The following is a 69498-nucleotide window of genomic DNA, read 5'->3' as shown; positions in this document are numbered from 1 at the left end:
CACACGGTTTCTTCCCGGAGCGTGGAGCCCCTTTGCCTGCTCTGGCCGTGCTCAGGCCTGGGTCTTGGTCTGGAGGCCGGGAGGGGGGCGGGGGCAGAGCTCCACGAAGCAGTCGGCGTCTCCGGGCTTTCGTGCCGGTGGTCGGCCGCCCACGGTCTGCAGGCCCGGTCTGGCTCTCCCTCCGTTTTTGTAGGTCGACTTTTATCGGAACAGGTCTCCGCTCACTTGCGTCTGTGTTTCCTGAAGCCACGACAGCTGGATAGTTGTGACAGAGGCGCTCCAGCTCCCCGAGCCCGGAACGTCTGCCATCCGGGCCTTTTCAGAAGAACTTGCCGACTCCTGCCTCTTCCGGCGGCCGAGGGGGAAAGCAGCCCGGGGTCGGCCCAGCATCACCAAGCGGGGGTATTGGGTGGCAAGGCGTGGGGCGTCGGGGGCAGAGGACCACCCCGGCACGGCTGTTTCAGGTCCTCGGACAAGTCACCGAGCCTCCGGAACCCCCCGTTTGCTCATTTATAAAACTGGGAGTTCCAGTTCATTCCCTCCCTGCTTTACAAGGTCGTTGAAAGACCAGAGAAGACAGTGGAGAGAAAAATCGCCTGGGAAACCGCGCGGTGCCGTGAAAACGGGAAGCGTCCGTGTCTGCTCCACGCCGTGGCGCCGGGCAGGGAGGCCGCGGGGGAGGGTCCCCGGCCGGCCCCAGTCCTGTGTGAACGTCGTGTGGAGTCCTGGGTGCCCACGTCACCCCACGGAGGCCTGGCCTGGGCAGCCTTGTCTGCGGACCCTCCCCCGAGGGTCCGGGGCACCCGCTCCGGGGCCGGCCGTGGCCGCACCTGCTCCTCCTGGCTCCCGCCAGAAATCGTTTCAGACACCCCCAGTGTCTGTGACACGGGTGCAGAGGGGGCTTTGGGCTTCAGACAGTGGCTGGGAGCGGCGGGAGAACAGGGCGTCTGCAGACAGGGGCCGTTTGAGGCTCTGAGGGGGACTGACAGCAAAATCGTTTGAGGGGAGAAAATGGAAGTGACCCAGGAGGGGAACTTCCAAGATGCCTGTGTTTCATCGAGCGAAAGGAGGTTGTGCCGAGAAGCTAGAGCAGCATGAGACATGAGGGGAAACTCAGGAAGATCAGTATCTGGAAGCCGGAAACCCTGGGTCTACTTCTGGGACTGTCATTCCTTTGCTGTGTGGCTTTGGAGAAGTCACTTGGCCTCTCTGGGCTGCAGCGTTTCTCACCCTTAGCATGGAGGTGGTGGGAATTCCTGCCGCCCAGGTTTGTCATGAGCTTAGATCTTTCCGGGGAGGGGGAGGGAGGGTCCGCGGCTCCGCTGGGGTTACATTCTGCCCTTGTGCCTCCTGTTGGCCTCTGCACTTACACTGTCCTCCCGCCTCCGTTCGCACTTGGCGTCGGACAGCCTTGTTTGGATGCGCGGCTTCTCTGGACGCCGTGACTGCGTTCTCCCGAAGCCTGTAACTTGCGCGACCGCGGACACAGCTAGATGCCCCTGATGCTGGCAGCCGGCTTCCGGCCCCGCGATGCGTCCTGTGGCGAGGACGGGTCAGGAGCTACAGCCTGCCGCGCAGAAAGAGGCTCTTCTCGGGAAGCAAAGGGTTATTGGTTCACGCGGGGGAGGCACCGCTTGGGAGCGTCCCGTCTCCTCCAAGGTTTTTGGATGGTCGATGCCAGATCTTGTCGCCAAAAGATGTCCTCACAAGTTTCTATAGATAAAGCCATTATAGGAAATCGATGTTTTCCTGCAGCTTCCATTATAACTCAGCCACCACGCCCGGATGCAGCCGGTGCAGCCAGAGACAGCGTGGGGCCGGGGCAGGGGGGGACCTGTCCTGTGGGGGGCTGCTCTGTGTGGGGGGGGCTGCTCTGTGGGGGGCCTGGCCTGTGTGTGTGTGTGGGAACTTCCCTGGGGGGGGACTTCCCTGGGGGGTACTGCCCTGGGGGGGGGCCTGGCCTGTGCAGGGGGGGGGGGACTTCCCTGGGTGGGGGGGGACTTCCCTGTGGGGGGCTGCCCTGTTGCACAGTCAGCAGCACTGCTCAGAGCTCATGGCAGTGGGCCCGCCCACCATCGGCTTGCTGCACGATTATTTCCGTCTCTGAGCCTCAGTTTCCCCATCAGTAAACCCAAGCCGTTGGAATAGATGGAATTCATACCGTTAACTCCACTGAACATTCCGCCAAATAAAAGCACTTTCCATGCTTTCCTCAGCCACCTGTTTTATCAGAGTGAACGTCTCCAGTTGGCCTGGGGCTTGCTGACCGCTACGTATTATGGGGGAAGGGGTGTTCCAGAAGGTGGGTGGGGGGCCGGGGTCCTCGTCCCGCAGCAGGCAAACAACCGGCCTGTGACTTTGGATTTTAGTCGTTTTGCTGCTCTCCACTGGATGAGCCACGGCTTCCCGAGAAACCGGTGCCCCTCAGCTACCCTGGGGACAGCAGCTCGGTAGCTGGCGACATTGTAGGTGGCCTTGGGTGAGAGCCACTCTGGATTTGTCCTTTTCACCGTACCCCGTGCATCTCACACGCGTCCGCCACCTGCCCGTTCAACGAATCCGTGTTTAACATTAACTTAGCCCATAAACCCAGGAGGCTTACGTATTTCCTTCCAGAAACAAACAAACCAGAAAGACACTATTGTGTTTCTCGCCCGCGATTCCGATGCTTAGAATGGTTACGTGTTTCCGATGCCCCCTTTTGCATCGTCCCCGCGACTTTATAAACAGGACGCTGGCATCGCGGCCCCACAGCCACCGAGGCAGAGTGGCCGAGGACGCATCCCGTTCCTGACTGCGAAAGGGCGCCGTTCTGTCCGTCAGAAGGGAGCACGGCGCCCTGTGCTGGCGGTGCACAAGGTGGCGCGTCTTCCACGTGGCCAGAGCGCGTGCAGGGGCACGGGGACGTGGCCGGCCACGGAGCACCACCACCACGAGGACAGCCGGCGCTCCAGACAAGTCTTCACTGCCGCGCTCGCGTGGAACTTGGTTCTGTTCACGTAAGAAGTTCCGCCACCAACTCCGCTCGACGGGAAGTGCTTGTATTTGGGACCACGAATTGGGACCACGAATGACGCCTCGTGATTCACATAGGTCCCAGGTCCCGGTTGTGAGGAGCACATAAGTGCCGTGTCCCCACAGAGGCGCATGCAAGGTGACGGTACCCGGGCTGCGGGACGGCTGAGGCCGTGGCAGCTGTCAGCACAGCTCGGAAGCCACGATGTGCAAGAGATTCGATCCAAGTTATGATTTCCTGAGTCTGTCATGATACGTTTCCACGGACGCGCCCTGCCTTTTTCATGCAGGATGTGTTGACAGGAACGCGGTACCCAAGGTGTTTCATGTGAGTCTTCCTGACCCCTGACCTTGACCGCTGACCCTGAACATCCTCTGTGTATTTGTCTCGGGTGTGAGCCTGAGTGCGGCTGGTTGTTCACAAGTGTCGAAGACAAAGGCATGCGTAGGCCTCCGGGGCTGACGGTTTGTGTCATCACTTAACGCGTGCAGGGAGAAACAATCTCAGAGAGGTTGGGTAACTCTCCTGGGGCCACACGGCCAGCAGAGGCCGGGCGGGACTAAGGACAGCATACTAATGGCTCCCCGCTCTGGCAGGTGAGTATGTTTCCTTCCCGGTCAGGGGCGGCTAGTGTGAGCCACGACCAGAGGTAAATCCTTCCTCGGGCGAAGCTGGGCAGCAAATAGAAATACGGCGTGCGAGTCGAGAGCCCTTTCCTGGGCTGCTCACGGCTCTGAATTTCGTCGTTTGAATCCTTTTGTCCTTCTTAGCAATTTTGAGACTCCGTGGACGGCGATAGCTGGAGACCCCGGGAAGCTGGAGACCCCGGTGGTAGCTGGAGACGGGAAAGCCAGTCCTGGTGTGGCCGCGCTCGGGGCTCTGTGGGTCAGCCGTTAGCGTGGGGTGCGGGCCACGTGGGCCGTGGAACCCCCTGGAGGACTGGCATTTCCAAGCAAACCACCGAGAAGCTTTGATCGGTCCTTTCAGAGGCCTTACTGATTGGAGTTCTCACCTCAGCGGTGGACCCAGGACCGGGTTTGAAGAGGGGAGGCTGCCATCCGGGTAGCGAACCCCCGTGTGGCCCCAGCTGAGCTGTGCTGAAGGCGTGTTCACCGAGCAGGGCCGTGCCCTGGACGCGGGAGGGCCTGGGAACGGGCGTCACGCACGTGGTGCCCTTCCTCGCGGGACCTTCGAGGTCTGGCTGGGGCGAGGAGGGATGTGCGAGTCTCGGGCAGGGCCCGTCGTGCGCCCGCCAGGGGCGAGGACGCCCTACTGTGACCTTGTCGGGCCTGCTGACGGTCTGACCGTTCCGGGACTGGACGCATCACGCCGCTCTGGCTTCGTGTCACTGAACGTTCGGGGCGTGTCCCTGGGATGGGCGAGAATTGTTCGTGCTGTGCCGCAGCCAACCACCGAACAGGGCAGCCAGCTCCGGCCCGCCCCACCGGGGCCTGCCAGGGCCGGATCGGGTCTGCCTTTCCCCGGGTGGGCGCATGCCAGGGTCTTGGTGTGTGCCCTCCTTGAACGTGAATTGCTGGTGGGGGCGGAACGCAAGGGCCGAGCAAGATGGCCAGGCAGCGGTGCCTCCTTCTCCCCTTTGAGCAAACTTGCAGCCTTTCAACAACCTTTTCCCGTGAGCCGGCCGCGTGCGGCGTCCGCGGGTGCCCTGTGACCCCCAAGCCACCTCTACGTGTGCGCACGCCTTTGATCTTGCTGGCCGCACGCCCCGCACACGGTGACTGTCCCTCAACCCTGCTGCATGGACGGGGAGTGCAGGGAGGTGAGCGGCCCTCGAGACCCGTGGCGCGGTGGGCACGGGCACGCGCGGTGGAGGGAGAGGACAGAAGGCTGCGGTGACAGGCGCACCGGAGACGCGCCAGAGAGCGAGGGACTTTGCGCCGAGTTTGGATGGGACGTGGTTTGGAGCAGGGGCCGGGGACGGTAAGGCAGGGGACAAGACTGAGGGTGGCGGGTCCTGGCAGGACGGGAGGCACAGCGTGGCCTCCCGGGACTGGTCATGTTTGTGCTCATCGACACTGAGGACCTACTGTGTGCCTGTGAGTGCCCGTAGGGGCGCTGTGGGTGCAGGGGTGAGCGAGACCCCGTCAGCCTAGGTGGGTTGGGGGAATTAGGGGAAGGACCCTACCCCGTGTGGGACGCACTGGGGGCTTCGTGCGGGGTGAGGGCGCCAGCAAATCCACGGGGAAATGCAGAACTTTCCAGCAAGTGTAAGAAGGTTCAGTCACAGATTTCAGCAGGGAGCCCGAGATCGTAGATGGACTTTTCGGGGTCGGGTGTCAGGACCGGGACTCAGCAGAGAAACCACGTTGGTTCCTCACACGGCCCCGGAATATCCGGGGAGGTGTCAGGAGGGGCCCGGCTCGGGGAAAGGTGTGACAGGTTCAGGCGGAACAGAGGGGGTGGGGGCAGGAAGCACAGGGTAACGTGGGAAGCCAAGAGTTGCGGTTTGGCCGGAATGGAGACAGGGACACCCGCAGACGGGCAGGCTGCTACCGGGGCCCCGACTGCGGGCCGGGGTCTGCCCATGGCAGGGCCAGCAGGGGGAGCCACGACGCCCTTCCAGCAGGTCAGTGCCTCGGTCGGACCCCGTGTCTTTGCTAATAAAGCCGTAAATGTAGCTTCTAACCAGGCACCGAGTCATCAGTCATCGAGGAGCCTGCAGACTGCCGGCCTCGGGCCACTTGGTATTAGCAGTTTCCTGGTCACATTTGTCATGGTGATTTGGGGATGCGTTTACTTAACTAGTTTCCTGCCTACGGTGGAGGGATTCTTTCAGTCACCAGCCAGAATCGATAGCAGGGCTGGGAAACCTTTGCACGGGGGGCCTGGTTGTAGAAAATTGTGTGAAGGATTTGGATAAAGTCTCCAGTCGTTGGGGCCGCAAACAGGGACAAGGCAGACCAGGCTTTCCCTCCGTGCGGCTGCGGGGTCTAACGTCGAGCATGTCGGGGCCTGAGGAAAAGCAGTCCTCCCACCAAGGTCAAGAGACATAAAACACACATTTGAATTACAGGTCTGTGTGTGAGGCTATGGGGCCGGGAGACAGCTCTGGGGATGTAATAAACGGGGGTAGGTCTGCCGAGCAGGAAGCTCCTGAATTCTGTGCCTTTGCTTCGCCTCGAGGCAAGGTCATACTTGTCAAGGAAATTTTATGGGGGGAAAAAAGAAAACCTGGCGACTTTTATTTTCTGCTCCTTACCTCCCAACCCCTATGCAGAGGTATTTTCTCTGTTGGGATGGTAACATATCGGATTCCTTTTGTCGTTCTTATTTTTATTTTATTTTTAGTTCGGTCCCTTGTGTGCTCCTCCTCCTCTCTCCAGCTGCTCTCCGGGGTGGGGGGTGCTATCCTATACTCTCCCCCCCCCTCCCCCCGTCTCCGTCCTCTGTCCACAAGCAAAAACAGCTCCCGCCCTCCACGGCCCCTCTCCCCCCGCAGTTCGCCTCTCCACGCCTCTCCACGTACCTGCCGAGTCCCATGGTTCAGGTTGTGCAGATTGCTGCGATAATCCTCAAATCCGTTTTCTAGGTGTGCAGGATGGTTTAGCGTTGACCTGGCTGCGTTTCAAGGACACACAAAACACTTCCGTGCTGTTCTGCCATCTCGGCCCCTCCCCCCTTATTTTATTTTTAGAATTTTACACATGTAAAAACATTCTTTCAAATGTTTTATTATCCAAACTTGAGGTAGAGGAGAGACAGAGTGCTAGCTGGGGAGGGGCAGAGAGAGAGGGAGAGACAGAATCCGAAGCAGGTTCCAGGCTCCGAGCCGTCGGCACAGAGCCCGACGCGGGGCTCAAACTCCCGAACCGTGAGATCACGGCCTGAGCCGAGTCGGACGCTCAACCGACTGAGCCCCCCAGGTGCCCCTTGAACTGCACACATTTTTTAAAACAAAGTTTTGCTTTAGAAGGAGAGAGAGAGTCAGGGCGGAGCAGAGGGAGAGAGAGAGAGAATCTCAAGCAGGCTCCATGATCAGTGTGGAGCCCAACGCGGGACTCGATCCCATGACCCTGGGGTCATGACCTGAGCCGAAATCAAGCCTCGGAAGCTCCATCCACTGAGCCGCCCGGCACCCCTTTTCTGTAGTTTTAAAATACAGCGTCTGATAAACTGTATCTCAGACATCGCACTCACTTTATTTCAGTGGCTGAAGGACAGGCCGGGGAGGCGAATGCACCATGCTTTACACACTCCTTCCCTTTGCCCCGAGACTGTCCTGCCACAGATACAGCTGCCATGGGCATCGTCCCGGACGGCTTTAGGGAAATGTCTCTCGTAGCTTCCCACCCTGACTTTTTATAAATCGGTCTGGAAATCCTCAGTTGAGCCCAGAACTTGGCAACTGGGATCAAAATTTCCAGCATCTGGTGAGTTTCTCACCTGACGCATCTGGGAAGGAGGGGCCTCATTTGTGACGGGGACAGACGTCGCCGTGGCCAAAAATCCGGGCCTGGCAGGGTCAGCTGCTGGTGGTTGGGAGTTCCCGGCGTGCCAGCTCGGTGACTGCCCCCAGGGGCTGCCTGTCTCATCTCACAGGACAGAGTCATTCGCTGGCCGTGGCCGTCTCTCCCGTGGGGTCAGCTCCGCGGAGCCGCAGAGACACGGCCAAACACTTGTGAAGTTTGATTTTCAAGGCAGATATGGGGGAGGGGACACAGACCCATCACGGAAATAACTCGAGACACTGGAGGAAGGTAGGATACAAAATGGGAAACGTGAGGGCACCTGGGTGGCTCAGTCGGTCGAGCGTCCGACTTTGGCTCAGGTCATGATCTCGCGGTCTGTGAATTCGAGCCCCGCGTCGGGCTCTGGGCTGGCGGCTCGGAGCCTGGAGCCTGCTTCGGATTCTGTGTCTCCTCTCTCTCTCTGTCTCTCAAAAAACAAATAAACTTAAAAAAAAAAAAAAAAAGGAAATGGGGAAAGTGGGAATAAATCTGTCCCTACACCCTGACCGCCACATACTCCCCCGTGACCAGACGGACAGGCAGCACGCTGGCCACCAGGGGCGCTGTGGGTTCACCTTCTTGGCTCAGGAGGGTCCGCCCCCAGCATGCCGTTTGGGGGGCGGTTAGTTGTGCCGTGCACACCCCTCCTCACCGCCCGCATCCTCACTCTGTCAGCCCCAGGCTGGATACAGGGTGCCTCGTGACACCCCTGACAATGAACCCTTTCTCGGGGGAGTCTGGGAGACCCCCATCTTCCTAGGAAATTGCAAAGTGTCTCTTTAGGTGAACAGCCACCAGGTGCCACGTTTGCAGCACGGGGCGGCTTCAGTCGGCTCGCCTGGCGGAGTCCTCCCACGCAGAGGGCTGATGCGCTCTGCGCAAGGTCACTCCCGGCAGACTTCCTGGCGGGGGCCGCTCTTCTCTTCTGCCCACTCCGGACACAAGGGTTTGGGCTGCAGATGTTCTGGGGCCCAGTCAGTTCATCCGCTTCTCTTTAACAGTAGCAAGGATGTAAAATACACAGTTTATGAGACCATAAGTGTCCGTCTGTTAAACTGGAGGGGACTTCCAGGCATCGCGGGATGGTGCGTCTTATTAACTACCGGTTAACATGTCTGCTTCCGGGAGTGGTATTTCTCAGCCGGTGCACCTGTGGCTCAGGCCGTGGCGCCGTCTGTGGCACCGTAAAATGCGTGGACCCTGAAGACAGGGCCCTCCCCCAAAGCTGCGAGGCTTCCTGCAGAAATGGCGTCCTGCGTCTGGCCGTGGGCGGTACGTGCCCCCCGGAAGGGCTGGAGGCCCCTCCAGGGGGGAGGGGGGAGGGGGGAGGCCCCTCCCCCCTGCACCCCCCCTCCCGCGTCCCCTTTCCACCGGCCGCAGCCGCCGTGGTTACAGATTCTCCATTTGCTGCTGCAGGACCCGAGTCCCCTGTGTCACCGCCTCATTTCCACTGCAGTGTGGGTCACGCAGTCTTCTGCGCGGCACGGGGTTTTTCCCGTCCTCAAGTGTGGGGCGGGCATGCGTCGGGGCCACGGGAAAGGAGCCGGGGTAACGCAGACGGGAGTCCCGGCCGCCAGGCCCTCTGGTGTTTACGCTGTGGGTTAAAAGCGGGTTCCTGGTGGATATAAATGCGTGTGTCGAAAATGCGCGCAGGGACTTGAGAAACAGCTACTTCTTCAGGATTTTGAACACGGGTTTGGGAGTGTTGTTGACCCCGTTTATCTGCACTTTCCGTGGAAACAAAGATAAACTTTGGTCCAGCCACGGATGATCATACATTCGATATTAGTGTCATCCAAGTTACCGAGGTTTTACGGTAAACCCAGGGGCGAAGGCAGGGTCGAGCGGGGCAGGACGGGTCGCTGGCTGTCCTTGGGGGTCACCGTGGGAGGCTGGGTGTTCGCGGGAATGTGGGGGTGGGGAGCCTGGCCGTGGCGGTCACACCGTGCATTTGATGTGTAAATACAGGGTTTCAGGTGGAAAGAACTTAAAGATCATCTCCTGGGATCCTTCAGTTGCCCCCGAAGAGATGGGAATCAGAGAGATGAAACTATTTGTCCAAAGTCACGCAGAAAAGCTGATAAGAGGCCCCAATGTTATTTAGATAAAATATTTCGGTGAAAACTTGTTTCCGTGCTGCCTTGCACGTAAGCAGCCCTGGATACTCTCGGTCCAGGATCCGGGAAGGGCCCTGGAGGTGTGGCTCGGGAAGGGGGGGCAGCCTCGGGACACCGGGTGGGTGCTGGCTCAGAACGGAGGGACCAGAATCGGGGACGGTGGGGGGGGTCTGACGGCTGGGCTGACCCCACGCAAACGGTCTCCCCTCTCTCCGGGGAGCAGGAATGTTCTCCTGTGGGAAGAGTGATTGTAGGCACGTGCACGGGGAAGGCCAGCGACCCCTGAGAGGACAGGGGACACTTGCGCCCGGATGCCCTGAGCCCAGCCACCTGGCCTGGCTCCAGCAGGTACCACGCATTCTGTGGGGCGGGGGGGGGGGGTCCGTCCCCTTCTCCTAGATGGCAGGTCAGCGGCCAGACCTCGGCCAGCAGGACCGGGCACGGGGAAGAGCCAGTAAACATTCGGGGAAAGCCAGTCCCCTGCAAAAGAGACAATGTGTCCAAACAAGGGAAGACGATTCTAAGGTGACCCATCTGGCTGGGCTGTGGCTTTGGATGTGGTGTGACTCTTTCACCCTTGTGGGGACGGACTGTGACCTGGGGACGGGCCGTGACGGGACGGGCTGCTAGGGAGCTGGGAGGCACAGCAGCCCTGCTCCCTGGTGGTATTTGGACAACAAGGGACTGGACAGCCTCAGACCCGCTGATGACGCGGCATTAACTAGCTGGGAGGAGCCACGGGTGATTGCTGTGGTCCTGCAAGTCTCTGAAGCCATCACATGACTCAGAACAGCCTCCCCTGCTATTTAAACCAAGAGGGAAGCACTCACTATCGGGGGGAGACGACCTTCCACTGGGCCCCGGGCGGCCGCGTCCCCAGTGGCACACCTGTGCCTCTCCGCCCACCAGCTGTGCGCGCCGCCTTGTGCCGAGGGGCCTTCCTGTCCCCCAACCCCGCCGAGAGCAGATGCACCCGTGACACCAGAAAGACGTTTATGCCAAAGACCTTGCGACTAACAGCAAAACGCTGAAATCCAGTCCCCGGGGACGGAGTGGAATAGCGGATGGAAAGGGTTGTGAGTGAGCCGTAGGCTGAAGTGAGGCGTCCTCCCAGACCGCAGAGGAGGGAGGTGCGGGTCATAGAAAGGAAACGTCCAGGGACGCGAGGGGTCAGTCCAGAGACGGAAGCAGCCATGTAACTGCAGCGTGAGAGGCAGAGAATACATAGACCGGGCGGGGGCGCGGGATCGGGGAACCAGAGAGCGCGGCGTTTCGTCCAACTGTGGACAGACCGTGGTCCGCACACCTGCCACGTAGGGGGAGTTGAGGAGCAAGTCCGTGGCGACAGCCGGCCATGCGGTGTGGCATTTCAGCTGCAAGGACGTAGACAGAAAATTCTCCGAACTCCCAGAAAACACAGGCAGAATATCGACGTCCGAATGAGAATCAGGCTGACCCCAGCAGCCCGGGGTGAGAGAGGAAGTCTACAAGGTGCTGGGGGAGGAGGGGGTGTGTTTGCTGCTTGAATGTCCTATCGGTACATCATCATCCGACTGGGGGTGACATGCAGGCATTTTTATAAGGACTCCGATCAGTTTACCTCCACAGACTCTCCGGAAGGGAGAGCTACAGGATACATTCCAGCAGGACACAGAAAGGTACTAGGAGGAAACGAAAAAGAATCAAGCGTGAATTTCACATATTAATTGTGCGATTAAGAATAATTTTTACGGGGCGCCTGGGTGGCGCAGTCGGTTAAGCGTCCGACTTCAGCCAGGTCACGATCTTGCGGTCCGTGAGTTCGAGCCCCGCGTCGGGCTCTGGGCTGATGGCTCAGAGCCTGGAGCCTGTTTCTGAGTCTGTGTCTCCCTCTCTCTCTGCCCCTCCCCCGTTCATGCTCTGTCTCTCTCTGTCCCAAAAATAAATAAATGTTGAAAAAAAAATTAAAAAAAAAAAAAAAAAAAAAGAATAATTTTTACAAGGGGCGCCTGGGCGGCTCAGTCGGTTAAGTCCGACTTCAGCTTAGGTTATGATCTCAAAGTTTGTGAGTTCGAGCCCCGCGTCGGGCTCTGTGCTGACAGCTCAGAGCCTGTAGCCCGCTTTGGATTCTGTCTCTCCCTCTCTCTCTGCCACTCCCCCACTTGTGCTCTGTCTGTCTGTCTCTCTCTCTCTCAAAAATAAAAAAAAAATAAAAAAAATTTCATAAGATAGCTTTTAAAAGATAGTTTTAATTAAATTGGAAATCGCAAGGACATTATAACGGAAAAGGAAACAACCATACATTTATGTTAAAAGCCTAGGTAATGAAGATTTAAAACAAAATGTTTTGAACACATACGCACAGAACGGAGCTACGACAGGATGTTCCAGTTGCTCTGCAGGGGGCGACCTACACCCATCCCCGTGCGTCCTGTGGGCACAGACCGCTCATTGGCACCTGTAGTAACTGGAGGAGGGAAGAGATGGGATCCATGAGGAATGTTCCCAAACAACCCCGTGGTCCTGATACGTGGGGGGTAGCGGGAAGTGCACACAGAGGGTCTCTGAAGACAGGGCTGGGAAGGCCCACCGGGGTGGGGACTGGGGGGGGGCGCGTCGGGGTGGGGGCATCGGGGTGGGGGCTGGGGGGTGCCCACTGGGGTGGGCTGGGGGTCCTGCCAGGTGGAGGCGCTGGAGTGGGGTCTGGGAGGACCCCATGGAGTGGGCGGCTTTTATCCGTGTGAGTCCGCGAGTTCGCCTCGTCGCTGGAAAGTCGCCCTGGTGAAAACACGGTAAACGTTTTGCTCAACAGGTTTAAGCAGGGAGATCGTCCAAATCCCAACTAAAATAGGTCTTATTTATTTTTCATGAGAGATATTCATCAGTCTGGTTCTGTTGCTAGTCAACTGAAAGGGGCGGCCGGAGCCGTGTCAGGTGTTACCGAAATCCCGTCTTGGTGAAGGACGCTACTAGACGTGAGCGCAAGTCAGATGTTTCAAGTAGTAGACGAGCCCACAGGAGCTCTTAAGGCATTTGGTAAAGTATAATACCCGTGTACGTTTAAGCTTTATTACTATGCAAGCACCTGTTTGACAATAAAGCAATTTTGTTGCTAATCTATGTGCGTGTCCCTACAGGTATATATGCGTATGTCCGCATAGTGTAGCGTATCGGTAGTAAGACGTGTGCATACCTACGCACGCGGTCACGTGCGTGGTTGGCAGGGACGTGGGGCCGAAGGTGGAAGCAGTGAGGCACAGCTGGGGTTTCCGCGCGGATCTGTAACGGTGACCACGTGACGCCGCTGTCACAGATGACCCCTCGGTGGCCCGAGACAACCTCTCCCCCGGATCCGTGGGCCGGAAGTCCAGGGGCCCCAGATGGAGCTGCCGGTGGCCACAGCTGGAGCAGCTGAGCCGGGACGTGCGGGACCGTTCCCCCCCGACGCTGGAATAAATACTCGGGGGTCCGCAGCGATTTCAGCGTGCGCGGAGGAGGTAAAGAAGCGAGGGAGAAAAGGCAATTGCGTTCGTCTGTTATCTGGAAGAACTCGGTGTGGGATGCGCGTGGCGACTTCCTTCCAAGGAATATAGTTCAGAAATGGGGAAAAACAGGGCGACTTTGCGGTGGAGAAGCGTGACCAACGTGACCAAAGTAGCAGCAACGGTGATGCGCCGGACGGGCGGTAGGTCCCTGTGGTCTGATGTGTGCCGAGGGCACTTCACCTCTGTGGTTCCCTGCCCCCAAACTCAGAACCTGTCTAACTATGAGGAAAACCCAAGTGAGGGTCAGTCTGCAAAATACTGACCCGCCTCAAACTGCCAAGGGCATCCCAAACGAGGGTGGGGTCTGAGAAGCCGTCCTGGCCCCAAGAGACATGGTGAGGAAATGTGACGCAGTGTCCGCAGGGGGTCCTGGGACAGATCAAGGCAGTGGGTGCAGACGACGGAGGCCCGGAAGATGTTGGGCGACCGGAGTTGGTACGGACGCATCGACGCAAGGTCGTCGCTCGTGACGGGTGAACCGTGTTAACGTCAGATGGTAGCAGCAGGTGGAATCCAGTCTAGGGTACGTGGGCATCTCTTGTGCCATCTCTGCAAAGCCTCTGCGACTCGAACACTGTTGTTTAGAAGAAGCTTGTTAACAAATATGGAGCTCGGAGGCAAGCCTGCTTCATTCGGGTGTTTCTTTTACCCTCGTCCTTTCAGATAATGAAAATATAAGTGACTGACTAAATAAATGCAAAAGAAAACAAACAAAGGGCCAGGCCGTGGGCCTCCTGTGACAACCACTCCTACCAGCATCCCGGGAGTTTGGAGCCCGGCTCACATCTGAGGACGAGCTGGCTGGAGCCTGCGGTGAGCCTTCTGCGGGCATCTCCGCGCCAGGAGCGAACTGTCGAAACAGGCGTTCGCTGACGAGGGCTTGGGAACTGGCTGTCCCTTAAGCACCTGGATTCACCGGAGACTTGCGACGTGGAATAATGCATTTGCCACACTTAATCAAACACCGATGATAATGCTGCCTTTGGATTCTGCCGGAGGGTTTTCATATCTCATTTTCTCGTCCAACGCCTGTAACCGCCCCTGATGCAGGCAGAGGCTGGCTGTCGCTGTGCTGGCCCCTTCACCGCCCTTTAACTGGCCCTTTAACTGGTTGCTGCACACAGACAGTAACGGCGGGCGGGCAGAAGCCACCGCTGGACCCCACCGTCTCGCTGTCGGCTGCCTCTGACCACGCTGGCCGCTACCGCTCTGGCCCCGGCTCCAAACCCTGCTGGTGGAATCTGTCCGTGGCCCCCGGTTTTGTCGGACTAGCACAGGCCCTCTTGCTGATATGGGCCCACCGTTCACACATGGCTCTCAGCCTTGCTCACTCCCCAGTGGTACACCCTCAGCTGGGGGCCCCACCCCTCCGCCGCTGGCCTCGCGGAGCATCCCCGGGGAGGGCTGGGCCATCCTCAGACTCTGCAGCGTGAGACACCAGTTACTGTTTGCTGGGTTTTGTTGTTGACCCTACTTTGCCCAAACCCATACTTTTATGCAGTAAAATCAAATTATTGGGGGGGGGGGGGGATGAAAGAAGATGCACAAAAATATAAACCAAATTGTTTATCATTAAATTCAACAGACAGGAAGCTGCTTTTGTTGAATTTATAAATGCATCTTCCAGTTTCCGTGTCTGCGCCGTGGTGGGTGGGTCCGCTGTGGGTCAGCACCAGCCGGGGAGGCTGCGGCCTGGGGACCTGGGGCGAGCACCCAGACAGCCCCAAATGCAGGCCTGCTCACCCCAGGTCCCAGACCGGGCCACCCGCACCTGCCGGTCCCTGCGGCCTTGGCCCCAGGGTGGCCCTGTGGGGAGGGCAGTCAGCTGGACCTTGAGCTGCAGGGGTGGGGAGGGTGACTACTCTTAGGCTGGACCCCCAGTGGACATCCACAACAGAGCCCGTCCCTGAGGAAGCCAGGAGGAAGCGGAGGGGAGAGGGCTCCCCAAGGCGGTGCGAGGCCCTGGAGCAGGGGGCGGAGGAGGCCCCCAAGGAGGAAAAAAATCCTCGTGTTGGAGCAGAGGGTCGGGGAGAATGTCCCTGAACCCCATTTGACAGGGACAGGAAGAGTGGGGGCGGGGAGGGGGAGCATCCTTGGAGATTTCTGTCCCCTGCCCAGGACAGTCATCAAATATCCAGACACTGGATTTCACTGGGAGCCAGAGACCCGCGGGGACTGGCCTGGGATGAGAAAGGGGTCCTGCGCGGAGGCCGTGAACCGCAGGCCAGGATTGTCCACTGGGAACACACCACTGAGTGTGAGTGGTGGCTTCGGCCACGGGACAGAGGGACCGCCTGTGTGCAGCTGGGGCTCCGAGTGGATGTGGGACGGAGCAATGGGACGTGGGGGGACATGAGGGGATGGGGGGAGATGCCGGGGGGACATGGAGGGAACACAGAGGGGACATGGGGAGGGGAGAGCACTCCCTGGCCCAGACCAGGCAGGGGAAGGGAGGTAAAGAGGCTGATGCACACGATGCACACGGAGGGGGCTGGCAAGGCAGGCCTGAGGGAGGGAGGGAGGGAAACCGGGAGGGGGGCGAGCCAGGAGACATTTCCAGATCTAATTTATGAAAACTCTCCAGAAATGAAAGAAGGTTTGAACTTACAGACCAAAGGTATACACTGGGTTCCGGGAACCATTGATACATTATCAGCAACAAATAGTGTCTGCTAAAAGTGAGGGGGGAGTGAGGGAAGGAAGGAGGGAAGAAAGGAGGGAAGGAGGAAGGGAGGGGGGAGGAGGAGGGGGGGAAGGGAGGGGGAGGGGTGAGGAGAGAAGGGAGGAAGGAAGGAAGGAGGGAGGGAGAAAGGGAGGAAGGGAGGGGAAGGGAGGGGAGAAGGGAGGGGGGATGAGAGAAGGGAGGAAGGAAGGAAGGAAGGAAGGAGGGAGGGAGAAAGGGAGGGGGAAGGGAGGAAAGGAAGGCGAAGAGAGGGGAGGAGGGAAGAAGGGAGGGGGGATGAGAGAAGGGAGGAAGGAAGGAGGGAGGGGGAAGGGAGGAAAGGAAGGGGAAGGGAGGGGAGGAGGGGGGAAGGGAGGAGAAAAGGGAGGAAGGAAGGAAGGGAGGAAGGGAGGGGAAGGCAGGGGAGGAAGGAGGGAGGAGGAGAGAAGGAAAGAGGGAGGGAGGAAGGGAGGAAAGGAAGGGGAAGGGAGGGGAGGAGGGAGGGGGAAGGGAGGGGGGAGGAGAGAAGGGAGGAAGGAAGGAGGGAGGGAGGACGGGAGGAAGGGAAGAGGAAGGGAGGAAAGGAAGGGGAAGGGAGGGGAGGAGGGGGGAAGGCAGGCAGGAGGAAAGGAAGGAGGGAAGGAGGAAAGGAATAAGGAAGGAAGAATCCTTTGAGCAGCCAGGTGAAAAGATTAACCACTTATGAAAAGAGGAAATGCCAGCTGCTCTCGAGCTTCTTCAAGAAAATGACGAAATCCGAAAGGCAGCAGAGCAGTGCCAGTAAGGTGCTCCAAGAGAGAAGACGTCTGAGGATTTCATGGAAGAGGCTTTAAGCTGTTGCCGAGTGTAAAAGCAAGAGAAAAATATTTAATATTTAAGAACACAGGGTGTGTGGTTTCCACACAGCGTTCTTTTTTTCCCTACGTTTTTAAAAATTTAAATTCTAGTTCGTTAACATGTAGTGTAATACTGGTTTCGGGAGTAGAAGCCAGTGGTTCGTCACCTACATACAACCCCGAGCGGTCACTCACGCTCGTCCCACAGGTGCCCTCCTAGCGCCCCTCCCCCGTCCAGCCCCCCCCCCAGCCCCCCCCCCCCCCCCCCCCGTCAAGCCTCGGTTGTTCTGCATCCTTAGAGTCTCTTACGGTTTGCCTCCCTCTGGTTTTATTTTATTTTTCCTTCGCTTCCCCTCTGTTCGTCTGTTTTGTTTCTTAAGTTCCACATATGAGCGAAATCCTGTGCGTCTGTCTTTCCCTGACTGACTTCTTTCACTCAGCATCGTACCTTCTGGTGCCATCCACGTCATTGCGGGTGGCGGGACTGACGGCGAGTAACATTCCGCCATATAAACATAGAGAGACGGCTCGAAGATGACATGTAGCTACGCAAGAGACGAACGGAGTCACCGTCCACAACAAGACCGGCGAGGTAGGTCCGTTTATTGCCAGGCCCCCTGGTGACGCTCCACACGAGGACGAGAGTGCACACGCCACACGCACGTTGTGTTTCCAATGACACCTGTGACTGGGACGAGGGATGCAGGGGGTTGACGTGACTTAAAGCTGATGATCAAGGAATGAAGATGCGCGTGGATCCCCCATCTTGCAGAAGTTGGCGTCACGCCACTTTCTTTTTGTGAAAGACTCGGCCTTGGTGCCTGTTTTTGCCACCAGGAAACCCCAAAGAGGACTTTGGCCTTTATGAAGAAAGACAAAAGCGAAACACAGCAAAAAGAAAGTAGTGCTCAGTGTTGGTTTTGCAGTGAGCCGTTAGAGAGGCAGTGTCCCCCCCAGCCGTGAGTGCCCCCCAGCCTGAGTGCCCCCCAGCCATGAGTGTCCCCCAAGTGTGAGTGCCCCCCAGCTGTGAGTGTCCCCCAGGTGTGAGTGCCCCCAGCCTGAGTGCCCCCCCAGCCATGAGTGTCCCCCAGGTGTGAGTGCCCTCCCAGCCATGAGTGTCCCCCAGGTGTGAGTGCCCTCCCAGCCGTGAGTGTCCCCCAGCTGGGAGTGCCCCCCAGCTGTGAGTGTCCCCCAGGTGTGAGTGCCCCCAGCCTGAGTGCCCCCCCAGCCATGAGTGTCCCCCAGGTGTGAGTGCCCCCCCAGCTGTGAGTGTCCCCCAGGTGTGAGTGCCCTCCCAGCCGTGAGTGTCCCCCAGCTGGGAGTGCCCCCCAGCTGTGAGTGTCCCCCAGGTGTGAGTGCCCCCCAGCCTGAGGGCCCCCCCAGCTGTGAGTGTCCCCCAGGTGTGAGTGTCCCCCAGGTGTGAGTGCCCTCCCAGCTGTGAGTGTCCCCCAGGTGTGAGTGCCCCCAGCCTGAGTGCCCCCCCCAGCCGTGAGTGTCCCCCGGGTGTGAGTGCCTCCCAGCTTGAGTGCCCCCCCAGCTGTGAGTGTCCCCCAGGTGTGAGTGTCCCCCAGGTGTGAGTGCCCCCCAGCTGTGACTGCCCCCCTGGGTGCAAGTGCCCCCCCGGGTGTGAGTGCCCCCCAGCCTGAGTGCCCCCCCTGCCGTGAGTGCCCCCCTGGGTGCAAGTGTCCCCCCAGCCGTGAGTGTCCCCCAGCCATGAATGCCCCCCGGACGCTAGTGTGCCCCCAGCCGCGAGTGCCCCCTAGCTGCGAGCAGCCCCCGAGTCCCTTCCCTAGAACCACACTCAGCACCTGGCATCCAGCTTCTAGAGCCCTGGACCCTCTGGGAGCATCTGTGCTTGTCTCCGCTCGTGCGCTGCGTCCATCAGCGAGGTGTGTCGCAAGGTATGGGAACAGGGAGGAGAGCCTATTCTTTTCGTCTGGGGACACCCATTCCCCACCTAAGTTAACAGCAGTTGCATTTTTGTTTTACACCATTCTGGGTTTGGAAGGTGTCACGGGAACGTCGTGCTTCTGGATAGCGGGGAAACGTATTTAAAGACATAAAGGTACGTGTGTAAAAAGCCAGTATTTGGCAGAGGAAGAGCGTGCAGAGGGGAGACCCTAAGAAAGTGGCGTGGTAGCGACGTGGTGACGGGAGTGGCGGAGCACTGTCCAAAGAAGTGGGTGGTCGGGTCCTTTACGGCCACAAAGGTGGGCGGCAGACGCCGCCATCTTTGAAAATCATCAAAATCTGCCCCCCCCGAGATGCAAAGAAGCCGCAGGCATGTAGTGAACGGAAGTGTAATAGGAAGCCTGCCACGAAATGACCACAGAATTAAAACTACCACAGGTGTCCTCTTGATCTGTGCGAGCGGTTCTCACGAGTGCGTGTCGGCTTGGACACAAAGTCCTGAAAGCAGGTGACTTAGAAACTCAGAGATTCGACAAAGGCGAGCGGGGAAGACGGAAAGAGGAGAAAACCAGGCTGCAGCCTTGGTCCCGAAGCGGGCAGGTGACGTTTGGATGTCTCTGCCCCAAGTAATCCGGGGTCAACCTTCACAGAGCGGTGCTGTAGGGCCGGGAGGGGGTGTGGACAGAGAAAGGCGTGTCGCCACCAGGAAAGCTCCCTTGGGTTGCTGTCAGAGAGGGGAGTGGGCACAGGAGATCCAAACGCATTTAGACCGTAAGCGTGCTGACATATGTTGAACTCTGTCCGGCAAACAGAAATTCGAGAAAGGAATCTGACTTTCAGTGGGGCCATGAAGAAAATGTCACATTGTCCAAAAAATCGAAATCATGCAGATAACTTTTTCTCATCTGTTGGGAGTATGTACTGGTATAACCTCGGTGCAGGGTGAATTTTTTTAAGTGTATTTATTTATTTTGAGAGATACAGAGGTAGCGTGCGTAGGGGAGGGGCAGAGAGAGGGAAGGAGAAAGAGAGAGAGAGAGAGAGAGAGAGAATCCCAAGCAGGCTCCACACTATTATCACAGAGCCCGATGCGGGGTTCGAACTCACGAAACCGTAAGATCATGACCCGAGCCGAAACCAAGAGTTGGAGGCTTAACCGACTGAGCCGCCCAGGCGCCCCGGAGGGTAAATTTTTAATATCAGGAAGTTACAGTCACGTTTTGACTCATTGGCTCTACTTTTAAGGATCTTTCCTGCAGGTGTTTGTTCTTCAGGGTCTGTAGTAGAACCTCATTAAATACATTAAGGTAATTTGTACAACGGAACACGATGCAACCATGCAGAGGTCAAGCCAGCTACCATGCACATCTGCATGTATCTTGAGGTGAAAGTTCAGCTGGAGGGACTAAGGAACCTTACCAGTACCCACATGGAGTGATCTCCAAAATATCTTGGAGGTGAAAACAATTAGTGTGCGAGATAATGTGTGCAGAATGTGGCTGTTTTGCAATAAGAAACACCGATCCACTTTTCCTTGTATGGTCTGTCTCTGGAGGAAGACACTGGTCGGGCAGGTGTCTCTCGACAGGGTGACTCGTTGGTACCTTTTGGACGTTGTAAGATTTTGTGCCGTTGTGTGCGTTACGCACTCCAAAAAAGAAAAGAAGCAATTCCTTGGGCAACAAGCAAGGGGACAGCGCTGTGACCCTATGTCCTAGCCTCCTCCTGGGTATCCCCGTGCCACTCTGTACTCACTGACCACCCTGGGAGCTGTAAGGACGTTCTGGGCACCTGTCCCTCCCATGGGCCCCGAGGCTCTCGGAGCCCAGTGCCACTCATCTCTGTGGCGCAAAGACACGCGCCACGGGACCGTGTTCTAGAGAAGACGGCCCGGGGCCGCTCCCTGCTCGGGCTCCTATAGCTACGCGATCCTGGAGAAGTAACGAAACCTTTCTGCTCTCTGAGTTCCCATCTGTGAAACAGGAATCGCGGCATTCCCTGCCTTAGAGGCTTTTTGTGAGGCTGAAGTCAGGTCAGTCTCAGAGTGCGTGCCCGGCGTGCGGTAGCTTCTTCATGGGTACTTGGCGACGTCTCAGCTTTCCGGCGTAGCCGACAGAGGGCCTGGCACATTGTGGCCCTTGGCGTTTTCACGGGATAAACAGATGCGTTCCTCCCTGCGATCCGGTGCTAACGAGGCTGTGTCTTCTGCTTAGCTGGTAGGCGATTCTGGATGAGTCAGGTTATCCGGAAACCCGGCATCCCTGACGGGATACAGGAGAGGGCTATTTCAGGGGAAACCTGCAGGCGTGCCCGGTTGCCAACCCCTAAAAATATTTTTGTCGATCTCAGGGATCCGGGTACCGCCAGGGAAACGCTGGGATCTCGGAACGAGAGGCCGGCCCTGCTGCGATCACCAAACAGCCCACGCAGCACGGCCACCACGGGGCGGCATAAATGGACTTCTGGCAAATACTCGTTTCCATCGAGTTCTGTCCTGGCGGGCGGTGTCCTCAGACACACTGGACCTAGAACCACGTTCTGTCGGAAGCTCAGTCTAGCTGGGACCGTCTTCCATCAGCCTGAGGGAAGGCCCGCTCTCTGGGGGACCTCGGCGAGGTCGGTCATGTCAGTGCCCGGGCCGTGGCTCCGTCCCCCTGTCTGTCCAGCCTCGGCAAGAGAGCAGATCACGCAAACCAAATCCACGCTGCCCTGCACAGGTGCGTGTTGTGGGGTTAGCGTCAAGTCGGGCTGGGGGCCGCCCGGGTGAAATCCCGGAAATGGATGAGACTCACGTTCCGCAGCGTTTGCAAGGACGCCTGACTGTGTGACCGACACCGAGCCCCTGCTACGTCCCGGGCACTTTCAGGGGTCAGGCTTCCCAAATCACCCGGGTGCCGTGGAGAGACCCAGAAAGGTCTAGTGACTCCCGCTGGGGACTCTCGCCGCACCTTCCCACGTAAGCAATCGCAAAGTCACGCCGCTCCCACGTGGCGCCCCGGATGCCACTGCCAGCCAGGGGTGGGACGGTCTCCGAACCGCCCCCAGATTCTTTGCCTTCAGACTCATGGCGTCAGGCAGGAGCCCTGGGTTGGCCAATACCCGCTCCCCACCCGCCAGGGGTTGGGGGGAGAGGGGACATTGAGGGTTCAAAATGGCAACTTTCTCCAAACTAAGAAGAGAATTTAGAATCTGGGCAGCCACAAAATGACCAATGTCCTCCGCACCTGCCAGACACCCCAGCGGGAGCCGGTGCCTGGAAGGGGCCACGTGCAAAGCAGAGGCGTGGCATCCGAGGTCCAAATACAACCGGGACGCGTCCAGCCTGGGACCGAGGTGAGCCCGGCAGCCTTCTGGAGACGACCACGGGGCTGCCGGGCTCACCTCGGTCTGAAGAGGCCCCTGGTCTCCAGCCTCATCGGGGAGGCTCCCAGGCAGCAGGGCGGGGCTCTGAGCACCCCCTCCCCTGACACACAGCATTCCCGGAGCAGCGGCCCCCTGCGGACACCGAGCCAGGATTCACAAGAGCTCAGGTCTGGTTTCAGATCCTTTTTACAGCTCCTCCCGGGCCTCGTTTTCACGGTCGGAATCTGCTACGACAGGCTCCCCCCGCGCAGCCCACAGCCACGTGGTTAGGGACGCACGGTGACTCTGCACCCCACCAACCCCACGTTGTCTCAGAAGCCTGTTTCTGTGCCCCAAAGCCCTGCCCCTGGGGAGATCGGCCTGGGAAGGGACAGTGTGTCGCAAAGGCTTTCCTTGGGCCGTAGACGGGAGAGGCCACTCTCCTCCTGCAGCTCGGAAACCAGGGTCTGAAATGACCCCGGACATTCATTTCTGTGCCATGTGTGTCTCTGGGAGTCCTCAGATGTGACCCAGGACAGGCGAGTTTAGGAGGATGGGATCCAGGGAGCTGTGCTGGCAGATGACAAGCCTGGGGTACACGGGACCAAGATACGGGGTTTCTGGATGGCTCAGGGTCAGAGACAGCACCGGGCCAGCGGCATGGCCTTGTTGGCTCCTGGTGCCGCCGTTTTGTCAGGCCAGCAGAGCCACACTTCCTCCAAGAAGGAGACTGCAGCTGGGACTTGCAGCCCGGGGGTGGGATGGGGTGGGGTGGGGGACAGCTTTCGTGGGCCTCAACTCCCCGCTCAGCTCATCGGTGCACTCAGGCGTTTGCCTAGATGCCCAAGATGGCCGTCTGCCCCCTCCCTCTCCCCTCCCCCTCGTCCCTCCCCTTCCCTCCTCCCTTCCCATCCTTTCCCCCCTCCCTCCTTCCTCCTCCTCCCTCTCTCCTTCTTTCCTTCCCCTCCCCTTCCTTCCTCACTTCTTTCTTTCGTCTTTCTTCCTTCCTTCCTTCCTTCCTTCTCTCTTGTGTCACCTTAAAAGCCACAAACACCTGCTAATTATGAGACTTACACTTTGCATTTACTCAGGCTTCACAGTGACCCCCCAAAGGATCCTACCCAATTCTAGGAGGTGAGACTGAGCTCAGCAGAGGGTCCAAGCCGTGTCAAGTGAACCAGGACCATGGGGGGGGGGGGTGGTGGGAGCTGGAGACAAGAGGCTGGTCTGCTGCTGCCACACCCAGCGCCTTTCGTAATACTCAGGAGGGCCTTTTAAAACGTGCCCAGAGGAGACCTAGTTATGACGGACCCTAAGGTGCTCTTGCGTGCGTGTTCACAGGCTTCTCCCTACCTCTGTCACAAAAGGGAAGCCTGATTCTGACCAGTTCTCGACCTTCCCCTCTAGAGGGAGGACGGCGAATATGGAGATCTTATAAAGCAGCGGGGGAAGGGGCAGAAACAGAAACAGAAACAATGTTTCCTACGGGAGATATGGGGGTCCAGGAGGGATGTGGGGGTCTGGGAGGGATGTGGGGATCTGGGAGAGAGATGGAGGGTGTGGGAGAGATATGGGGGTCTGAGAGAGCTATGGAAGGTCTGGGAGAGATATGGGTGTCCTGGAGAGATATGGGGGTCCTGGAGAGATATGGAGGGTGTGGGAGAGATATGGGGGTCTGGGAGAGATATGGAAGGTCTGGGAGAGATATGGGTGTCCTGGAGAGATATGGGTATTCTGGAGAGATATGGAGGGTGTGGGAGAGATATGGGGGTCTGGGAGAGATATGGGGGTCCTGGAGAGAGAGAAGCTCTGAAATAACTGAGGTGAGTAATGAAGAGAGGAAGACGCTGCCCTTGAGAAATTCAGATAAACTATTGGATTAAGGATAGATTTCTTTTGGCCGCTGGACTATATTTCACTGAGTGGGACGCTGCGCTGAGACTGGGTCACATGGATCCCCACAGGTTTATCGGGGTTTCATAATCAAGCTCGAATTCTGTTCCATGTTCTTCAGCCCGGACATTAAACTTAAGCAAAATCAACATTCCGCGTGTCGGAGGGCTGCAGACGAGCTAGGTTTTGTCTGTGTCCACACGGCTGGCTTGTGTCACGGAGCAGATGTCCACACTTGCGTCTCCAGATCCCAAATTCAGCGCTGCCCCGTCTCATCCCCTTGTCTCCTTCTGTTCCCCACACCAAAAGATAAAGAAAAGAAATGAAAAGCCTTGCTTATCCTGGGCGACTAACGCCCGCATTCCGATCATTTCTCCCCAGCCTTTATGCTTTGGGTCCATGGACGAATGGTGGGGGTGGTCTGGTAGCATTCTGGCCCTGGGGGTGGTGCACAGGAGTGAGTCTGCCGGTGAGGACTCCCCCAGGTGGGTGGGATGCGGTGGGCACAGGGCTACCCGCTGTGCGCCCAGAAAAGTAAAGGGGGTCTCTCTTCCCAGAGTGTGGTGGGGGACAGCGCCTGGCTGAGGTCTAACCTGTGCACCTGTGTCTCTCCTGAGGAGGGCTTAGTAGCCAAACAGGAAGTGGGGGGAGTGCTTGTGAAGGCCTGTGGGGGTGGGGGGAGTCTGGGACCGTCTTAGGGAAATCAAGAGCGGGGGAGGGGAGAGCGCCACCGGCTGAGTTCTTTGCGACCGTGAACATCCCCTAGCAAACACCTGGCTGGAATCCACGGGTTGTTAGGGTCAGAGAGCTATAATCTGCATGTTCGTTTTACGCCTTTTTAAATTTAAGACGTTGGTTTCCAAAACGGTTTTTGAGAAGAAAGAAATTAAATAAACGTCTAGCCTGCCTCGGCTGAACTGGTGGAGAAAAAAGCAGATTTGGGCTCCTTTTTCCTCCCGGAACCTCTGTGGGGGCCCTTCCCAGAGAAACCCTAGGAAGAACGAGAAAGGACGACCTGGAGAAGGGGACGGGGGGCTGCCACAGCCCCTGTCCCAATTGCTGCACACGGCGCCCCCGTCCTCTTTTCTTTTTTGGAGAAATAGATCTGTATTTTGCTTGGGTCTGAAATCACCTGAACTCGAGGGGCCAGAGAATCTCCAGATCTCTAGGTATCACCAGACTCCTTCCCTGACGCGGTATTCTCTGGGATTACGCCTCCCTTTGTCACAGACCGTGTTCGGACCAGAGACCCGAGGCAGTGCTGGCACCAGCTGTGAGTCCCTGAGCAGGTGGAAGGCACCGCACAAACTTGACTCGCATCTTCCGCCTTGGAGTCCCCTTGTCTCCTCCACAGAAGGGGCTTGTGTCCCCCGGAGAAAAGACACCAAAGGCAGATGATTTAAAAACTCCCGCAGCGAGGAGCTTGGGGAAACTCAAGCCGCCCACCCGGCTCACCCTGATCAGACCTTATTTGAAGTGTCCGTTCATTATTAGCAGGTTCACTCTTAGAGCCTTGCGGGAGCCACAGGCAGGCAGCGCGCACGGAGGGGGGGCCGGTGGGATAGGCGTGCCCCCCCCCCCCCCCCCCCCCCGGGCTCAGACCACAGGTAGCAAAGGCCGCGCTGGCATCCTGGCTGTGCTCTGGAAAGAGCCACCGCCTGCGGCCCACGGAGAGGGCCCTGTCCCCGCGCGGGGACCGACACTCCATGGGGGTTTTACATTCCTTTTGAAACGGGATCGCATGGGCCTGAAACGACTTTTTCTGGTGCTTCTCTTGCCGAGGGGACCCGAAGGCTTTCAAGGCGAGCTCGGCCAGCCGCAGGGACAGGTCTGTAGAGACGGTGGCACCCGAGGCAGCAGCTGCGTCTCAGCCCCACTGAGATGCACAGGGCGGCGACTCGCCAAAGGCTGCCGGTGCCCACCCTTGCGCCCAATCTGACTTTTGCAAACCCACGCCTGGTTCGCCAGGCGAGTGTGTGTGTGTGTGTGTGTGTGTGTGTGTGTGTGTGTTCGGGATGGTCACATGACCTCCAGTCGCCAATCTGGGTACCAATTAAGCCGAGACCGGCCAAGAGGGAAAATCAACGAGCGGAGGGACCACTTGGCCGCGGCCTCGCCAGAGACTGCGGAGTCGGAGGCCCGGGAGGGGCGAGCCGGGGGCACCGGGCGGAGAGGCGAGGACTCGGCTCAGGCCGGCTCGGCCCCGGGGGCGCGGTCACCTTCAGCTCAGGGGAGCCGGGGAGACGCGAACCCCGCTCCCTGCTCCCGCCGCCCGGCCGCCTCCAGCGCGCAGCCTCCGCTCGCTCTCCGCCGGCGCGGCGGCCGCGACCCGGGACCGAGCTCCGGCTGCGCCCCCACGCCCGCTCCCGCCCGCCGCAGCCTCCGGCCTCGCCCCTCCCCGGGCCCGCCCCTCAGTCCCCGGGGTGCGCGCAGTCACCGCCCCTGCGCCCCGCCCGCTGCGCGCCCCGGGGCGGGCGACCGCGAGCCGCCAGCCGGGCCTCTCCGCCGCCGGCTCCCCGGCCCCGCGCGGCTCTGCGCCCCCAGCCAGAGACAAAAGACCGGGGCCGGGGCCGCCCGGGGCCATGCGCGCCCCAGCCCGCCGCCCGCCCGCCCCGGCCCCGCCCGCAGCCCGGGGGGCGCCGCTCGGCTGAGCGCGGACCCCCCCCAACCCCCACCCCGGGCTGCCCGTGAGCGGGGCCGGGGGGCGCGGAGCCTTCCCCAGAAGCGGCGTTGGAGGCCGAGCGCCGCGCCGCCGGAGAGAAGCGGGAGCCCCGCGGGGGCCTCGGAGGTAACTTCGGAGAGCCCGGGACGCGCGGGGCGGGGGCGCACGGGAGTGTGTGTGCGTGTGTGTGTGTGTGTGTGTGTGTGTGCGCGCGCGCGTGTGTGTGCGCGTGAGTGCGCGTGTGTGCGTGTCCGCCCGGCCCGGGGCGCGCCCCCTGCCCTCGCCGGGCTCTGAGCTCTGCGGACCTGGGCGCTGCGCCCTGGGCTCGGTGGCAGAGGTGTTGGGGCGGGGGGTGCGGGGTTCGGCCAAAGCTGGCGGAGACATCAGGGATCCGGGAAGGGGAACAGGGGAAGCGACCGTGCAGTTTGGGGCAAGTTTTCACGGCCGAAAATCCGCTTGTAGGAAACGGTATTTTGAGGGTTAACTTTATGAGCTATGTGTGCAGACAGCCTGACCCCTCCGGGGCGCAAAGTGAGCCGGAAAGCCGGGACCAACCCCAGGTGGGCCGGCCGGGGGCGACCACGTCTTAAGTCCAGATGTCCAGTCACGTTGCGGTGGAAATGGGGTCCTCGTTGTTCCCGGGGCATCTGGTGTGCCCCTTCACCTGCCGGGAAACACCGAAGCCGGCCCGGGTGGCGGAGCCAGCGCTCGTCTGCCGTCTGATTCGTGCACCCTGGCTTCCCTACCTGCTCCGCCCGCCGGCCCTGCCTGAGCGAGCAGTCGTGCTCCCCGCCGTCCAGTCCAGCCGGAGCCATCGCTTGTGTGCTCCCCGGGGTGCCGGGAGCTGCCGGTGGCATTTGAGTCGCTTACCTGTCACAGCGCCCCATCAGCACTGCTTTGCGGGGAGAGTGTCCCTGTGTTCAACCGTTGTGCACACGTTGGGCGAAGACCTGAGAGGAGGGGAAGAACCCAGAGTCTCCGCTGTAAACAATAGAGGCCTATCCTAAGAAGCTGCGACCCCGGTTCTCTTGGGGGTGGGGTGGGGTCCCTGGGAGGGGGCAGGCTTCTTGCTCACGGCTGAGCCGGCTGTGGTTTGACGCCTGACGCGAAGAGAGGCCAGGAGCCTGGCGGCAGCTTAGGGGGCCAGTGAGGCTCCGGTTCCTCCAGCAGCTGCTGCCATCACCTCCCTGGGACGGAGAGGGTCGGTAACAGGTCCTTCCCTCCCCTTTTCGGGAACCACGACACCCGTGGAGCCTGCCCTGTAGGTGGAGGGCAGCACCCTGCTATGGCCACAGAGGTCTTCTGGAATGAGCCCCGGGCCGCCGGCTCCCCGAGAGCCTGGCTGCGGTATTTCAAGCAGTGAGGAGAAGAGAGTGAGGGAGAGGCAGGTTCCCGGCACTGTGGGGAGAGTCGCACGACCCCCGACCCCCGGGGATGGGCCGTCTTCCCCGGGCAGCACAGGAGGCTGGAGCAGGAGCCAGAGGCGAATCTGCAAAAAGAGAACAGTTAGAGATTTTCTTAGCTTACTGGCGTCTGGAGGGAAAACCTTCAGGGTCTGGTAAATCAAGTCTGATTCTTACGGTGCGTGTGTCTGAGATTTGTGTATATCGGGGACTGTGTGAAAATAAATTGTCAGTTGCCAGAGAGAGAGAGCAGATCAAACAGTTTATTTGCATTTCTGATGAGTTTGGCGAGGAAGCTAGCGCACTTAGTACTTGGAAGACAGACAAAGAGGAGCCCTTTCCTTTCCCTGTCGAGGGCCGCGGGCAACGCTGATGAGGCTTTCCAGCTTCTGAAAGCCTCCGTGTTCACCAACTCTCCGACGCCGCCTCTGGAACATTCATGCTCCACAGAGGTCAGGAGGTCTGTCCCGCCTCCGCCCACGGCGCGCAGGGCCCGCCTGGGGTTTTCTCACCCACGATGGCCGACATGCACCCTTGCTCCAATCCTGACAAAACGTGAAGCGGAAACTGGTGTTGCAGCTGTGACTGTGCCTGCAGGGCAGGGATGTGGCCCGCCCAGGACGAGAAGGCAGGGGACGGCCCTGCTCTCTGCTCCTGCCCGGTGGTGACGCCCGTTCTCCAACCAGCTGGGAAAAGGGTCCAGACTCCTCTGCAAACATGTTCTTAAAGCCTCCCTGATTAGCTTTGCCCACGAACGTTTGGATCTTAGTGTTTGGAGCTTACCTGCAGTGTGTGTCCGTTGAAATCAGAAAAGAAAGGAAGAAAAAGAAAAGCAAGGACAGAGTGCCGTGGAGGTTAGCGGCCCGCCTCAGGAGTGCTGCTCAGGGGTCGGATGAGCCTGGGGACGTAACTCTTCGGCGTGTTTATTTTCATATGTACGAAACGAGAGAGCAGCATCACATCAGATCAGCAGTCCCCCCGGTTTTAACCGAATCTTCTATGACGGTAAGTACACGAAACGGAGTGACGAGTGAGGAGGAACGTGGCAGCCTGGTCACGCAGCGGGACTTCCCGAAGCCCCCTTCTGGAACCCCGAGTGGCTCCCCAGAACACAGCTGGAGAATCACTGGAAGGCTTCTCTCTAGAACGAGGCACATCTTCTCTCTGAGTGCTTGAAATACAACACTGTGGTCACCTTATCCTGTGTGACGGATGTGTCACTGGCACCCATCCTTCTTGATGGCTCGCCATGTCCCTGCAACGTGAGCCCCCGAGGACCCTGACCCTGCGTCTCCTGAGACTAGCACAGTGCCCAGCAGGTGACGAGGTGCTTGGCAGATGCTTGCTGGATGGATGGGAAAGGAGGAGGAGGTCATTTGGCCCGAGTGATGACAGCTGGATGATTCCACTACGTGTGGATCTCGGGAGGCGGGGGCCGGCATTTATTTGCTGCTGTATCTCCAGCGTCTAGAGCGCTGCCTGGCTCCCCGTAAGAAAACGTTTAAAGTAGTTAGTGTTGTTAACTAGTCTTTTTAGATTTCCAGCGTGGGGGGCGTCGGGGTCCCCCCCCCACACACAGCCAGCTCCTGGACACCTGCAGGGTGTTGGGAATTCAGTTCACTTCCGACCCTGGCTGCTGGAGACAGCGTCAGATCCCACAGGGTGAGGGCTCCGTCCCGCGGGACCCGGCTCGCCCTCCCCGCTCAGACAGCGGTGGTGAGCCCCCTCCCCCCTTCAGACAGAGGTGGTGAGCCCCCCGCTGTCCCATGTGCCTCACACGGCTGACCGGCCACAGATTGGAGGCTCCGACCGCCTCCCCCTTGCGTTCAATTAATTTGCCAGAGCAGCTCCCAGAAACGCTTCCCATTTGCCATTTATTAAAGGATCTGAGAAAGGATGTGACTCAACAGCCAGCCGAGGAGCTGCGGAGGGCAAGGGCCCAAACAGAGGAGCGTCTGTCCTCCGAGGGCTGGGGGCCCAGCCTGGTCCCTCAAACGTGGAAGCTGTCTGAAAAGGGGGCCAGGAAGCCCTCCTCTCCGGTTTTGCGGAGGCTTCGTTGCCACATGGTCACGACTGACTCGGCCAGTGGCCGTGGACTCAGCCTCCAGCCCTTCTCCCCTCCTGCAGATTGGTCCAAGCCTCTAATAACCCTTGGTCCTCCTGGCAACCAGCCACAGCCCTCGGGTGGGGTCCAAAGTCACCTTCATTAATGACATGATAGCCACTCCACCTTTATGGCTCTGAGGCGTTTTCAGGGTCTGTGGATGAAGGCCAGATAGGTTTTAGAAACATATCTTGGCCACCTGAAGGGTCGAAAATACACGTATTTTAAAACTGTCGTATTGCATCTAGGAACTGGGTTTCTCCGAAAGGTGATAAGCAGTGTATGTGGTGTGGTTCTTCATTCTGTTCATAAACATTCTGATTCTTTCCCCTTCTGGGCACGTGGAGGGTCGCTTTTCCCTGCTTACGAGACATCAGGCGCGGCCGTGCGCCTTGCTTGGCTGGAGAGATGTTGTGGGAGCTCTAAGCTCTAAGAGGACCTCACCGCGTCCTCCCTTCCCCTCTGCTCCGGTGATAGAGAAAGCCCTAGAAGGTGGCTGCTCCCTCAGCGTGAGTCCCGGAGGGAAGGTGATGCGGAGCACGGGCCCTCGCTTACTCGCTGTGGACACGGAACGTGGAGGAGAGAGTGTTTTGAGCCCCTGGAATCTGGGGACCGTTTGTGGCTGGAGGAGAGTCCGTCCTGTCCTGACAGGTGCACAGAGCTCAGGCCGATGCTGGCTTTGGGCCAGAGCCCATCGGGAGGGCCGGTGGTCGCTGAGACGGGGCTCCGCCGGGATCAGGACCGGGGGCTGGCCGCCACACTGAGGTTATAGTTGTCTTAGCTCGTTAGAGAGCTCCCTTGGGTCGGTCTTCTAAAGAAGGACGCGTGATAACCCAAAGCCTGCTGCGTGAGCCGCAGAGTGCTGGTGTGAGAGTCGAGGGGGAAGAAAGTGAGTCTGATAAATGTGTTCCCGGATCAGGAAGACTAGAAGCCAGATAACAAAGAGAAGCTGCCTGTGATCTGGGAATTAAGGCAGAGAGAGCCTGTGTTAGAGCTGAGTGGCCCGCGTCCGGTGGCTGTGGCACACGGCCGTATCCGTCTTCCTCCCAGGCCGGGAGCCCCCTGCGGCCGAACCACACGCAGCTGCACCTGCGCCCGTGGGGGCCGTCCTGACAGCATGGCCTCCCGAGCACCATCGCCGTGGGATCTTCCGGTGCTCTGGGTGTGAGTGCCTACCCTCAGCTACTGAGAGCTTTCGTGGCAGCCTTGTCCCCTGGCGTGGCCCCGGGGAGGTGGTGCTGAGCCCTCCACCCCACCCCCCTGCCCTGAGCATCTTCCTCAGTGTGCGTCCCACCTGCTGTGTCCTTTCCACCTGCCGCTCTCCTCTCTTCGGGGGGGGGGGCAGTCGTGGCCGTCAGTGGCTCGTGTTCAGTGAGTGATTAGCACGAGGAGGCCCTGGGCTTTCGAGAAAGCCAAGATTTCTGCAGGTTTTAGGGTTACTCGAGGAGACTCCAGGACACGGCTGAGAAAACAAACCAAAAGGGTCAGCAGACCGGCAGGGATTGGTGGGGGTCCTGCAGTACGAAGGGCTTTAGACTGTTCCGGAAGCCTGCGGGGTGCCTACGGTTGTGCGACGGCCACCCAGGAGGAATCAGGAACGTGTACGGGGCTGAGGAAGGTGGGAAGTAATACCTCCGTGTGGGTGCAGGTTGGGGCGGGCAGTCGGTGGGGGTGGGGGTGAGCACGGGGGCAGGTGGGGGGCGGGCAGACACAAAGAATGGCCGTGGGCGGTGGGCAGCGGGCTCACCCTCTCTGTCCCGGTCACCATTGGCGCACTTCCTGGGCGGTGCTAACGGCCCGTCTGCTGGTCCGCCTCTCCCGTGGAGCTGGGAGGCCCCGGAGGGATGGGGACGAGAGCCTGTGTGTCGTCGCCCTGTGACTCGCACGGTGCCTGGCACAGGCTGGGTGGCTCCGGGAGCTGCCAGGTGAGGGAGGGGACGAACGGCGTCTGCATGACTCACAGCTCACTCTGCAGGGATGAGGGAGGCCTGACTCGGTGGCGGCAGCAGGAAGGAAGGAAATGCCCCGATCCCGCCCCCTGTAACCTCGGCGAGAGTCCCCGCGTGACCGAGGACCAGGTCTGGGCTGAGGGGAACTGTGCTCCACGCCAGGACGGGGAAGCGACTTGCCAGGCACAGGGCCCAATCGGGAAGCACCCCAGCCGGCGGCACCGAGGTGTGACTCTTCCAAATCCCCCCGCCAGCCGCCAGCCCTCCCGGAGCCTCTCGGGGCCCTTCCAGAGTGCGGATTCCCAGGCTTTGCCCAGGGCTGTCCAGGCCGAGCGTCCGGGCTGAGAACCGAGCCTCTGTTTACCCCACATCTTGCAAGTGCCCGCTGCCGGGGGTGGGGGGACCCGGGTTCGAGCCCACATTCTGAGTCACAGACCGCGCCTTGTGGCCGAGTCCCATCAGCGGGAAGGTGCGGTGGCCGCAGCCGGTCGGGGCTGGTCAGAGGAGCCCGGACAGAGGGGCCGTCTGCCGACCCTGGGAGGGCTGCCCTTTACCAGGTCCCTGACGTCTGCCCAGCCTGGGGTAGGGCTGGTTCTGGTGTGAGGAGCAGCCTCGTGGGGAGAGGGGGGCGCTGCCTGGTCTTGGGGGCCACCATGCCCACCGGCTCAGGTCAGGGTGCCGCACGCACCCTGGGGAGAGGACGAGGCAGTGTGGCCATCCGCGTCTCCAGGATTTTTGGATGTGTTTCAGGACCCCGGACAGGAGAGCCCGTGTTGACCTCCCCGGTGATAACTGTCACCCCCTCACTTGCCCGCCCACAGAGGGTTCTCACCGACAGGCTGGGCCAAGCAGGTACTGTTTTATCAGTTAGGGCAGAGCATTCGCCGCTGGGAAGGACCCAGGTTTCCAGTTATGTCCCCCTAAGTATGAGAAAGCGCAGCGATGAGGTTTTCTTCCTTCTGTGTGCTCGGGTGGGGGGCATGGGGGAGAGGGGCCCCCAGAACCTGTGACTTAAAATTTTTTTTTTAATGTTTATTGACTTTTGACAGAGAGAGAGAGAGGCAGAGCATGAGTGGGGGAGGTGCAGAGAGAGAGGGAGACACAGAATCCCAAGCAGGCTCCAGGCTCTGAGCTGTCAGCCCAGAGCCCGACGCGGGGCTCCAACTCACGGACTGTGAGATCATGACCTGAGCTGAGGTCGGAGGCTCAACCGACCCATCCAGGTGCCCCCAGAACCTGTGACTGTCACCTTCACAGCAGAAGGGACTTTGCACACTGATTAAGCACCTTGAGAAGGGGAGCACCCTGGATATCTGGGTGGCCCGTGTCATCACAACAGCCCATACGTGGGAAGAAGGCAGAAAAGTCGCAGCGGGAGGCGTGGCCTCTGGGGCAGAGGCGGCAGTCACGTGACTGCTGGGTTTGGAGCCAGAGGAAGGGGCCGGGAGTCCTGGGAAGCCTCGGCCAGGAACCGAAACCCTCGAGGAAACAGGTTCCTCCCTAGAGCCCCTGGTGGGGTCGCTGCCTGGCCGGTACCTGGGCTTTAGCCCCATGAACCCACGGTGGACCCCTCACCTCTAGGTCCCTCAGATGGCAGGTCGGTGTCGTTTTAAGGCTCTGTTTGTGGTGACACGTCACAGCGGCAGGAGGGAGCACATACAGGACAGCGATTGACAGGGTCCGTATTTGCCACCCACTGGGGCGGCAGAACCCAGGCGATGGGCTCTCTGGGCTCTGGGGGCCGTGGACGCCCTGGGCAATCTGCCCGGATCTTCGCCCTGGTCAGCGTTTCTCGGGTCCTGACTCCACCCTCTTGGGACTGAGCCGCGGAGTCCAGAGGTTCCACCGGGCCCACTTTGGGAAACTCGACAGTGAAAGCTCGACACCGTCGCCAAAGCGCATCGGGCGCGGAAACCGCGGAGCCGCTCCCCGCTGTCCGGTGGGCGCACGTGGGATCTGGAGCCCGCATTCGGATCTGTCGCCGAATGAAAACCGTTAACACGAGTTCCGGCGAAGGAAAACGGCAGGACTCTGAGGGCGGATGCGGGGGGTTTCCTGGGCGCGAATGCAGGGGGGGGGGGGGGTTCTTGTGCTGCCAGGCAACGTTGTGGCGTCCCTGCCCCTCCCCCATGCCGTCTGTCTGTCCCTCTCCATTCTCTTGGCACCATCTGGTCCAGGGCTTCACCTCTTCCTGGGAGGTCACAGGAGGGAGGTGGCCTGGGGACAATTTCAGGCGGGGAGAGGGGACGTTAAGGGACCTGTTACCTCTCGTTATTAGTATTTTACTCTAAAAGGAAACACGAGCGACGCCTGAGCGTTAGGAAGGCATTTTTGGAGACGTTTTGGTAAATAATCACTTTGGAGCTAATACTAATACCTAGTATTTCTTGGCACGCTTTGCACGCTATATTTTATAAAATGCCTCTATGGGCAGCCCAACGTGCCCTTTATGCTTCTGCCCCAGGGCCTTTGTACTAGCTGTTCCCTCTGCCCTGGATGCTTGCCTCTCCCCCAGGGAGGGGAGGCAGGCACATGGTTTCTTCCATGCATGTGTGGGGACTTCGTCCAAATGCAGTCTTTCCCCTGAGGACTTGTCTGACCATCTTAACATTACCGCCCCCTCTGCCCTGTTCTTTCCGAGCTCCTCTGTTTTTCTCCGTAGGTAGTTCGCCTCTAATGTACTGTAGGTTTTACTGATCTATTTTGCTTATTATCTGCGCCCCACCTAGAAGACAAGCTCTCCAGGGTAGTTTTGTTTTAGCTTTGGTCTGCTCTGTATCCTGCGGTATCGCTACGGCTAAAAACAGTGCCTGGCATATGCCAGATATCTTTTGAATGAAAAAATGGATGTCTCATTTGACCCCGTTGGTGATCTCAGGAGGAGGAAGTGATACCTTCCTTTTCTAGATGAGAAAACCAAAGATCAGAGGTGATAATTTATTCCCCAATTTACAGTGCTGGGATCTGCCTGAAGATCCTTGCCTCTTTATTGTTTGTTAGAAAATCAGATGATTCAGAACATTTAAGTGACAACAGACCTGAACAAAAGGACGAAAAAAATCAGCCAGGGACACTTACTACTAGTTTTGGTATATAGAGGGTGTGTGTTTACAGACAATTTTATATCACGTTATAACATACCATTTAGGCATACCTTTTTACTGACGAAAGGCCATTGATATTAAATGTGTCAACGAATATATATTTGCAGCATGATTTATTAACGGCCGCGTGGCATTTCACTGTTTATCGATGCGCTACAATTTCACGTGACCAGTTGTTGGGTACAAAGGTTATCCGCGATATTTTCTTACTATGGGCCATATTGAAGTGAATGTATCTGTAGCATTTTTTTTACACATACTTGATTCTTTCCTTTGGAGAAATGCTTACAAGTGTGGATTTGTTTGATTTAAAAATAGCTATATTTTCATTTTAGGTGTTAAGTTTTATTTTAAATGTTACCGCTGATTACTTCCTACAACAGCCGTCGCACAGATGTGCCCTGGTGCCACAGTGCAGGGGGTTGCCTGCTTTCCCACATCCCCCTGATAGTGGTACGAGCCTTCTGGGTTTTTTTTTTTTGGTTGTTGTTTATTTATTTATTTTTGGAGGGGAGGGGAGGGGCAGAGAGAGAATCCCAAGCAGGCTCCGCACTGTCCGCGCACAGTCCGACGCAGGGCTTGAACTCACGAACGGTGAGATCATGACCTGAGCTGAGGTCGCACGCTTAGCCGACTGAGCCACCCAGGTATGAGCGTCCTGACCAACTCTGCTGCAGCAGGCAAAAAGTCTGTTTATTACGGTGCTTCTCCAGTCCATAAAGAAAATATCAGCTTAAATACTGTAGATTTATAAATTAGAAGGTAGGCAAACACATTGCTGTTTTAGTGTGCTTTATTTGTGATGATGCGCATGATTTTCTTAGCCTCTCTTTCTTTGTAAGTTGACTGTTTTTTTCTTTTGGACTGTTCCTCCTTTCGTAGTAGTATTTAGAGCCTTCAGTAAGAGGCGAATGGCTTCTGCATTCCAGTTCCTTTTTTTTCATTTTTTATGACGTTTATTGGCATTGTAAGTAAGTCATTTCCAGTTATCCAAGCTGATCAGTCTCATTCTCCGTGATTTCAGCTTCTGGAACCTCGTGTGGAAGACACTTACCCGACCTCCCGTTGTCTAAATCCCGACTAAAATCTCCTTCTTTGTATTTCATGCATAATGTCCTTTCGTATGTGCCAACGACTGAGAACTAACTTAATTTTTTACCAGTTCGTTAAGCAGTCACTCCAATAATACCTAATGTGGACGCATTTATGTTTTACTGAATAAACCATTATTTTCTCATTGACCCAAACGGCTACCTTCATCATACGTTGAATCCTTACCTGCATTGGGTCTCCTTCTTGTCTTTCTACTCTCCATGGATTTCTCCACCAAATTATGATCATAGGAGCTGTATCATAAATTTTAACATTTGGCTGTCCAAATAGCTCGGCGTTTTGACCAGAAAACTCATCTAATTATCTTAAAGCAAGTAACTGCTCAGGGTTCCCTCCAGCACACAGAGCCATAAAAATGCAAACAGAACAAAGCAGAACATCAACAAAATGCTGTCTTGTCCATTTTCTTTTTTTCATTTATTTACTTATTATTATTTTTTTAAATATATAGTTTGTTGGCTAACATATATAGCAATATAACAAATATATAGTACGTTGGCTAACATACAGTGGACACAATGTGCTCTTGGTTTCGGGTGTAGATTCCTGCGATTCATCGCTTACATGCAACACCAGTGCTTGTCCCAACAGGTGCCCTCCTCGATGCCCATCCCCCATTTACCCCCTCCCCAAAGCCCCATCCCATTGATGGACCTGGAGGGTGTTATGCTAAGTGAAATAAGTCAGGCAGAGAAAGACAGACGCCATATGTCTTCACTCATGCAGGGAACTTGAGAAACTCCACAGAAGACTGTGGGGGTGGGGACAAATAGCGTTTGTTGATTTTCTTAGTTGCTCGCCTTTGCGGCCTTATTTATAAAAATTTTCTTTTCTGTTTTTGGCAGGTCTGAGCGGGAACTTGTTGTTCTAGTTTTTAGAATGTACTTTAATTAGTATGTATTTTCAAAAGTGCGTAAAAGAGGAGAAAGTGACCTAAGGGATGTCCATCTGCCACTGAGGTGAAATAGGGGCTTCCATTTGGTCATTTTGCCAAAGTGCTTGTTGCTTTGTGTTTTCAAAGGAAAGACTGTGAGAGTCCTGCTCCCATCACCTGCCCTCCCCCCGTGGTGGGGGGGCTTCCCTTCTGGAGTCTTGGGGGTGGCCACCCGCCAAACACCAGGCGTTGGGCAGATGAAGCCGACAGTGGTTATTAATCACACGTTCACAACCTGGAGAAGGAGGACACGGGGCCACACAGGGTTTGAACTTGGGAGCAGACCAGACACACGGGCTGCGGGAGGCAGGCTTTGTTGTGACAAGACGGTGAGTGACCCATACTTCCCGTGGGAGGCTGTGATCGGCCTGTTTGCACAGTTCCACAGCTGGCAGGGTACCAACCCCCGTTTGGCTGGGGGGTCTTGTCCACAGGAGCAGATGGGGAGCCATTCGAGGCCCTCCAGGTCTCACCAGATGTCAAGGCAGCGCCTAATGCTGGGCCTTCATTTTAGGCTTCTCCACATCTTCCTCCCCCTCTGTCTTTCTCCAAAAGAAACCACTGTCCCAAACCTGGCATATTTCATTCCACATGCATTTTCGTGCTTTCCTTCTTATATATACATTGCAGAACAATCTATTTTGTTCCAAATTACACCAGTCACATGACACATCCATTTGTAACTTTCTTTTCCATGCATTTTTATGTTTTTGTTTTTCTTTTTTTTTAAATTAAAAAAAAATTTTTTTAACGTTTATTTTTGAGACAGAGAGAGACAGAGCATGAACGGGGGAGGGTCAGAGAGAGGGAGACACAATCTGAAACAGGCTCCAGGCTCTGAGCTGTCCGCACAGAGCCCGACGCGGGGCTCGAACTCACAGACCGCAAGATCATGACCTGAGCCGAAGTTGGCCGCTTAACCGACTGAGCCACCCAGGCGCCCCAATGTTTTTGAAGTGTATCCTCAAATTGGCTGTAAATAAATTCATATTAGCTGCTGTATGATATCAATTATATGATCTCCCCACCCCCCTGTACTCTTTTACTATTAAAATCTGTCTTTAAGCATCAGCTTTGCTTCCTTATGAACCCTGTGAATGGTCACCTTGCTTTGTAACCAGAGGTGGATGTGGAGGGTGATAGAATTTGCTTATCTCGAGCTTTTTCTGTATTGCCAAATTGCCTACTCTTTTCCAGGCACTCATACGTAAAACTCAGTCATGCGAGATCAATACTATTACTGGATTTAGATTTGGGCTATCTGGCAAAAGAGTCTACGATCTTTAACTATTGTACTATTCTGCCTATAACAAACACGAACTGTATTCTGATTTGGCTTTGGCTGAAATTTCCTACTTCATCCTGATCCTTGCAGCCTTTCCGTGACAGTATGTTTAGGTATATCGCTCATAGGTGGCACCTGGCTGCAATTAAAAAAAAAAATTCCAAATGAGAGTCACAGACTTTGAGCTGGTGAATTTAGCTTGTTTATGTTTATTGTGATTTGATGTATTTGGAAAGATTTCTGTCACCTTATTCATGATTTTTACTTGTCTTACTTTGTCACTGCTTCATTTCCCTGATTTCTGACCTTCTATTAATTGATTGTTCATTTATTCTGTTTTCTCTACATGCGTTTAAAATTCTACATTAAGTTTTGTAATTTCTTCCTGTTCTCCTGGTGGTGATCCATACATTTTTTTCTTTTCTTCTTTTAAAATTTTTTAGGGGCGCCTGGGTGGCTCAGTCAGTTAAGCGGCCGACTTCGGCTCAGGTCATGATCTCCCGGTTCGTCAGTTCGAGCCCCACGTTGGGCTCTGTGCTGACAGCTCGGAGCCTGGAGCCTGTTTCAGATTCTGTGTCTCCCTCTCTCTGACCCTCCCCCATTCATGCTCTGTCTCTCTCTGTCTCAAAAATAAATACACATTAAAAAAAAATTAAAAAAAAATAAATCTTTATAAAATTTTTTAAATGTTTATTTTTGAGAGAGACAGAGTGTGAGCAGGGGAGGTGCAGAGAGAGAGGGAGACACAGAATCCGAAGCAGGCTCCAGGCTCTGAGCTGTCAGCACAGAGCCTGATGAGGGGCTGGAACTCACAAACCACGAGATCATGACCTGAGCCGAAGTCCTTTGCTTAACTGACTGAGCCACCCAGGCGCCCCTCCATAAATTGTTTTCTAACATACATTTTTGAGTTAACATCTAAATGTATTTAACATTCCTTCCTCCTCTGGAGGATACCAGGTAATGCTTAGGGAGTTTTAACCTAGATCACCACCCCCCTTCTATTTTAGCTCTAAAAATAGTCATTAACGTGGTTTTATACAGTTGGTGTGTGTTTAGAATTTACTGTATGATTACTGCTTTCTTCTTTCTGAATCCATCTTTCTTTTCTCTGAAGGAGCTTCTTCAGTAGCTTTTACAGTGAGGAATGTGAGCGACAAAGGCATCTTCGTCTGCAGTTAGTTTTAATCTTTATTTCTGAATAATAGTTTATCTGGTGATAGGATTATAAACGATAAGTCATTTTTCCTTAGCACTTTAAGAATTTTGTGTCTATGTCTTCTAGTTTTTCTTCTTTTTTTTTTTAACTTTAAATAGACCAATAATTCTGGACATCTGTTAATGGAATACACACAATATGGATTTTGTAAAGAGACCTCGGTTTCTCTGAAAGATGGTCCAAATTACAATATCATCTTTATAGAAGAGAATAGTCTGTTTTTGTTTTTTTTTATTCTTGAAAAATCTGTTTTTAGTTTTATTCTTTTCTCAGTAATTCATTCCCTCCCCCACTGCCTCAACCATTTCAGGGCTTTCTCTTCATGTGTGTTTTGCTGTTTAAAGGTGAATTTATTTCTGTATGTCTTATTTGGGGTTGCTTTTTGAGTTTGAGGTTCATGTTTCCAGTCTCAAACATTTCTAACATTATCATTTTGATTATTGGCTTTCCACCATCCTCTCTTTCCTGGAATACCTGTCAGACATTTGTTAAAACTTCACCAACCATGAGATCATGTGAGAAATGTTGTGACCCAGGCTCGGGCAGAGGGCCGCTGACCACTGAGGAGGGCACGACTCCCTTAAACTCTGGGGTCAGTGAGGGGTGGGGGAGGGGCGGCCACAGGGCCCCCGGAAGGGGAGCAGGGTTCCAGCACAGGGAGATGTAGGGCACTCGGCAGGGTTGAGGGGGACGGTCCGTGGGGCCACACGGGGTCCTCAGGGGGCCTGACGGCCAGACGCCCAGCTGCTCAGGGCCCCCTGAGAGCCCTCCCTGCCCCGTCCACGTGCCCACCGAGATTCATGAGGACCGTGTGGCTGGCAGGTGTCGTGCTGGTTGGTGTCGGCCGCCTGGACCCGAGACGGTGGGTGTGTGGGTGCCTCGGCTGCTCTCACAATGTGCTTTGGGCTGTGCTGGGAGCTGAAAGTGTTCACACCCTGAGGGACCGGCCCAGAGAGAGCTGAGAGAGAGGGAGGCTGAGTGAGCGGGGTGTGGGTCTCCGTGTGTGTGTGTCTGTGAATGTGCACGTGTGTTACTGTCCCAAGCGCACCGAGAGCCGTGACGCCCCCTCTCCGTCCTGTGGTGCGTGTTCCGCGTAGGCCCCTGCGTAGAGCCGGGGCTCAGCAGGTGCACGGGCCAGAGCGGCCCCCATACCTGCCCCCACTCGGGCCCTCGGCAACTTGCGTCTCTTCTGGACGGGCGGTCACCCCTCCTGGGACCTCAGTCTCCGGTCTGTGAGATGGGGGCGGCGTTTCCCCCACCCCCACAGGGCTGCCTGTGGGGTCGAGGGAGGGAGCCCGCCCGCGGCAGCTGGAGCCGGTCCCGCCGTTACAGAGCACCCGTGTCTCCAGGCTCCTGCCTGGTCTGCTCTCCTGTGGGGTTTCTCTGTGGCCACTCGCACACGGGCTGCCCCTGCGTCCACACGCCCACTTGCGTGGCGGCAGGTGCCTTCCCCTGGCCGTCCATGAGCGGTTTTAATAAAACATGACTCAGGCTTTCCAGATCACTCGTGATTCCTTCCTTCACTGCCGGAGACCCTGGGCCTTGCTGACTGGGGCCGAGAAGTGTGTAGCCAGCGGGCAGGGGAGAACGTGGAGAAGCCCCCCGGGGAAGCAGAGTCGGGGTCTCCCGGGAGCCGTGCAGGGTCCGGGCTCGCTGCTCCCCGTGGCTGCCCTACGCCCCCCAAGTCTGTTTCCCTGTCGGTCAGGACACTCCCAAGAGGTCTGGTGAGGCTGTCAGAGTCCAGGAAGAGCGTCTCTGCAGGTGCTCGGGTCCCCAGTGATGGAGCAGCATGTGCATTTGTCCCCCCCCCATCCTGCGCCCACTTACTCCACTCTCGGGTCCCCTCCTTTAACAGACGGTCCCCACACCGAGCGCTGTCTCGGGGCGGGCTGGGTGGCCCTGTAGGGCGTGCTTCCCGGCAGCATGCTCTGGGCGGGAACGGGACCCCTCGGGGCCTCGTTGCCTCCTCCCCACGGGGACATCCAGACCGTGGCCCCCGCAGACACGTGTGGGAGCTCCTCGTGGGAGCTCTGCCCTCAGGAGGGACAGCCCGCTGCCGGGAGCCGCTGAAGCCAGCCCAGAGAAAAGATGCGGTTCCTGTAGAAAACAGGGGAACAGGCTGATTTGACAATCAGCAGGTTGGCCTGCGGCGTCCTGGTAAATCTCAGACCTGGTCCTCGATAATGGATGCGCTCTACTCTGTCTGAGGGAATACTGTGAAACCCTCGGTTTGGTGTGTTTAATGTCTCCGTTCAGGGACTGGTTAACGTGGCTTTTCCGTCCATTTCGAAGTAAGGCTTATTATTTCTGTGTGCTGATTACGAAACAGCAGACGTCAGAATTTCAGAGAGGATGGGAAATTATGAAGAAAAATAACATTACGCAGAACACATCAGAACACAGGGGCAAGGGGTACGAGGGAACTTTCTGTGGCACTCGGAACGTCCTAGATCTTTCCAGGGGCGTTGGTTACTACACAGACGTGCTTTTACTGAAGCTTCAGCAAACGTACCCTTAAGATTTGGGCATGTAGATCTTATTTTTTTTTTAACGTTTATTCATTTTTTGAGAGACAGAGAGTGAGAGGGGGAGGGGCAGAGAGACAGGGAGACACAGAATCGGAAGCAGGCTCCAGGCTCTGAGCCGTCAGCCCAGAGCCCGACGCGGGGCTCGAACCCACGGACCGTGAGATCACGATCTGAGCCAAAGTTGGACGTCCAACCAACTGAGCCACCCAGGCGCCCCATGTAGATCTTATATTAAAGAAAAGCTGTGAACTGTTGTGGGGACTTGGATTAATGATACGCATGATGAAACGCTCAGGGGGAAGTGTTCAGATGCCTGCAATTTACCCTGAAGTGCACTAGAAACAAAATAAGCTAGGCCGACGAAGGATGGATGGGTATGTGAGAAACCAGATACGGTAAAATGTTAATGGTGGAATCCAGATGGCAAGTATATGAGTATTTGCTATAAAATTCTCTCGACTTTGCTCTATGTTTGAAAATTTGCATAATAAAATACTGAGGAACGAAGATTACCGTTCAGAAAAGAAAAGTCCATATTTACCACCCAAACGTAACCACTGTTAACATTTCAGTGTCCGTTAATTTCTTTCATTGTCATCTCCAAGAATATATCACTTTGTGTAATGAAGACCTTCTCACACATACAGGCTAATTTTCATTTTTTTCGCTCAATATTGTGTCATATTTTTTTTTGTCATTAAAAAGTCTTCCGTGTGTAATTTTTAAATTTTTTTTTTCAACGTTTATTTTTTTGGGACAGAGAGAGACAGAGCATGAACGGGGGAGGGGCAGAGAGAGAGGGAGACACAGAATCAGAAACAGGCTCCAGGCTCTGAGCCATCAGCCCAGAGCCCGACGTGGGGCTGGAACTCACGGACCGCGAGATTGTGACCTGGCTGAAGTCGGTCGCTTAACCGACTGCGCCACCCAGGTGCCCCCCCTGTGTAATTTTTTTTTTTTAGTTTTTTTTTTTCAACGTTTATTTATTTTTGGGACAGAGAGAGACAGAGCATGAACGGGGGAGGGGCAGAGAGAGAGGGAGACACAGAATCGGAAACAGGCTCCAGGCTCTGAGCCATCAGCCCAGAGCCTGACGCGGGGCTCGAACTCACGGACTGCGAGATCGTGACCTGGCTGACCTGGCTGAAGTCGGACGCTTAACCGACTGTGCCACCCAGGCGCCCCCCCCCCCCCGTGTAATTTTTAAATGAAGGTGTAATTCACCTGTAGCGAAAGTCACACGTGTTAGCACACGGCTGCGTGACTTTTGACAGATGTAGACAGTCAGGGAAGCACCGTCCGCCAGCCCCCGCGACCACCGACGTGTCTTCCCGAGCGTCATTAAAGTGGCGTCCTCACGCACGTGGCTTCTTTCGCTCACGCACAATGCCTGTCAGCCCCGTCCACGCTGTTGCCTGTACTGGTAGTTTGCTCCTTTTTGTTGATGCGCTTTAATCTAATCTTACTGCTTCAAAGAGTCATTGTTCATCATAACATATCTTAGGTACGCATTCCTTTGTTATTTGGGCATTCAAGATGCTTCATTTTTCCACTGTTATAGACGCCATCACAGCAAACATCTTTGTACATAAATCACGGTCATCGACAATGTCTTTAAGGTGGGTTCCTGGGAAGGGACTTAAAAGTCGTAGGCTATGAATGTTTCCGAAGCTGCTGATACACTTTTATTTTTTTTTTTAATTTTTTTTTTTTAACGTTTATTTATTTTTGGGACAGAGAGAGACAGAGCATGAACGGGGAGGGGCAGAGAGAGAGGGAGACACAGAATCTGAAGCAGGCCCTGGGCTCTGAGCTGTCAGCACAGAGCCCGACACGGGGCTCGAACTCACAGACTGTGAGATCATGACCCGAGCTGAAGTCGGACGTTCGACCGACTGAGCCCCGCAGGCGCCCCTACACTTTTAAATTAAAGAGCTCCTCGCGCGTCGCTAGGTGGCTCGTAACTGGCCTGGTTTACACCGGTGTTCACGATCTGCCTCTACTTTGTGATGTTGTCACTGTAGAACGGACTGGAGCACTCAGCGTCGGCCACGAGGCTCTGACGTCCTCAGCCATGGACACCAACCAGGACACTTCCCTCTTCCTGATGAAGATCTTGGAGGAGCTGGACAGCAAGCAAAACACCGTTTCCTACCAGGATCTGTGCAAGTCGCTGTGTGCCCGCCTCGACCTGTCCCAGCTCGCCAAACTGAGAAGCGTCCTCTTCCACACGGCCTGTCTGGACCCCAACTTCCCGGCCACGCTGTTCAAGGACAAGATGAAGTGCCCCGGGAACAACCAGCAGTCGAAGAAGATCATGGTGGCCGCGGACGTCGTGACCATATTCAACCTGATCCAGATGAACGGGGGCGCGGCCAAGGGCAAGCTGCCCACGGGCCGGCAGAAGGGGCGCCACAAGGAGGCGCCCTTCGAGCCCTGCGGGTCGGACGCGGAGGCCCGTGCCGCGGCCCAGTGCGAGCCCCTCGGCTGCGAGCTGGGCGACAGGCCCTTCCGCCGGGGCTACCCCGCCCGCCAGGCGTCCCAGGGCCGGAAGGCGGACCCCAAGGACCGCCCGCCGCAGTTCGTGCCTGCCTCGGAGCCCAACTTCCTGCTGGGCGTCGGCCAGGAGCTGAAGAGCCGCGCGGCCTCCCTGGACCGGCTGCAGGCGCTGGCGCCCTACTCCATCGCCAGCCCCCAGCCCTGTGAGATGCAGAGAACCTACTTCCCCATGAACATTGAGAGCGAGCCCGTCTCAGATCAGGACTCCCTGCCCATGAGCCAGGGTGGCAGCACGGAGCCCTTTGTCATCCAGTCCTGTGTCCAGAAGAGGAACATCTTTAAGGAGGATTTTCACAACCTGATGGCCGTGTCGCCCACGCTGGTTGGCCCCGCCAACAAGGGGGAGGTGGAGCGTGGGGAGCCCCGGGGGCACCCGGAGCCCCACAGGACACCCTTCTTCAACCACAGCTTTGAGATGCCCTACAACAGCCCGTACCTGAACCGCACGTACTCCCCGGTGCCTGACAAGAGGCGGGCCAAACACGAGAGCTTGGACGACCTTCAGGCCTCCACGTATTTTGGGCCCACTCCAGTGACGGGGGCTCAGGAAGCCAGGCGCTGCCCGGGGAGGCCGGGCAAGCAGACCCCCTGGCCGGCCAAAAGCTGGAGCCTCAACACCGAGGAGGTCCCTGACTTTGAACGGTCCTTCCTAAACAGAAACCCCTCTGAGGAGAAGCTGCGATATCCACACCCCAGCAGCCAGACCCCCAGTTTCCCGGCCCCAGACAGGCGGCCCACTTACCTCGCACCAAGCGACCCACAGCAGGTCCTTCCCGGGGGCTACGCGGCAAAACCAGATGGGCTCAAACCTAAAGCGGTCTCGTCCCCTGTTGACCTGGAGAAGCACGAGCCGGTCAGAAAGTTCAAAGACAAGAGCATCAGCTGCACGGGGGCGCAGCTCAGCTCAGACACCAGCAGCGTGGGCACCCAGACCGAGCAGCACGTGTTGGAGCCCAAGAAGTACAAGGACCTGTGCGCCTCCGGACAGAGCAAGTACAGTGACAGGCACGCCATGAAGCAGTCGGACGACGACTCGGAGGCCGTCAGCGATGACATCAGCGACATTTTTCGATTTCTTGACGACATGAGCATCAGTGGCTCCACGGGGGTGATGCAGTCCTCCTGCTACAACAGCACAGGGTCCTTGTCTCAGCTCCACAAGTCGGACTGTGACAGTTCGCCGGAGCACAGCGTAACCAAAATCGCCAACGGGCTTCCCGGTAGCAAAGGAGAAAAGGGCAGCCGGCCCGAAAGCAGCAGCCACCGCTCCGAAGAGGAGCTGAAGACCAGTGTGTGCAGGCTCGTGCTGAGGATCGGCGAAATCGAGCGGAAGCTTGAGTCGCTGTCGGGGGTCCGCGAGGAAATTTCGCAGGTCCTGGGCAAGCTAAATAAGCTGGATCAGAAAATGCAGCCACCCGAGAAGGCGGGTGTGCAGGTCGACCTGAATTCCTGGACGAGCGAGGCTCCGTCCGACGAGAGCGCCTCTCCCCGGATGTTTCGTGGGCACAGCGGCCCCCGTGGGCCCAAACCCGAGAACACGGCCGACTGGTGCTGCTCAGAGGCCAGCGGAAGCAACAGCGAGAGCCTCCGCGTCAAGGCCTTAAAAAAGAGCCTCTTCACCAGGCCGTCCTCGAGGTCCCTGACGGAGGAGAACAGTGCCACGGAGTCCAAAATCGCCAGCACCTCCAACTCGCCCAGAGACTGGCGCACCATCACCTACGCCAGCCGCGCGGGCCTCGGTGAGGAGGAGGTGAAGGACAGGGGCCCCGGGGAGAGTAAGGACTGGCACCAGAAGTCCAAAGAGGTAATTTAATCCGCGCCCACCAATCGGGGCTCTCGCGCTGGGACGGCCCCGGGGCGCATCCCCGGAGGAGCCTGGCTGTCCTTCCAGATCTGGGGCACTGTCCGCGTTAGGGCAGGGAGGACGGCCCGGGCAGATGGTCCGTCCGCCAGCTGGAAAGAGCGTGTGCCCGGTATTGTCCACGGGAGAGAGCGGGGTTCGGGTTCAGGAGGGGTGGCGGAGCGGGGAGTGTGGGGGAGACGCGGGCGAGCCAGGGATGACTGCTCCTGAAACAGCGGGGCGCAGGGAGCGGGCGGTGAGTCCCCAGTCAGGAAATGGCCCCCCCGCCCCCGACGGCAGCTCCCCGACACCCGACGCCCGTTTCCCCTGCCCCGTGGCTGTCTGCCGTCGCAGCCGTGTGCTCACTCTTCCCGGGAGCCTCGGTGCCTTTGCATCTTGAGGGCCGACACCTCCCCGTCGGTGCCAGGGCGGGCGTACACGGATGCTCGCGTCCCCTGCCGCGGGGAGCCGCGGGCCAGGGGCGCCCGCGGCGGCCCTCCTCGCCCCTTTCTGGCCAGAGCCGATGCCCTGATTCTGCGGGACGGGCCGCGGGCGCTCGGAGGGGCCGGTGCCGGGGAGGGCGTGATGGTGGTGTGTGGGCTGCGGGCTCACGAAGCCACGCGGGAGGCTGGCTTCCACGCAAGTTTTCAGTGTCCAGAATCGGAGGAAGGAGGGTAAAAGACGTGATTTATATACATATATGTATATACGTATATATATATATGTTAATCTTTGTTTAGGTGTATTTATTCTTGAGAGAAAGAGAGCACGAGCAGGGGAGGGGCAGAGAGAGAGGGAGACACAGAATCCGAAGCAGGGTCCAGACTCCTAGCTGTCAGCACGGAGCCCGACGCGGGGCTCGAACTCACGGACCGCGAGATCCTGACCCGAGCCGCGGTCTCTGAGCCGACGTCAGAGGCTCCACCGACTGAGCCCCCAGGCGCCGGAAGTGATCTTGTCCGATCCCAGGGAGGCCTGCTGCCTGTGCAGCCACGTGCGGCCCGTGCTGTGGGAGCCGGTGTGGCGCCAGCCGGCCCGGTCCACGTGCAGGCCCACGCTCACACGCTCACACACTCGCGCCTCGCGGCCCATCCCGCGCTCACGCACACGTCCCTCTCAGGCACCCGCACCCTCTCCTCCCTGCCTGCCCTGTTTTCCCTGGCTTTTCCGCGTCACGTACACGGCTTCGTGTTTCGGTGTCGACCCCCTCTGACACACGGGCGGGCGGCCCTCTGCTCGGCCGTCCGATCTGGCAGGAGAGGGGGAGAAAGGCGGACACTGACAGGTGCCCGCTTCTACGGGCCTCGCCGTCCAGGGGGCGGACGGATGGGGAGCCGGGCAGTCACGGGCCTGCAGAGTGTGCAGAGATGGGGGCCCACCCAGGCTTGGCAGTCACCGAGTGCTTCCCGGAGGCCCTGTGAGACCCCCGAGTGACAGGTTCATGGAGAACAGAGTCCCCCGGGCCGGGACCCCACACTGCTGTCCAGCTGGCCGCTCCCCGGAGGGTCTCAGCACCACCGGAGGCTCCCGGCGTGTGCCCTCTGGCTGCTCCCCTCCCGAGGGGCAGGGTGGCCCGATGTCGGAAGCGCCTTGAGGGGAAGGGCCTGCGGTGCTTGCTTCTCGGCACCAGGTACACACCGGGAAAAACGAGGCGCTGAGACTCCCGGAAGCCCAGCTGGAAGCCGAGCCCCCAGCAGCTGTGCCCCTGCTCCGTGGGGGCCTCGCCCCTGCTCGGCGGGGCCTCTCTGGGCTCCGCTCCGTGCCTGCGCGAGGAGGGCCGCTAACGGCAGTGACTCCACGAGGGCTTGGTCCGCGAGGTCTTGTTACCTGAGCTCACGTGAGGGCCGTCCCCTTGCACACTTTTCCTGGACACTTGCCCCCACTCCTGGCGTACCTTCATTCTGTGCCAAATCCCCGCATTCTGTTCCCCGGACGCCCTCGGGGCCTCGCAGTAGAAAGCTGCTGGCTGCCCGGTTGTGCCGTGAAATCCCACAGCCTCCGTGCTCCTTTCCTGGCCTCCCCTGTGCCCCTCTGCAGGCGGCCGGGCCATACAGCGTCCCCCCGCACCACCGACTGCCCAAGCAGTGCAAAGACGGCTTCCTGGTGGAGCAGGTGTTCAGCCCGCACCCCTACCCCGCCTCCCTCAAAGCGCACATGAAGAATGACCCCCTGTACGCGGACATGCGGCTGACGGAACTGGCCGAAGTGAAGCGGGGCCCGCCCTCCTGGACCGTCGAGGAGTACGCAAGGAACGCGGGCGACAAGGGCAAGCTGACGGCCCTAGACCTGCAGGTGAGTCTCGCGCGGTCACGGGCGGCGGGGGGGAGGCCCCCCCACCCCAGCCCATGCAGGAGGGACCTCGCCGTCCGGCGCCCCGGGGCCCCCGCCCCGGGATTCTGAACCTTGATCGGCCGTAGAGCCGAGGCTTTAACAAGGGGAGCGTTACTTTGCTGATTCGCTTGCAAACATTTGGCAGTGGGAACGCGGGGTTGATTGACTGACTTTGGCCGCCGAGTAGCTTAAACCGGTGCATTTAAGGCTCCGTAGCGAGTGTACATCCTCCTCGTTCGTTGCCCACGGGACCCGAGACAGAGCTTCACGAAACACCAGCCGATTTCTCCTTCCACATGTGGCACGTGGGATAAACATATTTGTGGGAGCCAAGCTATGGATTATGTGTCCATGTGGAGCGGCCCCAGGTAAGAGCCGCCCCCGGGAGCTCGGTGAACGCACTCGTGGCCCAAGTCTGGCCACCACACGAGGGGCTGGGGTTCGGGCACACGTCGGTGGGCAGCCCCACCGGGTCCCGTGCACACTGCGCCTGCCCGTGTCTCTGTGTCACCACGGGAAAGCATCCCGTCCTCACCTGCAGAATGAGCTTTGCGACCTGGCCTGTTGAGGGCTGTGGGGGAGGTGCCGGTGGCGGCGGCCGGGGGGCGCGGTGTGGCGGGCAGAGACCCCGGGTTCCCCCAGCGCCGGGCTGCTCTGCGGAGGGACCCGGGACATCCCCTCTGCCCGCTCCACGCCGTGCACTGGTCGTGCCCGTATGTCCCTTGCAGAGCCGCTGTGAGAAGGTTTGGGGAGAAGGCACTGAAAGTCCCCGGCGCTAGAGAGGATTTCAGGGGCCAGTTAAGTGATGCTGAAACGAGTCAGGTCTGCGTGTTCTTTCCCGGGCGGCTGTGAGCACGGGGCGCGGGGACCGTAGGGTCCGCGGCTTGCAGACGAGGAGATGCCAGTTCTGGGAGCCGAGTGCCTGGCCCGGGCCGGACAAGCCTCAGTCTGTGCGGGACCCAGCCCAGCCCCTGGTCCTCCTCCTGGGCTGCTGAGAGAGCGGGGGGCCCGCGTGTCCCCGCAGTGACCACAGTGAACCTGAGTGACGGCAGTTAGGGGAAGGGGCAGTCCTGGCTAGACTCTAACGGTGGGGCTTGTGGTGACAGCCCCCTCGCCCCCCTTACCCCCTGCACGCTGTGTCCCTGGCGTGTGCTGTGTCCACTGTCCCTCCAGGCCGCTCCCTGTCCTGTCCTCCTCCTGCTCGTGGGCCAGGGCTTGGATGCCCTGCAGGAGGGCCCTGTGCGGCTTCGTGGTGGGGGCCACTCCCCCTGCATTCCTGGGTCTCACGGCGTGGATGGTTCAATTAGTACACGATCGTGAAAGGGTCAGATGAATCGAACGAGTCATAGATCGACTAATGTCTTTATTTTAACGTTTATGTATTTCTGAGAGACAGAGACAGACAGACGCGGGGTGGGGGGAGGGGCAGAGAAAGAGGGAGACAGAGAATCCCAAACTGGCTCCACGCTGTCAGCGCAGAACCCAAAACGGGGCTCGAACTCACAGACTGTGAGGTCATCACCTGAGCCGAAACCGAGAGTCGGCCCTTAACCGACTGAGCTGCCCGGGGGCCCTGAAACAGCTTCTTGAAGTTGGGGGAGGGGGCCGTTCCCAGGCACAGGTGACTTTTTGCCCCTACAGATGCGTGACATGTTAACGTGCCACGTTTATAAGTATAAACACAAAATTGCCCGAAATAACAGCAGGCCTTCAGACTAGAGAGCTTTGGTGACCTCACTTAAGGTCGAGCCAAGGAGGGAGCGCCCTTTGCACAAAGCAGGAGCGGAGGGGTTGCCGGAGGCGCGGCCTGACTCGTTCTTGTTCCTTTTCGGAAACTCAGGTGATGTCAGGACAGCTGCGCCATCTGGACGATCTCTGGGGCCCCGTGTGTCTGGGTGTGAGGTCGCCCGCTCGGGGGTGGGAGCAAAGGGGGGGGGACCTGTTGTCATTCCAAGGGTCTGGGGGCCTGGTAACAAGCCACCCTGGCCCCTGGCCCTGGAAACTGTGGTATCACCGCTGTTTGTTGTCCTTAGAGCCTGAAGTTATCGGGAAAGCTAATAAAAAACAGTTTATTTTGCAGGCTGAGTCCCGGCCTGTAAGGTGTACGTGACCGTGAAAGGAAGCCAACTTCCTTCTGTTTGAGACAGAACCCGCCATGCAGGGTGGGCTTGGTTGGCTCCAGGCCTCCCTCCGTGACAAGCCTGGGAGGCAGAGGCGGCCGGGCCCATCTTGAAGGTGCAGAGTTGGGGGGAGGGGGGCTGCTGTTCAGCCGTCCAACCCTCGCAGGTGGCTGCTCACTGTGGCAGACCAGTCTGCCCATGAGATTACCCGTCCCGGATCCCCCTCTCCCGTCCGGTGTCCGTGAGATGGCTGAAGGGCTTTCGTGGCCGAGCCACACATTGCAAGTGCCCGTGGAGGGCAGACTTTGGGGGGAGGGAGCCCTGGCTGGAGCCTGAAGACGGGTGTTCGTCCTAATGGCGGGAGCGGGCAGCTGGGGGAGGCCGGGGCCCCTGGGACTCTAGCAGAGGACGCGGTAGTGGGGGCTCCCGCAGAGACCCAGCCCCCTGTCATGACAGACTTTCTGTTCCTGAGAGAGTCGGGTCACTCACGATGGCCCAGGAAGGGAGGGACTGTCAGGGAGGGGCTGTCACGGTGCGATGGGCAGGGTGAGAGCCCGGGGGGCATCCGGGCACCAGCACCAGTGACAGATGTCGTCGCCCTGGGATCTGAGGGCGAGGGAAGGGAGCTGTTTCTGAAACCCACCGAGACCCAGGGCCCCAGAGCAGACGCCTGGAGGGAATTGGGAAAACGTCCCGTCCACTGACCGGGCCCACCTGGCGTGCGTCCACGGGGTCAGGCTGCTCTGTCCCCAGAGCCAGGTGACAAATATCAGAGGCGCGTCTGGAAGGACGGGCCAGTAAGTAACACGGGTCAGAATCACCAACATCCCCCCAAAACACGTTACAATGCAGTTTTCAAACAGTTTTCAAAGGATGTGTTTTGTGATCTTGTGCGTGTGTCCGAGCGACTTTAACGTGCACGTTTTGAGCATTAAACAAGCCGAGACAATCTCCAGAATGGATACATTTGTTTGTGTTTCAGAGATTTAGGTGACCTCGCTTGGGATTTCTGTGTTTGCTTTCACGTGACGCTACGTTATTAAAAGCTCTTGCCGGAGGGGGAGAACACTGCTTCCCCCTCCGCCCGGTTACAGGAACTGATCAGCGCATCACTGGGGAGCGGGGTCCACGGGCAGTTCAGGAGAACTGTGGTGTTTCTCCTACAGACGCTGTGTCAATCTCAGGACACGGGAGACCGAGGTCAGCGCGGGCCTGCCATCGCAGACGCAGCCCATGGCCCTCGGACCGTCTGCACGGCCCTGTGGACCGGGACTCCGAGCAGCGGCCTGACCATATTTTAGATTGTGTGTGAGCTGCTCGTCTGGGGCAGGACTTTGATTTCTCAGTAGACGCTTTTGTGTGGATCTGGGAACGGAATCAGAGCCACGAGAGAGCCCTGCCTCAAAGGGCTCTGTTCTTAGGGCCGGTAGGGGAGCATACCTGTCAGTGAGGTTCCCTGGTTGTCCCACGGCCCGCCAGCCCGCTCGTGGCCGCAGACCCCTGGCGTTGAGCCCCGTGTGTCTCGGCCCTGATTTGCTTGCTCACAGTGAGAAGACCCGTGGTTTCCCCGTGTCAGACCCGTGGACTCAGGCAGCAAGGGCGGGGCAGGTGTAGTCGTGGCGTGTAGGAGCCTGAGGCCTCGGTGGCCCATGTCAGGCGGGGCTGGCATGGCGGATGTCGCGGTGGTCCCGGGCCGCGGACGAGTCAGGCGCTCTGGGAACCTTTCAAGTACTTCCTGTGTCCCTAACGTCTTGTCGTTGCTTCTAGACGCAGGAGTCCTTAAACCCAAACAACTTAGAATACTGGATGGAGGATGTTTATACCCCGGGCTACGACTCGTTACTGAAGCGTAAGGAAGCGGAGTTCAGACGAGCCAAGGTCTGCAAGATCGCCGCTCTGGTCGCCGCTGCCGCGTGCACGGTCATCCTCGTGGTTGTCGTGCCCATCTGCACGATGAAATCCTGAGCCCGGGGCCGCCCCGCCGTGCACGGCTGGCGGCCGCTGGCTCTCCCTCTGTGGCGTGAGGTCTCAGGGCCGTGTGGCGACCGCTCGCTGGGGTAGAGATGCAGCCGCTGAGGCCATCTGCCGGTGGGCAAGATGCGCTTCAGGAAGTGTGCGTTCTAGAGAGACCTACCCTCCTATTGGCTTTGACTCAATGACGCTCGGATGAGTTGTTAGAAGTGCAATATCTTTTCCTACCAAAAGAATGTAACGGACGAGCAGAACATGCAAATTGAATTCCAAGCAAAAAAAAATTTAATTGGATTCTTTCCATTTTATTGAAGTCTCGCGGTGGGGAATATGTTACGCAGCAGATATTTGCTACGTGCCTGCCTGGGGCCGCGGAGGGAGAGAGCTGGATGAGTTCTGTTTTCCTTAATGTTGCGTTGCAGGTGAAGTCACAGGTTGTGTGTCCCCAGAGGATGCTACTTCTCTGCTGACTCGCAGCAAGGACTACGACTTTTCAATCTTGCCCTTCGGTCACCATTATGATCCTCGCTGCAGATCTTCATGGAACATTCTGGATCTTTCTCGTGCGCACGGCGTAGGGAGGAGCTCACCTGCCGAGTCAGGCATAGCATGGAGTGTGCTCCCTCTGCGTACGAGGCTGAGGGACCCGGGCCGGGAGATCTTCCTGTCCGCACCCCGGGGTGTGGGGAGAGCCGCTCACCAACACCGTAAGGTCAGTACTGGAAAATCACGGCCACCCACGCGGTCCCCCACGTGCTCCTTGGTCTTCTGTCTCCTGGTGGTACCGGGCACTCTGCTTCTCACACGCGAGTCGGAGAGTTTGGAACGTGTCCTTGTGCCTTGAGGAGTAGAGACGAGGTAGAAACTTTGACATTCTAACCGTGGACCGTGGTTTCTATGTGCCACAAACCACTTCCGGTGGCTTTCACAGGATCTTGAAAGCTTGTCAGTCATATGATAAAGGCGTGGAGGTGTTCTCCACAACGCAACACCAACTCCAGAGTTCCAAATACTTGTCAGCAGCGCAAAAAAGAAAAAAAATCTCTATTTAACCATTTACGTATCTATCTGTGTATGTCTATCTGAACACCTAGTTTTGGTTTATTGTCCTTCTTTGTTAAATAACTTGAGAGCAAGGTTTCTCCAGCGTACAGGAAGCTGTTGTAATTTGATCAGAATTTGATCCCAGTTTCCACCTGTTGAATGGTGCTTTGACATAATTGCACGGAGAGAATCCTTTTCAGCGTTTGACTCTAATGTCTTGCTACAGGGTCAAAGAAAAATGATTGGCAGAAACTCGCTACCTTAATTCTTCTGAGAACAAGGTGGGTTACGAACAAATGTTGAGAGTAGGAAGAAGCACTCCGGACGGTATAATAAATTCCTAAAAGAGGGGTTTGGGGAGCATCTCAGATTTTAAAGCAGTAGGATTCAGCATCCGTTCCCAAGACCTTCGAATGACTCTCAGCTTGCTCTGTCGAGGTCTACGTTTCCCCACACGGGGCAGTCGGAACATTTCACGCTGTGAACAACTAAGGGACGGATGCTTTTGTCTGTAGTGAGCCTTCATGTTAAGGGGCCTTTATGTCACTGTTTTTATTCTCCTGTTTATCTGTGGACTTTCAACTAGGTGACTGAAACTTAAGCCTTAGTATGCAGAACTGAGGATTTATCGTTGAAAATGAAAAAAAAAAAATATATATATATATACATTACTGTCTATTGTCAGAATTTTCGTCTTCTGGTGCTCTGTTCTGGGTTGGGTACATTAAATAAGGTTGTTTCTTTCACCCTCAAAGGGGATACTGGGTTCCCACCCGCAAGAGCTGGGAGCTACCCTATCCGCTCTCCTGCCGTCCAGGACGGCTCCGTGACACGTTCCCCCTTATCACAGATTAAGCCACGAGAGCATCAGAGATAGGTAGCTCCCAACCTCTTGCTCCATGATTTGCAGAGAAGTGGAGATGCACCAACCTGGGATGAGAAAAACCTTGTCCAAGCCCAACCCCTGCTGTCCTTGCCAGGTAGGACCATGGCGGATGGACCAAACTGCCATCGCCTCTTCCTAATGGGCCCTGCTTGAGCCACTCGTCTAGCTACCGAGGCAGGGTGTGTGACGGTAAGCCCCACCCCGTGTGCGGAAGAGAAGGGACTCTGTAGAATTTTCTTCTCCCCTTTTCCTGAGGAGGTAGCAGAGAAATCTCGTCTGGCCCTCCATCTAGTGTGGCTTTAAAATTCAACTCGACATCATCGCCGCGTGACGGAGAAGAAACACCCAGGGCTGGTGATGCCTCTGGGGAACCCGATGGCCCCAGTGGGGACGGGTCATCCCCAGCTTTATCGCTTGGAGTGTGGTTCCAAATTAGGGATCTTTGCCACAGCTTGAAGCTGACAGATGCTCGGAGCCCTGGGATCTAGAGAAGGTGGAGTTCACGGCTGGGTCTTTTCTGTCTCCTGACCCCATGCTTGTGACAGCCTTCTTTCCCCGGACCCCCTCACTGTAGCCGTCTCCCTCCCCCATCCCTGTACTTGCAGAGCGGGGCAAGACCAGAGTCTGGCTGGGAAGGAGACTTCTCCTCATCCCGTGTGGACTGGCCTGACTCCCGTAGCGGCCGTCACCTTGTACCATCGTCTCCGGCGCGTTCACAGGAAGTACGATTTCCCATGCCTGGCACCTAGAATCATACACTATCAAAATTCACTTCATTTCTCTTGCTTTTGGAAAGTGAACAATCAGATGTTCTCACTTAAGGGATTATCCTGAAATCAGATACCCTCAGCCAGTCATTAAATTCAGAATAATCGTATTCCTCTCTTCTAGTCTGAATTTGCTTCGAACACAGCCTTGCAGAAAAGCAAAAAAACGTCTCCCGGCTCGGTTTTCGGATATTTTATGCCACCACCCCCTTCTTTAAACTGCAGATACGGTCGAAGCAAGTTCCTCTGTATCACCATTACTAGCTGACCGTCGCGCATTAGTATTTTAGGGCATGGGGCTACGCGATTGCTACCTGCCGGGCCACTTTAGTAGATGTGCCGACGCTCGCTGCTCTGATGTGCCGTGAGTCCCGATGCCCTTATCGGAATCGAGGCAGTGCTGTTTTTGTTTACAGTTTATCAGTGTACGAGCGACGGCACCTCATTTTTTTAAACAACAACGGAAAAGTGCTGCCAACAGTAAATGATTCTGTTAGGTGTAGCAATTTGTGAATGTTGAAATTCAACATGCTTCATATTATAACCAACTTGCAAGAATATCATGGTCCATCGTGTGAATACCAAATCAGTATATACTGTATATTGTACTACAGAGATTTGTATTTAAAGGCAAAGATATTAGTAATTGTTGGGATAATTGGGGAAAGGGTATTAGATATTTATTGATGAACAATGAAAACTGTGACAGACTTCCTTATTTATGCCTTATGAATAAAAGGGTGTGACTTTTAAGTTCTATGTGCGAGACTCGGGGAGCAGTGGGTATTTTTGAAGGCGGGGACTGTCAACCTTTTCTATGTTTGCTCTGTACAGCTGTTAGCACACTCTTGGTGCTTGATCAACGTTATATAATACCAATAACTAAGCACATTTTTAGATCTTTTTTCAAATGGCTTGTGTAAAATTTGGTTAATGTACAATGGTTGGTTGGAAGCTATCATAGAAAATCTGCCTCTCCAAATATAATCAAAAATAAACTGAAAAATTATAAGATATCTTGCGGTGAGATTTCATTTGATGTGTAAATTGTAAGTGTTTAGTTTTATGCACATATCAGAAGTGTCCAACTTGGTGATTTTTCATAAATTGAAACCGTCCACGTAATGAGCACCCAGATTAAAAAACAAAACAAAACAGGACACTCAGACACCCAGAAGCCTCCCAGAACCTCCCTCATGCCCCTCCCAGTTAAAACCTGGCGAAGAAAAGTGGGCCTCCTGTTTTAAGGGCACACATTCGTTTTGCCTGTTTTTTTTTAAACTTTATGTAAACACATTCATGTACCTTGTACTTTTTTTTTTTTTTTTAGTGTAGTTGACACACAGTGTTACATTAGTCGCACGTCTGTACGTTATGCTGGGCCCCACAAGCACGGCCACCGTCCGTCACCACGCAGCATTGTTACGGCACCATTGGCTGTATCCCGTGTGCTGTGCCTTCCGTCCGTGGCTTCCTCATCCCGTAACTGGCAGTCTGGGCCTCCTCTCACTCCCTCTGGAAACCACCAGTTTGTTCTCTGTGTTTGCGGACCTGATTCTGCTTTCTGTTTGCGCGTGGAGAGAGAGAAGTCACAGAAACCATGTGATTTCACGTGCAGGCGGGCGGAAGGTAAGAAACAAGTGAGCGTATACTTTGTATCCTTTGTGTCTGGTTTCTTTCACTCCACATGACGCCGTGGAAAACATCTGTGCCGCCATGTATGGTGGTGGCCTCCCCATTTTCACAGCGTTATCTGCTGTGGCACGATTTCTTTACCCAGTGGTGGGCGTCTGGGGAGCTCCCGGTCTGGGGCTATGAACTCGCTTATCTGTGGTTTTGGTGAATGCACGCATGCATTTCTGGCAGTAAAGCTGCTGGTCCCCAGGTGAGCTCCCATGCTGCCGTGGCGGGTGACGCGGCCCCGAGGCTCCCCTCCGCAGTGCGCGTGGGGCTGCAGTTGCTCTAGATGCTACTCACAGGCAGGTTCCGTCTTAGCCCTTCTGCTGGGTGTGCGCTGGTGTCTCATTGTGCATTTAATTTGCATCTTCCTGATGATGAAGGAGATTTGCACCCTTCGTGTGTGTGTTGGCCCTTTGGATGTCCTGATCTGCGAAGCGCCTGTTCACGGCTCTGCCCATTTTCCATTAGGCTGGTTGTCTTTTCCTTAGCAATTTGTAGAAATTCTCTAGACGTTCTGAAAATGAGTTCTTTGTCAGATACACATTACAGACACTGTTTTCCATTCTGTGAGCTGCGCTTTTATTCTCTCGTTGGTACCTGATCAATAGGGGTTCTTTATTTTGATATAGAAATGTTATCGGTTTCTTCATTATGATTGGCAGTTTTGAGTCCTGTTGGAGACGCTTCGTACAGACTCCAAGGTCACGGAGATGCTCTGTTTTCTTCTTGAAGCTTTACTGTTTTACTTTTCTTGGTTGGAGCTGCATGTCTTCTGGAGTTGACATTACACTGGTGTCAGGTGGGGGTTATCCCATGTGGGTATCCATTGATTAGCACCACTAATTAGAAAGATCATCCTGGGGACACCTGGGTGGCTCAGCTGGTTAAGCGGACTCTTGATCTCAGCTCAAGTCCTGATCTCATAGTTCGTGACAATCCCTGTATCGGGCTCTGTGCTGACAGTGTGGAGCCTGCTTGGGATTCTCTCTCTCTCTCTCTCTCTCTCTCTGCCCCTCCCCTGCTCACACTTTCTCTCTCTCTCTCTCAAAATAAATAAATAAACATTGAAAAAAGAAAGAAAGATGGGGCACCTGGGTGGCTCAGTTGGTTAAACGTCCAACTTCGGCTCAGGTCATGATCTCATGGTTCGTGGGTTCAAGCCCTGCATCGGGCTCTTTGGTGTTGGTTCAGAGCCTGGAACCTGCTTCGGATTCCTTGTCTCCTTCTCTCTCTGCCCTTCCCCCGCTCACTCTCTGTCTCTCTCTGTCTCTCAAATGAATAAACGTTAAAAATATTTTTTTTAATTAAAAAAAATAAAGAAAGACCATCCCTACCCCTTTAACACAAGTCTATTTAACGTATATATGGCTTCCTGGACTTTCTATCCAGCCCTGTCTGCTCCTCTGTGCTTGTGTGAGCACAACATCAACATAGTTTTCTCCACCCCTGAGAGACGAAGACATCGCTCACTGTGAAGTGAATCATAGCCAAAGGGAAAGAGGCCGCAGCACATTTCTTGCCCATGAAATCGTATCAGGGAGGATGCCGGAGAGAGAATTTATCCAGCTTCTTTAATGTTCATCCTGCCATTCGCAAATGTCACCGAGCTCCCGCTCGAGTCATTAAAGAAAAGTGACGAAACACAGTTCCGAGCACATCGCAGAAGGCGATTAATATTTTGACGTCTGGACACAAAAAGAAGTCTCTGATGAGGGCCTGGACCATGTCAGCGCAACGATACCACAGCAGGCTTAAGAACGCTTCTCACTTTTACAGTAAATACTAGTTCAGACGTAAACCTGAGGTTTGCACACGGATCGACTGGATTGCATTTCGCCTGAGTGCTCTGAGCAAGTGAATTTAGAAAATAGCATGTATGTAATCTTGTAGGGGAATGTTCATTTTCTTCACGAGGACAAATGTATGCGCAATGTGCTATCGTAAGGCATTTTATTTATTTATTTATTTATTTTTAAAATTTTTTTTTTCAACATTTTTTATTTATTTTGGGGACAGAGAGAGACAGAGCATGAATGGGGGAGGGGCAGAGAGAGAGGGAGACACAGAATCGGAAACAGGCTCCAGGCTCCGAGCCATCAGCCCAGAGCCCGACGCGGGGCTCGAACTCACGGACCGCGAGATCGTGACCTGGCTGAAGTCAGACGCTTAACCGACTGCGCCACCCAGGCGCCCCGTAAGGCATTTTAATCTGTTATTTAGATTCCTCCCCCCAAGTACCAGCAAGAGTCAACTTACTTCACACCATTGAATGCACTTTTAAAAAAGCACATCTCCCAGCGCTCTCTCTAGATTTCGGGCTTTCCGAAAGTCCCACCGGCCAAGTCACTGGCATTCGGCCGTTCCTGGGTTTGGATTCAATCCGGACTAGTCCTCGTAACGGAAAGGAGAGGGAGGAGGTGCACCCGACTTTAGACAGAAGCGATGTTACGAGAAAATGACACCAGCGTCCGAAAACAAGGACCGAAGGAACACGGGCGTTTCGGGCCGGACCAGGGACCGCACCCCACCCCCTGCACACACTGCTTCTTTGCGGTCTCCAATCTGACCCCAACTCAGCAGTTTTGGAAGATTCCTGAAAGATTCATTAAGTCCTGGACAGAATATTATTGTTGGAGTTCAGCAGCGCACGTGTGGTTAGTTGCAGATATAGTTTCCTTTCCTTTGCAAGGAAAACACTTAATAAATGAGGCCAAATCAGTAACTGAGTTGTCACCCCGTGAAGAGAAGAAATGTACACGGAAAGTTCACGCGGGCTGCTCAGAGGCACGTTCCACGGTGTGATGATTCTTGTATAATTTCCGAAGTCCTCGCCAGGAAGGCTTTCCCGGCTCATTTTCTCCGGGACCAATGCTGTTCGACTTGGATGTCTCCGCCAGCCTACGTTAGCATTTTATTACTAAGTAGTTTTATTATTAAAGCCCGGTTTTACCACTAGCAACGGGTATGTGACCTATTTTTTCCTGTTCTTTGCTCTATTTATTCCTTTATTTATTCAGCTGACATTTGTTAAGCAATTTGAATGTGCAGGGCACTGGCTTGGGGCTGAAGTATTGTCTCCAGAGCAACAATGTCTCGAACGTAGTAGATGCTTAATGAATACTTGCTGAACGAACGAGGGAGGAAACGAATGCACGCAGTCTGAGATCGGGTGTCTGGGAACGTCCATGCCAACAAATGTACAGCTAACAGGGAAGTAAGCAAATGAGGGAAACAATTTCGAACAGCAAGAGGTTTCCTGAAGGAAGCTTTTCCCCTCAGAGGGGAGCAGAAGTATCGCCTGAGTTAGGGCAGTGGGAAGACCTGGAGAATGTGGTGTGTGGACGGCCCAGGATGAGCGCCCCTGGCGGAAGGAGCTGGCAGTGCAAAGGTCCTGCGGTGGGAATACGTCTGGGCAGAAGGCTAGTGTGGCTTGAATGTAGTGAGCGCGGTGGGAAGGACATCCGTGAAGCGGCAGGGGCCGTTAGACACGGTAAACAGGTTAGGTTTTATTTTCGGTACGATGTGAAGCCTGGGGACGGTGGCAAGCAGAGGGATACGACGTAATCCATGATCCGAGTTACATGCTTACGAGATCACCCCGGCTGCAACGCAGAGAAGGGGCTGAAGGGAAGGAGGGGTGGGAGCCAGGAGACCCGTTCAGTAAGAGCGGGAGAGCAGGGAACACAGAAGTGGCCAGGTTTGCCAGAAGCTCTAAAGAGGCTCCCGGGGACCCGGCGTTAGCGTCAGCAGCCCTATCGCGAGGGGGTCCTGACGTGGGGACGCTGTCACCAGGAGGCAGGAAAGCACGCGAGGGCCGGGGCCACCACGGTGAAGGCCTTCCCTGGGGTGTGCTGACCCAGGGCAGAGGGGTGGGCAGCTGTCGGGACCCTCACTCGGCCCTGCGTCCACTGAGCACCCGCTAGGCGTTAACTCTGGTGACCGGGGAATAATATTAAGCACGGCTCCCACCCATCAAGTCGGCGACCTACGACTTCCTGCTACCAATGAGACACGGACGGAGACACGGGCCCTGGACTTGCTCTCTGTCTGTGGACAACCAGACACGAAAGCCCTGTTTCCAGGCGTTATTTATGAGGCACCCAGGACCGTGAGGTGGGGGAGAAGGTGGGCCCAGGCCTCTGCCTAGAAGAACGTTCTGGGCTGCGGGGGGAGCCGCCCCGCCCCCCCTGACGGAAGCTTCAAACACTGCCCCCTCGAGGCCGCGGAGACCTCCATCCCGCGACATCCTGCGGGCCTTTCTCTGCTTCCTTCCTTCCGTCCGTCCCTCCGTGTAACCGGCTGCACGGCAGGACGCGTTCCCCACCCCCTTCAAACCCTTTCCTCTCTGGGCCTCCCTCCTCCTTACCGGCCTCCCCTTCTCTGCTTCCTCCTCTGCCTCTCCCTTCCGAGCCCTCCTCCTCGTGTCCACGGTTCCTGGGATTGGACGCCGTCCGGGTACGGATGAGCCCGGTTCACATCCCTTCTCTGACCCCTCCTCTGACCAATCGCTTCTCCGAGCTCCAGCCTAGATGGCCATCGCCGTGGGTGCGTGACACGCACACTTCGTGCACCTGGAGGGGGCGGGCTCACTCAGCCCTCCCCACTGTCCTCCCCCCTCCCCCCGCGCGGATTCGGGCACAAACACACACTCGGCACGCGCCCCTCCTGCACACCCGCGGTCCGACCCGCCGGCCTCTCTCTCTGCTTGTCCTCCAACCCGACTCCATTCTCCATAAGAGCCAAAGGCTCCCACCAACTGGGTGAGATCCAGTCGTGTCCCCTTCCCTGGCTCCTGCCACATGGGGACTAAAGCCGCAGGGTCTCTGGCCTCCCCCCCGGCCTCGCTCCCCCCTCACCGAGCCCCGGCTGCCTTTGTGTCCCAAGCACGGCGCGCCTGTTCCCGCTCCGGACTTCAGCACGTCCCGGCAGGAGCGATCGTGTCACCGGCCCGGACCCCTCCCCCCAACGCCCTCACCCGAATCCCCCCGCCCTTCATGCTAGAAAGCGTCCAGGCACTTGTGTTAGCTCGCTGTGTGGACGTCATTTTTTATACCGTGTCGAAATCCCTGTAAGTGTCGCGTCAGCCCGCAGACCAGGGCCGAGCCCAGAGGCCTTTGGTGAGTGTTTGTGGAAAGAACGGAGGGTTTCCTGATATTTGTATTGAAGGTGAAAAAGAGCTCACGTGCTGTTTAAAGGAGACGCTTCCTGCGACAGAAAATACGTTATTGATGTGGGTCTGGAGTGCCCACTGAGCTCACGGATGCCCGTCGATAAACTCCTGTGACGCAGCTGGGACGTTCTCCATTTGCAACGAGAAGCAGCCTAGGCGGGTCTGCAGAAACGCTACGTGTCATGATGGCAGTAAGCCTGTGCGTAAGCAGAGACACGGGCCACGGGACGCGTTCGCAGAGCTGTTTGGCTCCCCTCGCGTCTGCAGGGCTAAGAGTCAGAAGGTGGCTCGGGAGCCCACGATGGTACGAGATTTGTGTTTGGGGTCCCCGGGGAGAGCGCCCGGGTCAGCAGCCTGGAGGAGGGGCGAAGGGGGACAGCGCGGCGGCAGCAGGGGCCTCGGCCCCTCCCCGGGGGCCCCTGGAGCCGGTGTCCGCCCCCCCTCAGGGTTACACAGAGGGAGATGAGGGATTGGAACCCAGACATCCCGGAAGCAGCGTTCGTGGTCGTGTCTGCTCCGCTGGGCCACCTCCCGAAGCGTCTCAGATCTGCAGGCACAGGCTCCTCCCCCGCTCACTCGACTCCTGGAAGGCGTCTTGCCCTGTGATGACACCGGGCTGACCCTGCAGTCACGCTGTCACTCACCTAACCCACGACGTGCCAGCTGTGCCCTCGACAGGGCTCTGGGCACTGAGAGCACAAAACACACAACTCCCCGCCCTGAGCACAACTCCGCGAGGAGACCCACGGGCACGGCGGAGTCAGAGGCTGCGTGGCATGGGACAGGGGCCGAGGACGTCTGTCCCCACGGATACTCCCTCACCTTTAAGAAGTAGCTGTTATTCTAACCAGTCTGCAGACGCAGGAACAGAGGCCACGGGAGACCAGGAAGTACATCTAGAGAGTCACAGGCAGCACGGTTGAACTTGGCTTTCATTCTGGGTTAAATCCACCTGTGACTCTGGAGCCCGAGCTCTTCACCGCGACGCCCCTGGGCCGTTGTTAGAGGAGGAAACGGCCTCGTTGGTCCTCTGGGACGCGGGTGGGCGCGAGGGTGGGGAACAGGGTCTGAGGCTGGCGGGGGGACCCCTGGGGTCACCTCCTGAGGCCGCCTGGCCACAGCCCCCTCCGGGAAGGGGACCCCGCATCCCATTCTGAGTGAGAAGGTCACGCAGGACTGAATCAGTGAGAGGTCCTCTCTGGCACCTGTCCTGCTCTCGTCCGGACAACTGTGCTCTTGTAGAGTCAATCAAGAAAGCAAGGGGTTTGTCAGAGCCACACCCTCCCTCCTGGCCTTCATCACGAACTGTAGCGCTTAGAGTTCATCAATCACACCCACAGCTGTTCCTGTGGTGCCCTCGACTCTGCAGAGGGTGTGCAGGGGTGTGAACCCGGAGCCCCCCCCCCCCCCGTGCATGTGCACACGTGCAAACAGAAGCAGGAAGAAGGTCGTGTTCACAAGTATCCGCACCGGGCTCTCAGCTCCCAGCAGCCCTTCCTTACCCGGTGGGGGCGGGGGGCAGGGGACGTGCCTTGTTCCCTCTGCAGGTGCTGTCAGTGGGCTGCGGGGAGGTGGGGTCTGCAGGCGGAGAGGACACAGCTCGTGGGGACCGGGGCTGTGATACGAACCCAAACCCACATCCCTGGAGCCCTCCCTCATCTTCTGGGTCCTAGTTGACGCGGTAACTCGGTCCCTAAAGATTCCATCCGTGTCCTTCCCGAATCCCCAGATCCGAATTCCTGTCGTGGGCTCTGTCCACACCAAGGGGACTGTGACAGCTCAGGACGGGTGCTCAGGAAGAAATGGACCCGTTACCGGCGTAAATGTGGAAATACCTGTCCTTGTTTGTCCCGTCACTCATGTGCGGCCTCCCCGCCAGGCCGGGCACTGGAGATGCCGAGGTGAAACGTCCGGAACATCCCTGCCCTTGGGAGCTCTGAGTCCAGTGCAAGGGCACTGGGGTGCCTGCAGGGGGGCGTCTGGCCATCGGCTCCGTTTCTACATTACCTGCTGGGACACAAATGTCCTGAAAGGCAAGATCAGGTCCCACTACCGGATCTGTCCCCAAACGCGGACGGGACTTGGCACCTGGAAGCCGTTCCCGCAGCATCAGTTGGAGGGATTAACGGGATGGAGGCAAGGTATGAGTGAGGAGCTTTCCAGAAGGTTCTGGGTTTCAGAGGGAAAGGCCGCGGCTGGAAGGGAGCTCGAGGGCAGACACGTCCGTCGGAATCAGTGAGTGATATCCGAGACTGTCGCCTCGTGCCGCACCGGGGCACACGGCTCAGGGGCAGGAGCAGACGTGCGCCCGGTTCCCGAGGGCGACAGACACGAGCGAACAGACACTGTCCTGTGGCAGGTGCTGGTGGGAGGGTCAGAGCGCGGGGCCCACTCACAGGGCGTCATAGTTAGCACCCTGCCCTTTCAGGAGGAACGGGACGGAGAGACCCGGGGAATCCGAGCACGTCCTCTGGTGGCACAGTGTCTGTGTGGGGGCAGGCTGTGAGGACAGCATGCGGGTACCAGGAGAGGGCCTGTGTTGGGCCACTGAGTTTGAGTGTTGTTCACTAGGTGATGGGAGCCCCTGAAGGTTACTGAGCGAGAGCATCCCCAGCCGAGCACTCTGGCGGGTGCAGCTGGGTCCTGTGGGCAACACGGCCCACGTTCAAGCTCATCCACAGTCATCGGACCAAAGAGCCGCGTGCTTGGAAGAAACGTCGGGTCACACACACCATTCGGGGAGGGCATCTCGTGTTGCCCGTGTGGCAGCCTCCTGCCTGAGGGGCGTCGGGCTGGTTGCAGGGACAGAGGCCACGTCCCCGGCCACCCGGAACGCTGGGAAGCTCTCTCTTATGTTGAATCAGACTCTGTGCACGTAACAACTGTGCACGCGGCACAAAGGCCCAGGACAGACCCCACGGCCAACAAACGAGGCGGCTAGCCGTCCCTGGCTATCCCCCGGGGACGGCGGGTTTTGGTTCCTGCGACGGTTGGCTTAATGTGTCACCTGGACTGGGCCTGGGGGCCCAGACATTCGGTCAGGCGTGACGCTGGGTGTGTCCGGGGGGTGTTTAGGGCGGTCAGAATTTGAATCGGCAGCCCCAGGGCCCCAGTCTTCTTGCCTGACTGGCTGGAGCCGGGACTCCGGGGCCCTGCCTTCAGAGTCCAGCAGAAACATGGGTTCCCCTCGGGTCTTGGGCCCGGCAGCGTCCCCCCCCCAAGGACCGCCGGGTCCCCAGCTGGCCGGCTGCACACCCTGGGACGCCTTCGCCGCCCTAATCCCACGAGCTGATCCCGTAGGGGAGGTGTCTTTGTATTATAAACACGGGCGTGAATGTCTCTCTCCCGTCGGTTCTGCTTCTCCGAAGAGCCTGACCGACCCGGTTTCCCCGCAGACCTGCCCGTCGGTGCCCTTCACAAAGCGGGGTGTCGGAAGTGGCCGACGTGGCTCAGGTGCTGCGACCCCGCAGAGGGTACAAGTCCCTCTTCCCTTATTCTGAACTGCACCTCTTTACTGAGGTCACAGTGCGACCGACCCCCCGATCCCCACTGTCTCTGAGGAAGCTCAGAGGGGGCAGGAGTTGGTTCCACATCACACAGCAACGGAAATGACACGGATGGAACTCTGAGCGTCTGTTGCGTGAGCGACACGTGCTGGACGTCAAGCCTGGGCGTCCACAGGACTCCACACCTGCTCTGGCCCATACTGGACATCTCACTCACCAGGTCCTTTGGTAAGTCGCCCCACCGGTCCCAGCAGGAGCCCCTCGGGGTGGACGACGGCCCTTCTCCCACCCCGGCCACCTTCCCGCGACCCAGCGAGGGTCAGCAATGACCTTGTGCTAACGGCGTTCTGCAGGCCGGACGACCACAGGTGCACGTGAGTCAGCGTCAGACGATGTCGGGGACCGTCCGCTCCCAGACGGCACGCTGTGCACCCTCGCGCCGCGGGGCCTCCCCGACCCGACCCTGCACCCACCCACTCACTGCAGGGACAGCCCCGCCTCTCCGTGCATCTCCCACACCTGCGCTGTGCACCTGTCGCGGCAGACCCGGCTTTAGGGCTTCACGTGTTTTTATACGGTGGCAATAAGCAGGTCAGGCTGGGGCCAGCTTTTATAATTTTGTCATTAGCAACTTCGTCATTCAGAACGAGCACACGGGCAGCGACCGCAAACAGCGAGGGCTGCGAGTACTGGTCCCTCCGAGGTCCCCCTGTCCCTCGGGGAGGCCGAGACCCAGCTTCCTAACCACTGGGGGAAACCGTGTTCGTAACTGATGACCGGAAAATCTCAACTTCTATTCTCTCCTTGACGATGGAAACGGTGCTCCATCTTGGCAGTTTTCTATAGGCCCTCCTGCCATCGGCTCATCCCGACGCAGACCACCGGGACTGGCGGTGTGGACCCTCCCCCGGCCCCCGTCTCCTAAGCACACAGCGCTCGCGGGGAGAACGCCGTGCGGGGCTCAGGCTGGTGTCAGAGCCCGTGCAGGCAGATGAACTAACAGAAGACGGGACTGTCCTGTGCTCCCATCCTGTCACTCTGTTTTACGCGAGGAAAGAACAGAGGACATGCCCCAGATCTAGAGGTGATACTGTAGAGATGCTCGGGGCTGGGGTCTGCCCTCAGCCCTGACCTTGCAAAACCAGTCTCCTCCGCTGGACCTCGGTTTCTCCATTAAAAAACAGACAAGGGCAACCATAACCCGCCCGAGACGAGTTGCCATGAGAATCAGGGAGCCCCCTCTGACCCTCGGTCCCACACCGCCTTCACAGGGTTCCTGCAGATATTTTAAGGCGGCCGGGAATCCTACGTGACATCACACACATCCCTAAGGAGACTCGGAGGTCTCCCGTGAGCCTCCTACGCTCTGGTCATCAGGCTCGGGGAGGGAAACAGCATTATTTTACAGCGTCCCCAAAGAACAGAGCTCCCAAAATGTGTAATTCTGCAGACCTCACCCAACGATGCCCTCAGGTCTGTCCCCGGAACTGAGGGGTCTCGTGCGCGCACCCAGGCAGGGCGTAGGTGAACGTCCACGCGACTTCTTTGTGCTCACGGGGTCTGGTCTCCAAGTCCCCACAGGGCAGATGTACGGAGCCGGTCCCCAGGTGCCAGGAGTAAAGGCAGAAGCCAGAGCGCCAGCGGGGGACCGCCGTCCAGGGGGTGGTAGCTGACGTACTAACACAGAGAAAACCGATTTGTAACCCGCGAGGGTAAAGCCTGCTGCCCGCATTTGTGAACGAATGTCGAATTGTACACGAACCTCTTCATCACGCAAGCAATACCGCGATACCCTCCCCTTCTGGGAGGTGAGCGGGACCCGCTCCGGGCACCCGCGGACTCGCCCCACCGCGGGTCCGCGGCTGCACATCCCCCAGGACCGTTTCTCTTGCTTTCACGAAACTACGGGCAGAATCGACAGACGCACAAACGGTACCTTGTATCGGTCACTGGCGTCTGCACGGACGCTTCCTTCCACAGCTCGGCGTCGCTCGGTGAAACGACCCGCCTCCATCGCATCCTTTCCGAGCTTTCTGTTCTGAGCAGGACCGCGTGAACGTCTGTGCCCACGAGGGCGCACGGCCCTTCGGAAGCGGCTGTACTATTTCACAGTCCCGCGATTTCCGGGTTTAGTACCAACACTTTGTGTTTCCCAACCCTTCCGGTATCTCCTTGTTTGAAGTTATATCTCTTTTGTTATGAGAGACCCGGGCATCTCTTCACGAGTGTTTTCTCTTATTTCCTGTGTGTATCATATGATCGTTCTTATATTGGGTTATTTGTGGGGTCTCTTCCTCAATTATTTTTAGGAATACTAATTTTTGTTTTGTAATATCTGCTGCAGATGTATTCTCCCAGGTTGCAGACATTATCCCATTTCCCCCTTAATATTGTATTTTTTTATTTTACCCCTTAATATTTTAGTGTGTTTTTCCTAAGAGTAAGGATATCCCTTTATGTAACCAAAATATTGATATTAAATTCAAAACATTTTGCACTGAGGATGTAATTTCACCTAATCTACCAACCACGTTCCGATTATTTTCTTGTCCCAATACTGTTCTTTAAAAAAAAAAAAAATTAATTAATTTTGAGAGAGAGAGAGAGAGAATGAGCAGGGGAGGGACAGAGAGAGAGAATCTTTTTTTTTTAATATGAAATTTATTTTCAAATTGGTTTCCATACAACACCCAGGGCTCATCCCAACAGGTGCCTTCCTCAATGCCCATCCCCACCCTCCCTTCCCTCCCACCCCCATCAACCCTCAGTTTGTTCTGTTTTTAAGAGTCTCTTCTCTTAAGCAGGCTCCAGGCTCAGAGTCGAGCCTGATGCAGGGCTTGACCCCAGGTGAGGTCCCAAGTGACATCATGACCTGAGCTGAAATCAAGTGTCAGACGCTCAACCGACTCAGCCACCCAGGCGCCCCCAGTATTGTTCTGAATGGCATTCTTCCCCTCCAGTGCGTGGGGCTCAAGGCTTCGCAAACACCGGGCTCCACGGGCCCCAAACACACCAGGCTCGGCCACTCACCATCGACAAAATCCGAAGGCAGAGAGACGAGTGGGGGTGAGACAGGAAAGAGGTTTATTTCCGGAGGCCGGCACCGGGAAGATGGCAGACTAGCGTCTCAAAGACTGTGTCCAAAGCGCAGAACCTCCTCTAGGTTTATCTGAGGAGACGTGGGCAAAGGTGGGGGGCCCGTGCAGGTGGGCGGGGAAGGTCAGGCGGGTCCCTGTCCTGGGGTCCATCTCGGGGTCCTGCTGGCTCGGGGCGGCCCTCATTGCTCGAGGGGTCGTTTCTGTCCCCGTCACGGGGTGCCTTGCCCTCGGGGTCTCCCACCTGAGCCCAGAGACCCACTGGAGCGCTGGACAGTGTGAGGTCAGGGTGGGGCCGCCGATGCCCACTTTCAGCACAGCCCTGGTTCCCGGCGTCCGTCACCCCGGACCCGTTCCTTCCACAGCCTTCCTTCGTCCACTGACAATCCTGAGACGTGGGGCCCGATATTCCATAGCGCGTTCCTCTGGTTGGTTGGGTCTGGGGCTTGCTCACTCCT

General features: G+C 57.0%; 1 protein-coding gene across 7 annotated transcripts; it reads left to right on the top strand.

Annotated features, from left to right (window-relative positions):
- The first annotated feature begins 32614 nt into the window (after window positions 1–32614).
- On the top strand, window positions 32615–65293 carry MINAR1 (membrane integral NOTCH2 associated receptor 1). Of its 7 annotated transcripts, none has more exons than XR_007149613.1 (5): window positions 44031–46434; window positions 48508–48762; window positions 52689–53604; window positions 56925–57218; window positions 58659–59211. XR_007149613.1 is itself a non-coding variant. In XM_047846659.1 (4 exons), exons 2-4 carry the CDS (start codon window positions 44146–44148, stop codon window positions 52884–52886), a joined length of 2742 nt encoding a protein of 913 aa, XP_047702615.1. In that variant the 5' UTR covers window positions 32615–32740; window positions 44096–44145; the 3' UTR covers window positions 52887–56662. The 7 variants fall into 7 exon arrangements, 2 of the variants coding, with proteins under 2 accessions (XP_047702615.1, XP_047702616.1); XR_007149612.1 differs by having other exon boundaries at window positions 56920–57218; XR_007149610.1 differs by having other exon boundaries at window positions 52689–55544; window positions 56920–57218.
- The last annotated feature ends 4205 nt before the right edge of the window (window positions 65294–69498 follow it).

The sequence above is a fragment of the Prionailurus viverrinus genome, unplaced genomic scaffold (genome assembly GCF_022837055.1).
Source record: "Prionailurus viverrinus isolate Anna unplaced genomic scaffold, UM_Priviv_1.0 scaffold_40, whole genome shotgun sequence".
NCBI classification, from domain to species: domain Eukaryota; kingdom Metazoa; phylum Chordata; class Mammalia; order Carnivora; family Felidae; genus Prionailurus; species Prionailurus viverrinus.
This window is presented reverse-complemented; position numbering and strand designations above follow the sequence as displayed.

What these genes read in the sequence shown, in the direction of transcription:
- MINAR1 (XM_047846659.1), top strand. Translation starts at nt 44,146, where the DNA reads ATGGACACCAACCAGGACACTTCCCTCTTCCTGATGAAGATCTTGGAG. An exon ending in GGCACCAGAAGTCCAAAGAG is followed by an intron (nt 46,435 to 48,507) that starts GTAATTTAATCC and finishes GCCCCTCTGCAG; the next exon opens with GCGGCCGGGCCATACAGCGT. An exon ending in TGACGGCCCTAGACCTGCAG is followed by an intron (nt 48,763 to 52,688) that starts GTGAGTCTCGCG and finishes CGTTGCTTCTAG; the next exon opens with ACGCAGGAGTCCTTAAACCC.